This window comes from Triticum urartu, chromosome 5 (assembly GCF_003073215.2).
Source record: "Triticum urartu cultivar G1812 chromosome 5, Tu2.1, whole genome shotgun sequence".
Classification (NCBI taxonomy): Eukaryota; Viridiplantae; Streptophyta; class Magnoliopsida; order Poales; family Poaceae; genus Triticum; species Triticum urartu.
Genome location: NC_053026.1, coordinates 629,016,744 through 629,088,832, shown reverse-complemented (window position 1 = coordinate 629,088,832; position 72,089 = coordinate 629,016,744). Strand labels below are relative to the sequence as shown.

Below are 72,089 nucleotides of genomic sequence, written 5' to 3'. Positions count from 1 at the left end.
AGAACATGCTTAAGAATTACGATGACTACAAAATCAAATATATAAACTGTAAACGGAAGGAAGCGGGCACTTACATTCTGAAACATACCAAGGAGTCCAGGGACACTTGCAGCTTGCAGAGGTCTAGGCTTAGGAATCTGCAAAAAACGAGAGTTCTTCAATTGACAGGTATACACAACATATGAGACTAGTTTATTTTAACAAGGTATGAGTGTCAGCCTAAAAAAACAAGTAGGATGTCAATTTGTTTTGCCATTCTCTAAGCTAGAAGTTTCAGCGCCACAAGTAATGGTGCATGCATACATTTGGAGTCAGGTTTATCAATTGTGGTTTGGATATAATAGATTATCACAAAGATCGACCCTATCTAAGAAACCAATATTTCAATCAACTGGTGGTTAATACATGATTACTGTTTTAATTTCAGTACACGCTCATGGCTAAAACCTTTATGTAGGTAATCGACATTGTGTGGAAATACTGGTGCCTGATCAAATGCTATTACCCAGTTACTGCAAATGCAACTTGAACCATGCAAAAGAATACAAAATCACTGCAAATCATAAACCCTAATTAATGTCCTTGTTCCGTTATGTAAGTCTGATTGAGAACCTATCAGATATCTTTCTGAAGTAGCAAGATCGTACTACGAGAACCTTCGACCCGAGAATCCTGAACATGATGTCCTCCACAAGTAAGAGACTGTCACCCCATACATACTAAGATGTACCATGTAATTACCACATCGTGTCCTGTCCTTGTAGTCAAGGACTGCTAAACACCCAATCCAAAGTAGGCGACTACAAAGTGTGGCACTAGCAGGCATCAGCGAGGCTCATGACCAAACCCTAGTGTCTGAACAAGTTCTTCAGAACAACAAGATAAACACTGGAACCGCATTGAGGGAAGGAGACACAGTGTGCAGGCCTCACCTTGTTGGTCTTCACCGTCACGAGGTCGTCCATGGCGAGTTCCTCCTTGGTGACCGGGCACTTCCCGTGGTCCTGGGGAACCAAAACCAAAACAAAATCAGGGAAAAAGGCCCAGGCGCACGGACGGGCGCCTGACGCGAAACCTAGAGCGGGGGAAACGGTGGTGACCTCGATGTAGCGCCGGATGAGCCTCCGCTCGAAGAGCAGCCCCGACTTGGTCGACAGGACCGGGTCCTCCGGCACCTCGCCGGAGACTTGAGGGGAGAGGGCGCGGCAGCAGGAGGAAGCGGCGGGTTAGTGCCTGGAAATAGGAGAGGGGCCGTGGAACTAGGTTTCGGTGGTAGGGATGGGACGAGAGACGAGAGCTTACTTGCGCAAATCATGGCGGCGGAGAGGACGATGGTATCAGCGGGCGGCTGCACCTCCAGAGGGCGGGTTCTCCGGCGGCGGCAATGGGGGTGGCACCGACGAGGTGGGGGTTTGGGGGAGGGAGGGGGTGGCTTTGCTCGAGGCGCACACTGGAAACTCTTTTTTTTTCAGGACCGGAAACTTTGCGACGGTGGGCTGACCCGCAAATCTTGAACGGTCCAACAGCTCGGCCCATTCGGCCCGTACATGATGAGATTGTTCGGCCTATCCAGTTTTTTCTCAAAAAAAAAAAACACTATCCAGTTGTGTTGGAGTACCCCCTCCAAAAATAAGTTGTGTTGGAGTTGGGTTTGCATTTTCCATATTTGGAGAACTTGTGTAGTTGCATGGTGTACATGAAAAAAGAAATGGAGTTTCTTTGCATACGACATCTTAAGTAGCAATTTGATCCAGTCTCATTTTTCAAGTGGTGATTTGAGATGTTATCTCTACAGTATCAATTGTATGTCTGGCCAAATGGCGCATTGCTACTGTTAAGGTTGAGATCATGGGAAAATTGGATTATTTTTTACTAAACGACCCCTCAAAACTAATTCGTTCACTGACCCTCCAAAAAACAAACGACCCGTCGAGAAACTTACCCTAGTTCTGATCCAGCGGGCAGCCAACAGGCATGGTGTTACGGCATATCTCTCTCAAGGTAGTTTTGGTGATTAATGACAACATGTTTGCGGACTAATCTTGTGCTTTGAATTATCCACAGATTCTCCCCTGGCACGAGACGCCTTCTTCCCCTCGGAGTGTATTTCAAGACGGTGTAGCTCTTTCGTTTCTTTCTCGGTGAACTAGTTGCGTAGAGGGCACCGTACTATCAAGAGGGGGTCCGCTGGGGTTTTGCATGGGTGGAATCATCACGTACACATCAGCTTCTCATCCTCCGAGCATTTCCTTTCCATTGAAGAGATCTCTCCTCTCTCTTCTTTGTCCTGTCTGGGTCAAAGCGGTAGTACCGCACACCCAACGGTAGTACCGCTGAGAAGCCACAAGCGGCAGTACCGCTCCGCAGCGGTAGTACCGCCCGTGGCTCCACAGCAGTAGTACCGCTGGGGGCCTGGCACCTCCGCCTTGTCCTCAGCTTCTTTGAGAGATTTTTTCTCTCTCTCTCTCTCGCCCCAGCGGTAGTACCGCACTGCCTGCGGTACTACGGCCGAAGGGTCACAAGCGGCAGTACCGCTCCGCAGTGGTACTACCGCCCTTGACCCCACTGCCGTAGTACCGCTGGGCAGTCTGGTTCCTACTGCCTCGATTCGAGAGGTCTTTTTCTCATGTCGGGTTTTGCGGCACTAGTCACGGTTGTAGTGGCGGTAGTACCGTTCCAGGAGCGGTAGTACCGCCCTACCACCGCGGTAGTACCGCATTTGGGTCCGTTCCCTACTAGTCTCCTCAGCGCGGCAGTACCGCTGGCTGGCGCGGCAGTACCGTTGTCCTGGCGGTAGTACCGCCCCCTCTCGGCGGTAGTACCGCCCTGTGCAGGGCTGGTTGGTGGTGGGCAACGGGATTGTTGCACCCACTATAAAAGGGAGTCCCCTTCTTCCTTCTCACCCACCTCTTCCTTCCCCAAGCTCCATTTATTGCTCAAGCTCCATTAAATACTCCAAGCTTCATTTTCGCCCGATCTATCTCTCTAGCCAATCAAACTTGTTGATTTGCTCGGGAGTGGTTGAGAAGGCTCCGATATACACTTCCACCAAGGGATTTTCGATTCCCCCTCATCCCTAGCGGATCTTGTTACTCTTGGGTGTTTGAGCACCCTAGACGGTTGAGGTCACCTCGGAGCCATATTCCATTGTGGTGAAGCTTCATGGTCTTGTTGGGAGCCTCCGATTAAGTTGTGGAGATTGCCCCAACCTTGTTTGTAAAGGTTCGGTCGCCGCCTTCAAGGGCACCAATAGTGGAATCACGGCATCTCGCATTGTGTGAGGGCGTGAGGAGAATACTGTGGCCCTAGTGGCTTCTTGGGGAGCATTGTGCCTCCACACCGCTCCAACGGAGACGTACTTCCCCTCAAAAGGAAGGAACTTCGGTAACACATCCTCGTCTTCACCGGATCCACTCTTGGTTATCTCTTACCTTTACTTGTGCAAGCTCTTTAGTGTTTCTACCCTTGCTTGCTTGTATGCTTGTTGTTATTGCATCATATAGGTTGCTCACCTAGTTGCACATCTAGACAACCTACTTTGATGCAAAGTTTAATTTGGTAAAGAAAAGCTAAAAATTGGTAGTTGCCTATTCACCCCCCCCCCTCTAGTCAACCATATCGATCCTTTCAATTGGTATCAGAGCCTCGTCTTTTTATTAAGGACTTTACCGTCCAAAGAGTATGGTTGATACCGTAGACGGTGTGGAGGAACACTCCGGTGTGAATCCGATCTCGTCTACGGGAGATGGGGGAACTTCAGTCTCTCGTGAGGAGTTCAATGTGGCCTTGGAGACATTGAAAACCTCCATGACGACCGAAGTTGAAAGCATGTTTACTAAATTTCTTAAGGGGCTTAAACTATCCACCGCACCGTTGAAAGTGGGTGATTCCGCCAACAAGGTGTCGGATGCTATCCCCGACAAGGGGGAAGCTAGTAGTGAAAAGGCTCCTTCTTCTAGTGGCAAGAATGGCACCGGCATCTTTGCCCATGTGGAACCACCAATTGTTTATGGTGGACCGGTTCCTTCCACTCATTTGAATCATGCCGGTCCTCCCTCTAAGATTGTGAAAAATGAGGATTTTGATTCTTGGGTTTACCGCTTTAAACATCATTTAAATCATGTGAACACTAACCTTTGGAGAATCATTGAAGAAGGTTTCTATCCACATGATCCAAGCAACTTCACTCCTCGAGAAGCCGCGGACAATCAATTCAATGAGAATGCTCTCTTCATCATTCAAGATGCAATTCCACCCGAAGACCTACCTCATCTTCGTCCCTTCGCCTTGGCCAAAGATGCATGGCATTGTGTCGTGTCTCTCTACCGGGGAAGCGCAAGCATTCAACACTCCAACTATGAAGTGGTACAAGATGAGGCCGATGAGTTTGCAATGAAGGAAGATGAAGAACCTCGTGAGCTTTATCGGAGAGTAACCAAACTCGCGGTCTCACTACGAGATCACGGGAGCAAGGACACGGATGACAATTGGATCAAGCACAAATTCCTCAAGGCAATGATGCCCTACCACAAGGCCATGTCCTCTGTCATTCGTCAAAGACCGGACTTCCACACTTTGACCTCAAGCGAAGTGTTGGATGAGTTTGTGGCCATGAACATTTTGGACAAGACTGCCGACAATGCGGTGCTCCGTTCTCAACGGGCAAAGAAGCCTAACCTTGCATTGAAGGTCAAGCTCAACGTGGAAGAAGAAGAAGAGGAAGAAGAGAAGAGCAACCCCGAAGATACGAAGTATGCATATCATGAACACATGGCACTTGCTTCGAGGCAATTTTGGAGCAAGAAAAACTCGAGGCCCAACTTTAGCAAAAACAACTCGAGTGGCACAAGGGGCAAGCAACGTGTAAGGACTTGCTACAATTGCGGCAACGTGAGTCATTTTGTTGCGGAATGCCCGTATGAGAAGAGGGAAGACAATGGTGGCAAACTCATCCGAAAGGACAAGGCCAAGTCGTTCCCCAACAAGAACAACTTCACCAAGAAGACTCCTCCCAAGGCTTTGGTTGTGCAAGAAGAGTACAATGAGGATGATGACGATGATGAAGATGATGAGTCGGTTGCCATGGCCTCCGTTGCCATTGCAACAACGTCACGGGTGTCTCTCTTCGACTCACCCAACGAGAGCATCACCGCCAAGTGCCTCATGGCTAAATCCACCAACAAGGTAACCTCCAACATCAAAACTACCATCATTAATCATCCTTCCCCAACGGATAGCATTAATGAACTTGAGGGAGCTAATGTGGAGGCTAACGAGTTTGAGGCCTTTATGGGCAAACTCAAGAGAAAATCCAAGAAGCACTTTGTTGCTCTCTTGGAACAACTTGGTGAGGCCAATGACATGATCGAGGCTCACGAAGACACCATCTCTAAGATGGAAGGGCATAGTCGTGACTATACCGATGAGATTTCGGATCTTTCCAATGCTCTTGAGGAAGAGCGTGGTCTTCGTTTGGCTCTTGAGGAGTCACACAACGTTGATCATGCTAAGTTAAATAAAGATTATGATCATGCACTCATTGTTTCTCGTGTGCTAAATTCCGAGAAGGCCAAACTCGGGGTTGATCTTGCTAGACTCAAAGAGGAGTTTGATATACTTGACAAGGCCCACAAGGCCTTGAAGGGTATTCACGCTAGTCTCAAGGAGTCTCATGATCAACTCCAAGTGAAGCTAACTAAGGAGAAAGCAACTTTTCCTCATATGGTTTTAATTGATAATGCAAATGCTACTAACCCGTGTTGTGAGCATATACATCTTGTTGAGGAAAATGCTAAGTTGAAGGAGCAACTTGAGAGAGGTCTTGCGACTTGCATACAAGGCAAGAAGAACCTCAACGATCTCTTGATCAACCAAAAGGGAGGTGTGGCCAAGGAAGGGGTTGGGTACGTGCCCGACTCCAAGAACAAGAAGAAGAATGACAAGACCAAACAACCTCCTCCCCTCATGCAAACTTTTGTGAGGGAGGGAGAGAGTTCCCCCGAGGAGAAGAAGAAGAACAATGTCAAGAAGGGCAATATCATCCCTCCCAACAAAGCCGGCGTTTTTAATCCTTCTTATGTGTTATGTCGTGCTAGTGATGGGCATGTTTATGCCAAATTTGTTGGTTCTCTTCATGAGTACATTGAATGGTCTATTTGGGTTCCTAAGACCCTTGTTACTAACATCAAAGGACCCATTACAAAATGGGTACCTAACACCAAGCATTGATCTCTTGTAGGTGTTTGCTTTCGGTGGTGGATCATGGTTGCTCGATAGCGGAGCTACAAATCATATGACCGGAAGCAAGGACTTGGTGGTGGACGTGCACAAAGTTCCATCTATGCCCACCAATGTCGAGTGGGGTGACGCCTCATCCTCTAAGGTATTGGGACTTGGCAAGGTGGTCATCTCTCATGATCTCACGATCGAGAAGGTCATGCTTGTTGAGTCCCTTGCATACAATTTACTTTCCGTTCGTCAACTTGCAATCATGGGCTTTGCCACTTTCTTTGATATCGATACCGTGGCCCTCTTGTGGAGCAAGACTCTTAAAGTAGCTTTTGTTGGGCATGTCGAGAACGGTCTATATGTGATTAACTTTTCGGAGCGACCCACTAAGATCGCGACATGCCTAATGGCTAAAGTTGATGTGGGATGGCTTTGGCATCGCCGTTTAGCCCATGTCAATATGAGATCTTTGCAAAGTCTCCTCAAGGGGGACCATGTCCGTGGGCTAACGAATGTTAGTTTTGTTAAAGATCGTGCTTGCAGTGCCTGTATCGAAGGAAAGCTACATGAGAAGGCTCACCCTCCCACGACTATCATTTATTCAAAGAGGCCCTTGGAGCTCCTTCACATGGATCTTTTTGGGCCTCCATCCTTCGATAGTCTTGGAGGTAGGAAGTATTGCTTGGTGATTGTAGATGAATACTCAAGGTACACGTGGGTGTATTTCTTCAAGAGGAAGAGCGAGACCCAACAAACCGTCATTGACTTTGCAAATGAAGCACAACGTCAACACAATGCAAAGATCCTGACAATAAGAAGTGACAACGGCGCCGAGTTCAAGAACTACACCTTGGATGAATTTCTTAGTGATGAGGGAATCAAGCATCAATATTCCGCACCATACACCCCTCAACAAAACGGTGTTGCGGAGAGGAAGAACCGGACGTTGATGGATGCAGCAAGGACCATGATGGCAGAGTTCAAGTCTCCATACAACTTTTGGGCCGAAGCCATCAACACCGCGTGTCATGCATCCAATCGGCTCTACCTCAGCAAGGGCTTGAACAAGACTCCATATGAGATACTCACCGGTAACAAGCCCAACCTCAAGTACTTCCGAGTATTCGGGTGTAAGTGTTTCATTCTCAAGAAAGGTGTTCGGTTGTCTAAATTTGAGGCTAGAGCTTATGAGGGCATATTCGTTGGTTATGCTACAAACTCTCATGCTTACCGTGTCCTCAATAAATCCACGGGACTTATTGAGGAGACGTGTAACGTGGAGTTTGATGAGAATAACGGCTCCCAAGTGGAGCAAAGTGGCACTTGTGATGTAGGTGATGAGATTCCTCCTCAAGCCATAAGAAGAATGGGTGTTGGTTTCATCCTACCCATTGAGGAACCCCTTGTGGCCGAAGGAGAAGGACAATGCTCCACTCAAGTGGAGCCATCACCAACCCAAGGTCCACACGCTTCCGAAGAACAAAGTGAAGGCCCTCAACCTCATGAACAAGACCAAGGGAAAGATCATACTCAAGACGGTGTTGACACACCAAGTGATGCCCAAGGTCAAGCTCTCTCCCCCGAGCAAGTTCAAGATCAAGAACAAGCTCATGACGGCGCTCAAGATGATCAAGTAACCGCTCCTCAACTCACCACCGAGGAGGAATTAGAGCGTCGTGCTTCCAAGGTTGCTTCCAAGCTCTCCACCAAGGATCATCTCATGACGAATGTGCTTGGAAGCTTAAGAAAGGGGGTAAGCACTCGTAGACAATTAGCAAATTATTGTGAGCATCACGCGTTTGTCTCTTGTGTGGAACCCCACAAGGTCTATGAGGCGCTAGAAGATCCGGATTGGCTCAATGCCATGCACGAAGAACTCAACAACTTCGAGCGCAACAAAGTGTGGAGATTGGTGCCAAGGCCAACGGGGAACCACAATGTCATTGGAACCAAGTGGATATTCAAGAACAAGCAAGATGCCCATGGGATTATCATTCGCAACAAGGCTCGTTTGGTAGCACAAGGCTACTCCCAAGTCGATGGTATCGACTACGGTGAAACCTTTGCTCCCGTTGCTCGTCTTGAATCCATTCGCATGTTGATTGCATATGCTTCTCATCATAACTTTAAGTTACAACAAATGGATGTGAAGAGTGCTTTTCTTAATGGTCCCATTAATGAATTGGTTTACGTCAAGCAACCCCCCGGGTTCGAGGATCCCTACTTTCCCGATCATGTGTATCAACTCGATAAGGCACTCTATGGCCTTAAACAAGCCCCACGTGCATGGTATGACCACCTTACCGAGTTGTTACAAGACCGTGGTTTTGAAGTTGGGCTAATCGACCCCACTCTTTTTACTAAGAAGGTCAAAGGGGAGTTGTTTGTGTGCCAATTATATGTTGATGATATTATCTTTGGTTCTCCTAACAAAGCTTTCAATGAGGAATTTGCCGCTCTCATGACCTCAAAGTTCGAGATGTCCTCCATGGGAGAGTTGAATTTCTTTCTAGGGTTTGAAGTGAAGCAAAGAAGAGAAGGAATCTTCATCAATCAATCCAAATACACTCAAGACATGCTCAAGAGATTCAAGCTAAGTGACGTCAAGCCGGCCTCCACTCCAATGCCCACCAAGTGCCAACTTGACTTAGATCCCAATGGTAAAGTGGTGGATCAAAAGGTATATCGTTCCATGATTGGATCCTTGCTTTACCTTTGTGCATCTAGACCGGACATCATGTTGAGTGTGGGAATTTGTGCACGGTTTCAAGCCGCACCTAAGGAAAGTCACTTTGTGGCGGTCAAACGAATCTTTCGATATTTGGCTCATACCCCAAACTTTGGCTTATGGTACCCAAGAGGATCAAACTTCAAGCTTGTAGGGTACTCGGATTCCGATTGGACGGGAGACAAAGTGGATAGGAAGTCCACTTCCGGAGGGTGCCAATTCCTTGGTTGCTCTTTGGTAAGTTGGTCTTTCAAAAAGCAAAGTTGTGTGTCTCTCTCGTCCACTGAGGCGGAGTATGTTGCCGCCGGTAGTTGTTGTGCACAACTTCTATGGATGAGGAAAACTTTAAAGGATTACGGTGTCACTTGTGACAAAGTGCCTCTTTGGTGTGACAATGAAAGTGCCATCAAGATTTCTCTCAACCCAGTGCAACACTTCAAGACGAAGCATATTGAGATTCGGTATCACTTCATATGGGATCACATTAGGCGAGGAGAGATCGAGCTCAACTATGTCAACACTCATGACAACCTTGCAGATATTTTCACGAAGCCCTTGGATGAAGCAAGATTTCATGAGTTAAGGCATGAGCTAAATATCATTGATTCGAGCAATGTGGCTTGAACCCGTGCACACCCTACCATGCTCAATTTGTTGTCTAGTTTAGGTGTAGGCATGGACATAGGGGGAGTGTTGTTCTCTCAATGAACTCTCCCTCCCCCCATTATGCATAAATTGATCAAGTCTTTCACTTTAGCCATTGTTGATGGCACTTGTGCTTAAAAGACGAGTTTTGGTCATGGGCCCAAGGTTAAAATCTTCGCGGTGCCATACCTTTTGACTCAAACATAGGTGGCCTCGGCCACCGCCCTCTTTTGAAGAGGTGTGTCTTGGTCGTTTGCTGATGTGTTTTTTCTCTTGCCGTTTTTGTCGTTTCGTCGAGCTTAAGCCGTGCCTGTTTAGTTGCCGTGGCGTGCTGGGCGGTACTACCGCTGGTGGTGCGCGGTACTACCGCCCCCCAGCGCGGTACTACCGCTGAGGGACGGGACCAGGGGGTTAAGTCGGGGCAGGGGAGGTTTCTTCTCCCCCATACCCATTCACTTTGCCCCTCTTTCTCTTCCTCTCTCCAGCCTCCTCTCGCCGCGGGAGGGCTCCGGCGGATCTCCGTCTCCGGGGCGTCCCTCTCCATTTCCTTTGGTGGAGTCGATCCCCACCTCGTCCTCTTGCCATGGATGCCGGTATTGCCCCCGTTCTTTCTTTCGTTTTGTCTCTTTTTCAGTTCTTGTTTCTTAGGGGCAATGGTGGTTGCATCTCTAGATTTTTGGCTAAATCTAGGCTTGAGTTGGTTGGAGAAGGCAACTAGACTATCTCGATTAGAGTTTGGTAGGATTATTTTTGAATTTGGTAGGCCGGTAGTGCCGGATCTGACTGCGGTAGTAAGAACCCGCTGTTTCACCGCCTCGTGCTATATGAAACTGCTGTTTCTCCGCCTCAAGCGGTACTACCGCTCCTCTTGGAGCGGTATTACCACTTGACCTAGAGCGGTACTACCGCTCCCTTTAGGGCGGTACTACCGCTTGGGGCGGTACTACCGCGGGTAGGTCACGGTACTACCGCGGGTAGGTCACGGTACTACCGCTGAATGCCAATTTCCATCATTTTCATGCCTTACCTTGATCTTTTTGTTGAGTTTGTTGGCTTATGCTCGTTCTTTCTGGTTGTTTCGCTTGTTCTTGTGTTTGGCTCCAGGTGATGACCGTTCCGAGCAGCAAGGTCGCCGTATCAACCCCGGGCGTGCCACATCAAAACGCTACCGCACCTCAGAGCCAGCCGGTGGTTCCTCGAGCACCCAACCGCCTCCAGCAAGTGCATCTGCAAGTGTTCCTCCACCTCCTCAGCAATCGAATCAAGCCGCCAACAAGCCAAAAGGGAAGACTGTGACTGAGATGACCAACAAGGAGTTTTGGGAGAAGCGTCGCCGCAACCCCTATGCGGTGGACCAAGAACCCACTTTGGTCAACCGCCCGTTCTGGAACCGTTTTCAGTTTGCCATCTACTTTGATGTTATCAAGGCCAAGAAGAATCTTTTTGTTGATGTTCGCTCCATTGACACTGATGCTATGGAGAAGGACCCGGAGTACTTTGGCGAAGCTCTTCAGATGTGCACTCAGCTGAACATTCTCAGGATCATGCAATTCAACAAGGATTTCGATGCGGATTTGGTGGCTCAATTCTATGCCACCGTCCATCTTGGGACGGATGTCGACAGGACTCTGACATGGATGACCAATGGCAAGCTGCTGTCTGTCAAGTGGAAGGCTTTCATGGAGTTACTTGATGTGGTGGATAACGGGCTTGAGACTCCTGTCGGTTTCCGTCCTCACCGCAATGCTACATCCACCCACAAGCAAGCCCTTTGGCCCTACTCACTGTGAAGGTTCACCCAGTAACTGAGAAGAAGACCTATGAGCTATCTCCGTATCTGGACATTCTTCATCGCATATTCCGTGAGACTCTCTTCCCTCGGATCGGGAATCTGGATATGGTCCACTCTTACCTCGTGGACATGCTCCTTTTCTGTCAGCATGAGAAGGAAGCAAGCACTGGAGAGAGCCTGGATATCTCTCATGTCATGTGGTCTAAACTTCTATCTGCCGTGTCTGAGCGCAAGTGTCCTATCTATGGTCCATTCATCATGAGGCTCATTGAGAGGGCCTGGGCACAGACTTATCCCAGAGTGCTGCTAGAGACTGGAGACTTGGTTTCTCATGAGATCAAGCGTCTGAGGAAGAAGGACAACTGGACAGCACCTCACACAGGGGGTCCATCTGCTACTGCTGCTACAGGGGGCCCGTCTGCTGCTGCTGCTGCCATGGGGACCGAGGGTGAGGCTGCTACTGATCCTCATGAGGAGGACTTTGGCCCCTCTAGTGCAGAACCGTCGTGGGCACAGAAGCTTAAGTGCCAGATGAAGAAGCTTTTCTGCATGGAGTCCCATGGTCAGTACATGACTCATGTGGCGGAGAAGCATGCCAGGACGCGCCACAAGGAGCTCATGCGTCAGATGGGAGCAATAGTTGCCAGTGGGTCTGAGGGTCAGATCACTGAAGAGGAGGACTGGATTCATCAGAATTGCCACTGGACCGACTCCGATGCCGAGCAGTTTTCGACCCACGATGAAGATGCAGAGATGTGATGTTCGAGATCTTCCTCCTCCCATCACCTGGAGTCGTAGTGTCACTCTATGCCCTTTTTGGTGTCTTGCTGCCAAAGGGGGAGAGAGTGTAGGGATTTGCTTCTTGTGTCATGCTTTGAGTCGTCTTGTGTTTTCTTGTGTGTTCCTTCTTTGGTTTGGTTTGGTGTGAGACCTAAGTTCTAGTCATATGGTGTAAGACATATGCTCCCTATCGCTACCTTATTACTTATGTCTTTTCAGAGTACTGTAGTTTATTGTGAGATGCATGCTTGTCCTGTTTATTCACTTTTCTGTGCTTAGTATTGTTGTACTATAAAATATAGGGGGAGTGTTGATCCGAATGTGTGTGTCGTGCCATCTCTAGGTGCACACATTCTGGGGGAGCCCGTTTATATTTTGTAGTTCTTAGTTTTCTTCGTTTCATTTCTTTTCCTTGCGCAAATCGCTAGTTGTCATCAATCCACCAAAAAGGGGAAGATTGTTACGACATATCTCTCTCAAGGTAGTTTTGGTGATTAATGACAACATGTTTGCGGACTAATCTTGTGCTTTGAATTATCCACAGATTCTCCCCTGGCACGAGACGCCTTCTTCCCCTCGGAGTGTATTTCAAGACGGTGTAGCTCTTTCGTTTCTTTCTCGGTGGACTAGTTGCGTAGAGGGCACCGTACTATCAAGAGGGGGTCCGCTGGGGTTTTGCATGGGTGGAATCATCACGTACACATCAGCTTCTCACCCTCCGAGCATTTCCTTTCCATTGAAGAGATCTCTCCTCTCTCTTCTTTGTCCTGTCTGGGTCAAAGCGGTAGTACCGTGCACCCAGCGGTAGTACCGCTGAGAAGCCACAAGCGGCAGTACCGCTCCGCAGCGGTAGTACCGCCCGTGGCTCCACAGTAGTAGTACCGCTGGGGGCCTGGCACCTCCGCCTTGTCCTCAGCTTCTTTGAGAGATTTCTTCTCTCTCGCGCGCGCCCCAGCGGTAGTACCGCACTGCCTGCGGTACTACGACCGAAGGGTCACAAGCGGCAGTACCGCTCCGCAGCGGTACTACCGCCCTTGACCCCACTGCCGTAGTACCACTGGGCAGTCTGGTTCCTACCGCCTTGATTCGAGAGGTCTTTTTCTCGTGTTGGGTTTTATGGCACTAGTCATGGTTGTAGTGGCGGTAGTACCGTTCCAGGAGCGGTAGTACCGCCCTACCACCACGGTAGTACCGCATTTGGGTCCGTTCCCTACTAGTCTCCTCAGCGCGGCAGTACCGCTGGCTGGCGCGGCAGTACCGTTGTCCTGGCGGTAGTACCGCCCCCTCTCAGCGGTAGTACCGCCCTGTGCAGGGCTGGTTGGTGGGGGGCAACGGGATTGTTGCACCCACTATAAAAAGGAGTCCCCTTCTTCCTTCTCACCCACCTCTTCCTCCCCCAAGCTCCATTTATTGCTCAAGCTCCATTAAATATTCCAAGCTTCATTTTCACCCGATCTATCTCTCTAGCCAATCAAACTTGTTGATTTGCTCGGGAGTGGTTGAGAAGGCTCCGATCTACACTTCCACCAAGGGATTTTCGATTGCCCACTCATCCCTAGCGGATCTTGTTACTCTTGGGTGTTTGAGCACCCTAGACGGTTGAGGTCACCTCGGATCCATATTCCATTGTGGTGAAGCTTCGTGGTCTTGTTGGGAGCCTCCGATTAAGTTGTGGAGATTGCCCCAACCTTGTTTGTAAAGGTTCGGTCGCCGCCTTCAAGGGCACCAATAGTGGAATCACGGCATCTCGCATTGTGTGAGGGCGTGAGGAGAATACGGTGGCCCTAGTGGCTTCTTGAGGAGCATTGTGCCTCCACACCGCTCCAACGGAGACGTACTTCCCCTCAAAAGGAAGGAACTTCGGTAACACATCCTCGTCTTCACCGGATCCACTCTTGGTTATCTCTTACCTTTACTTGTGCAAGCTCTTTAGTGTTTCTACCCTTGCTTGCTTGTATGCTTGTTGTTATTGCACCATATAGGTTGCTCACCTAGTTGCACATCTAGACAACCTACTTTGATGCAAAGTTTAATTTGGTAAAGAAAATCTAAAAATTGGTAGTTGCCTATTCACCCCCACCCCCCCTCTAGTCAACCATATCGATCCTTTCACATGGTTCAGTTTCAAAGCCACAACCCACAGATTCAGGTATAATTGCTAATAGGATATATTAATCCTTCACTTCTGAAATTGGGACGTCTCCTCTCATGCCAATTCTTTTTTCTTAGTCCAGTTGAATGCATCCATCGCTGCAGGCAGGAGCACAGTTTTCTTCTCGTGATGTTAATTAAGTTGGCTGCACTGCAGTACATACAGACAAAAGTAAGTTAGTTTGAACACTTGTCTGCCTATTTAACTATAGTGCAATTAGAACTTGTTTGCATTCGATTGTGAAATATTTGACATGAGAATTTGCAATTTTCCATTTACATTTGTAATTTGAGAATGTTTATAAATTTTGAATTTACTACATTGAACATTATATATAAAGAATAGTGGTACCCTTGTAATTTGTAAAGTTTCTTATCATTTTCTATTTTTTATCCTCTATATATCTTAGATTTTTGTACGATATGTTGAACAATGTCTACTTCTATATGTTGAACAATGTCAAGTTATGATCAACTTTGATGAATATAATATATTATGCAATATCTTTTATATAGTTTAGAACTAGTACAATATACTATTATAATCTGTTATACGCGCCAGAAGGAGCACTATAGGCTTCCCAAAAGAAATTCAAAATTTGAATACACAGTCTTCAATTCCTGGGCCCGCCCTTGCTCGCCATCACTAGCTTGACGGGCCACGGCCTAGTAGCACTAGCTCTCCTGCTCCTCTCACGTCGCTAGCCAACATGCATCGAAGCACTTTTTCTCATGGCGCTAGCTTAAAAAAGACAGCGACGACTGGCTAAAAAACAGCTCCACGATCCGACCGATCCTAGCACCGATAGTATAGCACCTCCGCGATCTGCACACGTTCAGCTCGATGACGTCCCATGAACTCTAGATCCAGCTGAGTGTCGAAGGAGAGTTTCTTCAGCACGACGGCGTGATAACGGTGATGATGAAGCTACCGGAGCAGGGCTTCGCCTAAGCACCGCTACAATATGACCGAGGTGGATTATGGTGGAAGGGGCACCGCACACGATTAAGACAATGATCAACTTGTGTGTCTATGGGGTGCCCTCCTCCCTCGTATATAAAGGAGTGGAGGAGGGGGGAGGGCCGACCCTCTATGGCGCGCCCTAGGGGAGTCCTACTCCCACCGGGAGTAGGATTCCCCCCTTCCAAGTAGTAGGAGTAGGAGAGAAGGAAGGGGGAGAGGGGAAAGGAAAGGGGGGCGGGCGGCCCCCACCCAATTCGGATTGGGCTAGGGGGTGTGCCTCCCACCTTTTCCCTTCCTCTCCTCTATTCCACTAAGGCCCAATAAGGCCCATATACTTCCCGGGGGGTTCCGATAACCTCCCGGTACTCCGGAAAATGCCTGAACTCATCCGGAACCATTCCGATGTCCACACATAGGCTTCCAATTTATCGATCTTTATGTCTCGACCATTTCGAGACTCCTCGTCATGTCCGTGATCATATCCGGGACTCTGAACTACCTTCGGTACATCAAAACACATAAACTCATAATACCGATCGTCACCGAACGTTAAGCGTGCGGACCCTACGGGTTCGATAACTATGTAGACATGACCGAGACTCATCTCCGGTCAATAACCAATAGCGGAACCTGGATGCTCATATTGGTTCCTACATATTCTACGAAGATCTTTATCGGTCAAACCGCACAACAACATACATTGTTCCCTTTGTCATCGGTATGTTACTTGCCCGAGATTCGATCGTCGGTATCATCATATCTACTTCAATCTCGTTTCCGGCAAGTCTCTTTACTTGTTCTGTAATGCTACATCCCGTAACTAACTCATTAGTTACATTGCTTGCAAGGTTTATAGTGATGTACATTACCGAGAGGGCCCAGAGATACCTCTCCGATACTCAGAGTGACAAATCGTAATCTCGATCTATGCCAACTCAACAAACACCATCGGAGACACCTGTAGAACATCTTTATAGTCACCCAGTTACGTTGTGACGTTTGATAGCACACTAAGTGTTCCTCCGGTATTCGGGAGTTGCATGATCTCATAGTCATAGGAACATGTATAAGTTATGAAGAAAGCAATATCAGTAAACTAAACGATCATCGTGCTAAGCTAACGGATGGGTCAAGTCAATCACATCATTCTCTAATGATGTGATCTCGTTTATCAAATGACAACCCTTTGTCCATGGCTAGGAAACTTAACCATCTTTGATCAACGAACTAGTCAAGTAGAGGCATACTAGTGACACTCTGTTTGTCTATGTATTCACACATGTACTAAGTTTGCGGTTAATACAATTCTAGTATGAATAATAAACATTTATCATGATATAAGGAAATATAAATAACAACTTTATTATTGCCTCTAGGGCATATTTCCTTCGGTAGGGATGGGACGAGAGACGAGAGCTTACTTGCACAAATGATGGCGGCGGAGAGAGCGGTGCTATCAGCGGGCGGCTGCACCTCGAGAGGGCGGGTTCTCGGACGTCGGCAATGGTGGTGGCAACGATGAGGTGTGGGTTTGGGGGAGGGGGTGGATTTGCTCCAGGGACGCTGGAAACATTTTTTTTAGGACCGGAAACTATGCGAGTCCTTTGCTAAAGCGGGCTGACCCGCAAATCTTGAACGGTCCAACAGCTCGGCCCATCCGGCCCGTACATGAGATTGTTCGGTCTATCCAGTTTTTTCTCAAAAAAAAAAAACTTCCAATTGTGTTGGAGTACCCCCTCGAGTACCCCCTCAAAAAAAAATGTGTCGAGTTGGGTTTGCATTTTCCATATTTGGAAAACTTGTGTGGTTGCATGGTGTACATGAAAAAGAAAGGGAATTTCTTTGCATACGACATCTTAAGTAGCAATTTGATCCAGTCTCATTTTTCAAGTGGCGATTTGAGATGTCATCTCTGCAGTATATTCGTTCAATTGTATGTCTGGCCAAATGGCGCATTGCTATTGTATAGGTTGAGATCACAGGAAAATGGCATTATTTTTTACTAAACGACCCCTCAAGAAACTTAATTCATTCACTGACCCTCCAAAAAACAAACGACTCCTCATGAAACTGAATTCGCTCATTGACCCTCAAAAAAACAAACCACCCCTCAAGAAACTGAATTCGCTCACTGACCCTCCAAAAAACAAGCTACCCCTTGAGAAACTTAGTTCGCTCAATAACCAGACAACAAACTAACTTCATGTTCATGGCGCAATGATGATTAGCACCAGATGCACTTACATGGCTGCAACGACACAATTTTCAGTACAGTAGCGTGTTCACCGTTGACAATGCAAGTCAGTTTGTGCTGCAATATATTTTGACACAAAGTAACTTGCCCATGAAATATAGAAGATAACATACAGTAAACATGTCGCAGAAGGAAATATGGTATGGGGGCGTGCCATGCCTTCATGGCTAAAAATCATTATCAGTAGTTTCTCTATTGTGCTTACCAAAATCTCACAGGCAAAGCGGAATAGTGTCAAATTGAGCCCATGGTTACTTCTCGTCACAACAAACACGGTTACATATATCTGGCAAAATCATGGTTATTTCCCCGGCTATCACAGTAGAACTGAAACGAAAATGAATAAAACCAGGGACACGGTCTAGGGCAAGTAACAAGCACCCCAATATCAGAGTAGCGTGCTTCTTTCCTGATGGCTCTACAACAATATTTCTTTCTTGTAGCCAGACATTCACCTGGTACCCCTCCCTTTGGGGTTGCCTTTTCCTTTTCCTTTACCTTTACCAAACCCTTTGGCGTTCCCTTTTCCGCCCCCTTTCCCTTTCCCGTCTGGTCTTCGGCTCTTCTGGGCTCTACTGTCTTGGAATTTATCATCTCTTCCAGATCCATTAGGCCTCCTGTTTTTCTGGAACTTCCCGGGAGATTTACCGTCTTTTGCAGATCTCTCATTCCTGCGCAGATTTTGCATCGCCTTTTCCTGCCTGCCCTTCCGCATCTGTTGGGGATTTCTTATCTCCGATGGCACATCAGCATTTGGTATAGACGAACGTCCGCGACCGGCTGCAGGGTATCTTCTGTTTCCTCTTTGATAGCCAGCTGGAAAAGGTCATAGCATAAGGCCGTGTTACATATGACAGTAATGATATCCAAGTTACGGAATTAACAGTTTAAACAAGCCAAACTATCAACACAACTGTAGCGAGAATATGACAAGAAAGAGATTTCAAGTGGATGCAAACATACAAGACAATAAGCAACCAGTGAGCATATGGTGTCAAGGCTTATCCCGTTGCAGTGAAATCTGGTCAGCATTTTGTCACCAGAGTTGCTTTAACTATACTCAGGTTTTCACTACACCTCAAATAACGCACGTCCAAACATTTCATGACATGTATGGCGCATGGTGGCAATAGGGGGTATATGACTGCCTCACCCATAGCTACTTGATTGATTCATTCTATTCATGATTCCCAATTCGCTACCTCACCCGAATCAGGTCCGCTAAGGGGGTATACCTCTCTGATTCGTGAATCTAGATCGGTGTTCAGAGTGTGGTTTAGTGAATCTGGTAACTACGGTCTGACCTGGAGAGAGAGGGGATGAACATGGAAGAAGATGGGGAAAGGTGGAGAGATGAAAGGGAGAAGAAAAGGAACCAAACTAACATGCTGGGCTATCTTTATTTTGTCTACCGCCAAGCTACTTCATTATCCAATAGTTGCAACGCAAATGAACACAATTCAGGCGACCCAAAATGTAATTTTGCAAGTTTGGCAAGCTAAGTGGAAAAGCACACAACTTACAAAGCTCCAGTGTAATTTGCTTCGAGTACAAATACAAAGAGAAACCAGATCAAGGATGAGAATCATCAATCTGTTAAATAAGATAAGCCTCCCTTGGGTGATATTTAACTGACTGAATATGTGAATGCAAGCACAGCTTCAATGAATTCTTTTTGACAAAATAAAAAGGTGTTAGAATGACAAACCGTAAAGCTGGGACATGCTTACCATACATGTATTTTTCAGAAAACAATTGTGGATGAATATGAAAGCTAAAACAAAATTCGACTGATTGGATGCTTATATAAAGCTTTATTGAAGATGATAGACCCAACAAGAACAAAAGTTAGCTAAAAACAGCTTTGCAGGAAATAAAATGACCAGATTGATGAACTATAATGGACTTCGTATAAAATTTACAGCAAAAAAAAAGACAATCACATGTGACACAAGAGGACAAATAAAAGGTGGTTACCTGGTGTAGATGAGCCTCCTTCTGCACCATCTTTTCCACCAGAACTGATTGCTCTATGTGACTTCTGCTGCCATTTCTTATAGATATCTTTACTCGCCTTTAACTTTGCACTGCTTTCTGTTTTAATCTGAATCACAATAACAGTAATCAGAAGTTTTAAAATTACGTCAACTGCTCGTCTAGACGATTAGGTAAGACATGTCTACAGAAATAATCTAGGTAGGTAAACAATAGAGCACCATATTATAAAGTCTTCGTACACACCTCAAAAACACGGATACATGTTTGTTATTGGCTGTTGCTGGCCAGCGGGTAATCTGCTGATCCTAGCAGCTACACACACTATTGATTTTTTTTTAATAGTACATGTATTGGCGCTTTCCTAAAATTATGTACTCCCTCCGTCTCATAATGTAAGACGTTTTTTGACACTAGTGTAGTGTCAAAATACGTCTTACATTATGGGACGGAGGGAGTATTTACGTCCGTATCGGTGCAACTTAGGTACACGGTATATGCTAAGAAGATATGCAGTATTGCACATCTGAAATAGACCTTCTATGTCCAACACATGACTAATATATCAAAATTCCTCAATATATTGTTTTGGCGTAAATGTTACACTTTGGGAAATGATATTCCTGTTATTATCAACTATAAGCTGAAAGAAATATGTATTATGTCCAATGAAAACTTTAAGTACTCATACTCAACAAGTTATACCATTTAGATAGGAGCCATGTATAACAATCATATAGTTCTATTTTTCACAGTACAAGGATGTATTAAAATTTCAAATCATATTCTTCAGCATTGAAATAATACCCTCTTGTTGGAGATTTACATGTTTTACCATAATAATTCAATTCCAGATTGTTCACATTAGACCATTACAAAACCAATCCTGGCATCAGAACATATATTTTTGGAAGTGCAAATACCACTTCCTCCAATAGTTTGTTACAGAAAAATTGAACACAGACAAACAGCACCGAACTTCCAAGATATTAACAACTGGACAGGCACATATTTTAAGCTGTCAAACTAGAACGGAAAAGGATTAGCTGCTCACATCTAAATTATGAAATTAAATTAGCGATCACAGTTTATACACATCTAGCACAGTAGCACTGTAAACATGGTATATGATGAAACTGTATCCAGAAGATGTACCTTTCCTGTAGAAGTGACACGATCCCCATTATTCAACTTGACAAACTTGTTCTGCAATAATAAAGTAAGGATTAGCATGACCAAACGTGAATTTGCATATTGCAGATCGATATGTTGCTAGGAAAAGTTATACCTTCATCCAGTGATATCGAGTTTTCTGGGCTTGCATTCCAGAAGTTTCATCATCGACTAAATCAAGGACAGCAGCATCCAATCTGCACACATCATTAAGCTTTATTGAAACTTTCAAAGTAGCATGGTGTTGAAACTGCAGACCTATTTCATGAATAATGAGAGCAAATTTGGATACGCTAAATTAATTTGCAATGGAAGCTTTATTCAAAGTGGCATGGTGTTGAAACTGCAGACCTATTTCTTGAATAATGAGAGCAAATTTGGATACGCCAAATTATTTTTCAATGGAAGCATGGGCCAAAATTTCTTAGAACTGAACGGCAGCCCTACTCAGTGTCAGATTTTTAAATAACAGTTAGTTTTGTTGTACTTTCGGCTGAATCATGACCACACTATTAATGCTGGAGAGCGGGCAAGAATAACACGAAAAACACAAGTGTTAATGGACATTCAACAAAAAGTAAGCACATTCAACATGATGATGCAACTTTGTAGTTAAAACCAGGGACGATATGACCTGTGGTAAGCCGCCGGTTATCTGTCCTGCTGGCTAAACTGGTAAGTTCCATATGCACAGGATGATGTGATGTGATCTCAAGCTAATTTTATGAAATCTTGATGTTTATGATTATAAAAGACAAAAAGGTAAAGAAGAATAGCAAACAGAAATTGACCGGGAACTGAAAACCAGGTTTTCTCACCATACTTCTCCCTACACTAGTACATCTCCCAGTATCAGATATACTGATCATTTCCTATGGCTATTGATAGTGGCTCACTTCCACATCAAACAAAGAGTCAATTGTATATCAGGAAACGTGCACAGCATACCTATCTTGAACAAATCCTTCATTTCCCTTTACTGACAACCCAGCTTCTGAATGCTGAAGGGGGAAAGGAATAGTGAAATCAAAATTATGCAGAAATGCTAGTGCAGTAAAAATTAAGGATATTTCTATTTAAGCTGCATACTTGGTTTTGAGGCACTGAACTTATGTAGTGATCCTCATCTCTAAAGCTTTGTGACTTCCGCTTCTTACCACAAACTTCTGAAATTGATAGATAACAAAAATATTATAATCACCATAATAAGAGGGGATGAACTTTTTCTAGGAATAGTGTTACAGAGCTCAAGATGCACTTTGACATTGAAACAGCAATGACAGGTATTAATCTCACTACACTACAGCTCACAGGAAGGAAAAGAAATGTAGACCTTTTTTCTCCCAATTAGAAATGTTTTCTGTATCTTCTTCCTGCATAAAATATAGCCATAAATCACTGTACAAAGCATAAGAACAAAGTACCATATTCAGTGTGGCACTCGCAGAAGAACGAATAAAGGTAGGCTTATTAACATTAGAGTGTTATGCTGTCCATTAATCTATAACTTTCGAAGGGATAAGTGGAAACTGTTCATAAAACACGCAGAATAGGCCATATACACAGAACTGGTGTGTAGTGGATACCAGAACAAGTACTGGCCATAAACGAAACTATCAACCTACAAAAAAAAAAATTACGGAGCAAACAAACGAATTCGCTTCAAATGGATCTGGCATGATTGATGCATCCACTGTGTGTTTCATCTAAATTAGCAAGGCCAAATTATTCAGAGCATTCAATAGAAGTAAATATTGGAGACCAAACAACTAAAGAAAATCACAACCAAGACCACCATCTGCAAATTTCAGAACACGGAACATGAATGTGCTGCAGTTTTAAACAAATCAAAGACACGTAACAAGTGCTTATGAGGCCATTTTTGAGTCACAAAGACAACAGTCATGAAAAGTATTGACCTTCGAGGCCAGTGCAATATATTATTGCTAATCAGCTATGCAAGAAATGAATTCTCCACTTTAGTTTGTTCCAGGCATCTTTGCTGGAATAACCAATCTTTTTAGGGTTAATTTTCCATACAGATGATAAGGCACACCAAAGTAGTATAATGGTTAGGCTAATACTACACCTTAACCCAGTAAACATTGTCATATGTAGTATTTCAAGGTACATTGTATCAAGTGATTATTATGTCAGCACTTACATATCTATGTGGTGGTTTGCAACTTGCTATGCTTAAATGAGAAGTTGAGAACAAACAAAGGTATTACTTCAGAGTAATAATTACCTTTGTTGCCAGATCACCAGACTGTTCATGCACCAAATTTATGATTCCCTCATGGACTTCTCTTTTCTTCTTCATCACATCTAGCCATTGATTGCTACCCTAGAAGGAAGAAAAGATGGTCGTGTTAGTTTTAAAAAAGATACGGTGATATGTAAATATATGTACGGTTTGCCTGAACCACATCTGGAATGCCTAAAAATCATATGAAAAGTTGGTTCCAGAATTAGTCAAGTAATCAGATCAGAGTTATCAGTATACTAAGTTACTAACTGCATGTTGTTTGGTAATACACCAATTTGTATTTGGCCACTATTATTAGTGAGTAAAAGGATTCATGTCACTTCAGAGTCCCAAATAATTCAGTTAGGAATCGACATATAGAGATTTAATCTCATTCCTTACATTTGTTCTCCTCTTCTATGCCCCCACCCAAATAAAAAAAATGTTCTGATTGCTGAGGCAGTCCCTGCCGCAGCTGACTTAGGAACACTATGTGTTGTTTTTGAAACACTCAACTCCTAGCAGTGGCGCTGGATGTCGAACGGTTCACTCTTCTGCAAATGCTGTTGTTGAAGAGGGCATCAAATTTCAGATGAAGATGTGGTTCTCTAAATGCGAGGTGTGGGCTTGTTGGCGTGCGGCGAATACTGTAGCGAATGAACAATGAAGATGTGGTTCTCTAAATGTGAGGTGTGGGCTTGTCGGCGTGCGGCGAATACTGTAGCACATGAACTGGCTAAAATCAGAAGCCCGTTGCCCAACTGTTAAGTAATTAAAGCTATTGCTTTCCCTCAAAAATACCCTACATGTTTCTGCAATGTAGAACCAGTAAGAAACTCTGCCACAAAGGGCATGTGCAATTAGAAGCTCCATTTTCCATGCGCTTACAAGTTAGCTTAAGCAGTAATCAAGTATTCAGATCAGAGCTACTAGTATACTAGCTGCATGTTGCAGACGTAGGAGAATAACTTAATATGATACTGAAATTTCTCAGAACTAAGAAAATAAGATGCAGCAACGCATTACTTTAGAACTTCTTGATCTAGCAGCTTCACCTTCAGCCTCTAGAATAGTCTGCTTTGGCCTGACAAGCATTAAGAATGAAAAAGGACCATTAGATTGCACAAAGCGGGCAAATACAAGCAAAACAAAGGATTGCTAGACGAAGAACCTACCGAAATGATTTCAGCCGCTCCGAGAACGCAATAGCTGAAATTTCATCTGGTCTAAGAACATCTCTGAAAATTGGATGAAGACCTTCACGAGGCAAATCTTTTGCCCTTCTGACAGATTCTTTTGAAGGCATAGCACGGGTCTTCAGATACAAGCGGAAAGCATTAGCGCATGGCTTTTCCAATGCAATCAGATCTGTGCATCCACTGATGACTTCTTTTACTCCATCAGAGCAAAGATCAAGTATTGTCTGAGGAAAACGGCCATATATCGTTTCCCCATCAGCAAGAGATTGGTTGATTTTTAAATTCATTCCATCCATGTCTTTCAGCAGTTCCTCCTCCGTTGGAGCAGGTCTAAGAGGTTTTGAAAGAAAGAGATGTAGGTCCAGTAAAAATGGCATGTCCTCTGAAGTGACAAATGTAAATGCTGTACCAGTTCTACCTTGCCGAGCTACTCGGCCAACTCTATGAATAAATAACTTTGGTTTAGCAGGAAAGTCCCAGTTCACTACATTATCAAGCAATGGAATATCCAGACCCCTTGCAGCAACATCTGTCACTATAAGTAGCATGGTCTTCCTTGCCCTGAATCTTGAAATGTGAATAGTGCGGGCTTCTTGATCCATGGCACCATAGGAAAGGGAAGCTTCTAAGCCCTCTTCTCGGAAAAGAATATTCAAGAACTCTACATGATACTTCGTTGAAACAAATATCATTGTCTGCTCCTCAGAGCTGATACGCTCCCGGACCAAATACAGCAAAGCAGCTAGTTTCTCTTCCTGACGCAGTGTGAAAAAGGCAAGCTTCAGATCAGGGCTGATCTTTTTGTCCAAATCAAGTCTTATGACTTGAGGATCACGCAAGCCAGCTTTTGCGAATTCTGCGAGGGCTTTCGGCATAGTAGCACTGAAGAGCAATGTTTGCCTTGTATCACTCAACTTGTGTAGAATTTTGTGTAACTGCTCGGCGAACCCCAAGCTAAAGAGGGAATCCGCTTCATCAAATACAACATATTCTACCGATCGCAGTGACAAGTCATCAACCATTGACAAGATGTGCTCAAACCTACCAGGTGTTGCAATTATTATATCGGGATTATCAGCCAATACTTCAAACTGACTCTCCATACTACCTCCACCAACAATTAGGCCGGTTTTTAGATCTGCAGAAAAGACAAAATTACATAGTTCATCAGCACTTGTAGCTTGTTTTGTAGCAGCATAGGAGTACAATGGTGCTTTCCAAACTTTCTACACCCCTAGTAAATTTGTGTACAAAAAGTAGTAGTAATTCTGAAATAATTGTTCACTATCCAAGTACATTTCCCAAAAAATATTCTATGATGTATATTACTTACTATATTTTGTGAACTTGTAATAGGGGGTGTATAATAACCTATTCCAAACAATTATGAGGATTCAATCACCACTAACAATTTACTCAAACACCATGTTTCATATCTCAATTGGCTATAGTGACATAATGCATGACAAGTACAAGATCAGTTGTAATATAAATTTTACACACATGGAACTCTTGGGCAGAATAATAACCAGTGATACTGAAATACTTATGCTATCCATAACACTAGGCATATTTATCACATCCATACATGAAGCAAAGTGACATAGACTGTTCTAAGCACGGATGGCGATGATATCATACAACATCAAAGTCTCAAATTGCCACTAGCTAGAATAGAAAGGAGAGACCAGGATCCTGAGATGGCCTGTCACACACAAACCACAGTTCAAACCGTGGAAAGCGTGGCATGGTTATGAGAGCGGTACGCACCGGAGAACTTGCCGAGCTGGTGGGTGAACTTGAGCGTCTGGGTGGCGAGGTCGCGGGTGGGGGAGAGGATGAGGGCGCGGATGCCGGCGCCGGGGTCGCGGTGGCGGAGGCGCTGGAGCATGGGCACCAGGAAGGCGGCGGTCTTTCCGGACCCCGTGCGGGCCATGGCGGCGACGTCGAGCCCCGCGAGGATGAGCGGCATCGCCTTGCGCTGGATGGGCGTGGGCACGCGGTAGCCCTTGTGGCGCACCCCGCGGTAGACCTCCTCGCACAGCCCCATCGACTCGAACCCGCCCGACTTTGGCTTCTTGTTGTGCGCCGCCTGAGCCGCCTTCTTCTTCCCCGCAGCCTTCGACTTCATCTGCGGCCGCCGCCACGGCTTGCGGTCCGCCGTGGAGGAGGCCGCGGCGTCGGCGGAGGGGCTGGACTTACCGCTGGGCGCCATGGGTGGGAGGCGGGGCGGGGGGCGGCGGAGGGGAGACGAGAGATGGTTTGGGTTCAGGGCTTTAGGTCTCAGCCGCGGCGGCGAGATGGCGTGCGGGCTGCGGAGGAGGAGGTGCTGGTGACTTTGTGGACCGGGCTGGACTTATCTGGCTCGAAAGGACCAGCTCGAATTGAAATTTTGATCATGGACCGGCCCATATTGTCCCAAATGGCTTTCATTCTCCATCGTTCTCGGTTAGTAGTAGCGGAAGGATCCGTATGAGACACATGCTTTCGTCATGAGATTTATCTCTCAACTTGATCAGCTAAAGGATCCTTCGGTAACAGAAGCTAGAACGCTATCCTGGGCCAGCCAAGGCGAAAGTGGATTGCACCACAGGAAGGTCATGTCAAGATCAATGCGGATGCTGGGGTGTCAGTTCACCATAATATGGGATCAGCTGCTGCGGTCTGTAAAACGAGGGAAGGAACCTATCTTGGAAGCTCACTGCTGGCAGTTCATGGTCTACTTAATCCGGAGATGATGGAAGCAATTGCTTGCCGGGAAGCGATCGCCCTAGCCCAAAATCTGGGGGTGCAGAATATTCAAATTGCTTCAGATTGTCAGCAAATCGTCAACCACATCCATCTTGGAGCTGGAGGAGAGGATGGAGGCATCATCAAAGAGATTTTAGAGAGTTTTGGACTGTTTCAGTCTTGTAATTTTTCTTTCGAATACAGAACTTCCAATATGGAAGCTCATAGGCTTGCTAGGTTTGGAGTCTCTCTTACTCAAGGGAGATACATATGGCTAGGTCTTCCTCATGATCCTGTTGCCATTCCTATAAACATTTCAGTTAATCAATAAATCCTAGCAGGTTTCGCTCAAAAAAAAGTAGTAGCGGAAGGAGTGGTGGCATTGTAATCTTTTTTTTAGATCCGCATTGTAATCTTTTGGAATGATGAAATAAAATTGGAGGTTTCTAGTTATTCGAAATATCATATTGATGCAAGGGTTTTGGAGCTGTGCCTTGTGGTCCCTTGGAGGCTCTCATGTGTTTATGGTGAAGCGCAGGTCCCGGAAAGGCATAAAACATGGACCCCCTTGTGTAATTTAGTAGCGACAATGGGTGATCCGTGGGTGGTTATAGGTGATTTCAACGAAGTTCTCAAGCATTTTGAGTATGAAGGGGTCGGTCAGCGAAGTCAGGACCAACTTGACAAATTCAGAGATGCACTTGATGTTTGCGGTTTGGCAGATTTGGGTTGTGTGGGAAACAATGGACGTTCGAGAAAAAGGTGGCGGGCGGGACGTACACCCGAGTGCGTTTGGATAGAGCTGTTGCAGATCCAAGTTGGTGCTCCCTGTTCCCAATGGCGAGTGTGACGCATGTGACAGCAGCGTGCTCGGACCACACGCCAATATGGCTGCAGTTTTCTGAGGATCTGAAGGCAAAGAAGGGGGCAAAACCTTTCAAATATGATCTGATGTGGGGAACCCACCCGGAGCTAAAAGCTTTTGTCGAAACTGGATGGAAGGATCAACCAGTAAGCACGACGGTTAATGAGCTTTAGGAGAAACTAAAACAGCTTGCCGGGAACCTATCATCCTGGGATCGGGACACATTCGGCAATGTCAGAAGGGAGATCAAGCGCATGAAGCAAGAGTTGGAAATTCTACGTAGTGTTCCTGGACGTTCGGGGCCAAGTGCACAAGAACTGAAAATTACAGAGCAGCTGGTAGAGTTATACCATCGTGAAGAAATACTCTGGAAACAAAGGTCGAGGGTGGAATGGTTGGTAGGAGGAGACAAGAATACTAGATTCTTTCATCTGAGGGCCACGATGAGAAGAAGAAAAAACCTCATAAAATCCTTGTTAGGAGCCAATGGAGATGTGGTTACAGAGATCAATGAGCTTGAAGAGATGGCAACTCAGTTTTATACTCAATTATATATGTCAGAAGGAGTGCATAATATGCATGAGGTGCTAGACTCGATCCCAACAAAAGTGACGCCACAGATGAATGAAACCCTATATGCAGCTTATACGGGGGAGGAAGTCAAAAGAGCTCTATTTCAAATGTTTCCATCCAAAGCACCTGGTCCGGATGGGTACCCAGCCCATTTTTTTCAAAAGCACTGGGATGTTTGTGGAGAGGAAGTAACTAAAACTGTTATCCGAATTGTGGAAGGGGTTGAGAGTGCCGAGTGCATCAACAACACGTGTCTGGTTCTCATACCAAAGGTGAAGAGCCCGACATCTTTATCTCAATTTCGTCCGTAAGTCTATGTAATGTTCTCTATAAGATTGCATCTAAAGTCGTTGTTAACCGCCTCAAGGAGATGTTGCTAGAAATAATATCACCGGAGCAATCTGCCTTTGTTCCTGGTAGGCTCATTACGGACAATATCATCATGGCATATGAATGTTTGCATTTTATGAAAATAAACAAGGCTCTGAAACATCGTCATTGTGCTCTGAAATTAGACATGATGAAGGCATATGATAGAGTTGAATGGGAGTATTTGGAAGCGGTAATGCTCAAACTGGGCTTTTCACCAGTGTGGGTTAACAGAATAATGGGGATGGTAAGATCGGTGTCTTTTTTAGTCCTTTTCAATTGGAGAAAGTTGGAGGAATTTAAACCTACAAGAGGTATTCGACAGGGAGACCCAATATCACCCTACCTTTTCTTGTTAGCAGCAGAGGGCCTATCAGGCCTCCTCAAATCTAGAGATCAGTCATCGCATGTTGGTGGAATTCAAGTGGCCCCCTCAGCGCCTCCAGTTAGCCATCTTTTTTTGCTGATGATAGTCTGCTGTTTTTCAAGGCGAACGGTGCGAGGGCGACAAAGGTGTCAAACTTACTGAATTCATATTGTCAAGCTTCAGGGCAAAGGATCAATAATAGTAAGTCATCTGTTTTTTTTCAGTAAAGGGTGTCCGGAGGTGGTTAGGGAAGAGGTAAGAGGTATCCTTGGTGTACATACAGAAACATTAAATGAGAAATACGTGGGGTTGCCGTCTGACATGGGGACATCGAAAACAGGGGCTTTCAAATATCTAAAAGATAGACTTTGGAGCAAAGTGAAAGGTTGGATTGAGAAAACTATTTCTGCTGCAGGCAAGGAGATTTTGATCAAGTCAGTGGCTCAAGCGGTACCGGTTTTTTCTATGTCATGTTTCAAACTGCCACGGGGTTTATGTGAACATCTAAACAAACTCATTAGGCAATTTTTCCGGGGTAGCAAGGAAGGGCAGCGGAAACCCCATTGGGTATCGTGGAAGGCCATGACACAACCGAAGAGATGTGGGGGTCTTGGTTTCAAAGACCTTGAGTTATTCAACTTAGCATTATTGGCACATCAAGCTTGGAGGCTCTTAACAGTTCCTGACTCACTGTGCGCTCAACTTCTCAAAGCTATCTACTTCCCAGAAGGTGACATTTTAAATGCCATCTTGGGGCCTCATCCATCACAAGTATGGCGATCACTGATGGAGGGAAGGGATGCTTTGTCGATGGGCTTGATTAAGAAGATTGGTGATGGCACTTCCACACAGATCTGGTCGCAGAACTAGATACCGGGAGATCATGCGATGAGGCCAATAGCTTGCATAGGCCAAAACCCACCGACAGTGGCGGCAGAGCTAATTAACCCAATTTCAGTGTCCTGGAGAGCTGACGTTTTATCTCAATTCTTCCTCCCAGTCGATGTGACAGCAATTCAAAATATTCCTTTGTGCACACGATCTATGGCAGATTTTTGGTCCTGGCAGTACGAGACGTGGGGAGTTTTTTCGGTAAGATCAGCATATCGGATGCTTTGGGAAACAAAGAAAAGAGGAGAAGATCTGTTGAGCGGAAGAGCATCATCATCGGATCATACTCCGGATGAGAAGGGGTGGTCCTCACTCTGGCAGACTAAAGTCCCATCGAAAATCAGATCGTTCTTGTGGAGGCTTGCAAGGCAATCTCTGCCAACAGAGGATGTTCGGCAACACAAAAACATGAGTATGGTGGACAATTGCCAATTATGTGGTAACATTGACTCGTGGAGACACTCTTTGATTGAATGCTCTATGGCACGGTGCGTATGGGCCCTAGCAGATGAAACCATGGTTGAAACTATGATGGAAATAGTGGAACCGATTGCTAAACACTGGCTATTTTAGATGCAAAGGTCATTATCACATGCCCAGTTCATGGAAGCATGACTCTTTGGGCGATTTGGATGGCGAGAAGGAAGGCCATTCACGAGGAAGTTTTTCAGAGCCCGCTAGCAACTGCTTTCGTTCAGCGTTTTATCCAGGAGCTCAAAAGTATAGAAGTCTTGACAAAAACAGCATCGGCATCCAGTACGAGGCGAACCGCTATCCCGATTGGTGCATGGCATCCTCCGCCTGAGGGTCACATGAAGATCATGGTGAAGGGGGGTATCGACCAGGAGCAAGGGAAAGGGGCGGCAGTTGCAGTATGCCGAGATCATCTGGGACATTATATGGGCTCCTCCTCGCTGGTCATCTCCGGGAATGTTGATCTAAATATTCTGGAAGCAGTAGCGTGCCGGGAAGCGTTGGCCTTGGCTCAAGACTTGCTGGTGCAGAAGGTGGTGGTGACTTCGGACTGCAAATGATTGATATCAGATATCCATGGAGGGACGGGTGGAGTTTACCTGTCGGTGATCAAAGAAATTTCTCTCACAAGCTCTATTTTTGATAGTTGTAGCTTTATTTCTGAACGTAGATCAGCAACCAGTGAGGCGCTTTGCCTTGCCAGCTCTCTTTCACTTGATCAGGGGCGCCACCTGTGGCTGTTATCCCCTCATGATTCATCTTGTATACCTCTGAACTCTTTCATAGATCAATAAAGTGTCTGGTTTCCCCTAGAAAAAAGCCAGGGGACTAAGATTTTTTCCTAAAGAAGAAAGTATACTTTTCCCCCTCAAATCTCTTTAGTTGGATCAAATTCCCCCCAAAGTCTAAAACCGGTTAAACCACCCCCTCAACTCTTCAATACCAGATCAATTAGCCCTTTGAGTGGTTTTTGGAAGGATTACAGGTGGTTTTGACTAAACATTGTTGACTGGGGATAATGATGCTGACGTGGCAATGAACGTGAGCAATACGCCGCCGTGCTGCCCATACTTACCCGCCGTGAACAGAGAGTAACCACCATCGCGGTCGTCCACTAGCGGGCTGCCATGGCTGGACTCGGCCAACACCCTCCTGTACCACGCACACGCAACCCTGTCTCATGCTTGACCCGTTCGCCTGGCTCACCTACGCCATCCATGGCCGAGGCCATAGCCCCGAGCTTGGCCGGCCACACCCTGACCACCTTGCAGCCGCGCCCCACACCGCGAGCATGCCCCTAGACGCAGCCGCGCTGCCGCACTACAGCGCACACACGCCCCTGCGTGTGTCTGCAGATGCCCAGCTGTTGGGGATATTACTACTGGGCGTAAACCAGCCTATCTGGGTCGGGTTAACTTCGTCAGTAGTTAAGTATGTTAAAGCCCAAGAAGACAGAGGAGGGTTCAAGGCCCATGGTCACTTCAAGGCCTATAGCCGTAAACCGGCGTTAGTAGTTAACCTGTATTGTAAGTTAGGAATAAGTAGAGACCAAACCGGACACATCTATGAGCCGGTATTGGGACTCCGTAAGCCGACGGGAGTCACCCGTGTATATAAGGGGACGACCTGGCGGCGGTTCAAGGATAACAGACAACAACTCGAGGCATAGGTGAAGCTTGTTTGCTCCCTAGTCATCGAAACCCCATCAATTCCATAACAACTAGACATAGGCTTTTACCTTCATCGAAGGGGCCGAACTAGTATAAACTCTCTTGCGTCCTTGTGTCCGCCTTAACCCCTTCAAGCTAACCCGTCGCGATGGCTCCACGACTAAGTCCTTTCTCTAGGACATCTGCCGTGACAAAACCACGACAGTTGGCGCCCACCGTGGGGCTGGCGCACAAGGGTTTCCGGTTCTTGGAGGGCCGCTTTGAAGGAATCGAGGGCTACGCTGTAGGCCGGATGACTAAGAGTCATCGCGGTAAGCTCTACATCGACGACGCAGGCTGGGGCCCCGAGGCCGGCTCAGTTGAGTACGGGTACCGGGTCCCCTTTGGTAGCATTCATGTTTTCATTGGCAAGATCGGTGAGCCGGTCCCTGAGCCAGACATCTGCACCGACCTCGTCAAGACGGCTCAGCGTGCGCGATCCGCCCGGGTTAAACCGGCCATGAAGCGTGCCTTCGTGGGAGTCATCCATGGAGGAAGTTATGAGGACGGATCGGAATTTCACAGTGCGACCGTCGTTTGTTCCGGTGACGAATCTTCAACCGGAGAAACCGAATCTCTTTATCAGCTACAAGATGGCCGGATTGGGAGTTGTTCCGATGGCGATAGTATGTCGGACCCCTCTGATCTGCCCAACCGGGTTGGAATATTCATGGCCGGAACACAAGCAGCGCTTCATTCTTCGACAGCTGCGGCAACGGTCTCCGGTTCAGCAGCGGTGACGGCTGCCGGGGCAGGAGGCCCTGTGCGCCCGCCGGCTCAGGTTCTATCAGAACTATTTGATGTGTTGGCTGTGCTTATGGCGGAAGTTAATCCGCCGGATCAGGACGTTCACAACGCGGAGATTGCAAAGGTAAAGGAATAGATCACCCAGGCCAAGGCGGATCTGGCGGCTAAGGACACCAGGATGGCCGCAGAGCGGGCCGCTTTAGATGCACAGGCCTACAAGCTTATGTTGGACCAGAGCGCGTCGCGTGAAGTCATGAGGAGGAAGCACCGATCCCGCTTACCTCCGGTTTTCGAGGCCAGAGACCTTTTCAACACTCCAGGACCAAGAGCCGGCAATCCGCTGGAGGGAAACCGGGCAGAAGCCCCTGGGATCGGTGCACCGGTTCAGCCTCGTCAGATGGACCCGCCTCGTCAAAACACCGTTGTACCTCAGGCTGCTTTAACACCTCCGGGTCACTACTCCAACCCAATGGACAATCTTGTTGCCGCTGCTGCACGGCTGGAGGCCATTTCAATTGAAGGTGACTCGCCGCAGGTAGTAGAGACGCGACGGGTCAAGGAACTTCTGAGGACAGCTTTGGCCCAACAGGAAGCGTACTCATACAGCCGTGACCGGATCCACTCGACCCCCCGTCCAAGCCGGAGCTATAGCAGACACATGGATGAACCGGCAGTGTCGAGTAATGAACGACGTGGGGCACCCCATGACAACAACCCGGCGGGTGGTGCTGATGACGCTCAGGGAGTGGTGGACCGGGCCCGCGTGCGCAGGGAGGCCGAGTTAGCCACACAGCATCAGGCTCGGCAGCTCACGCCGGTTCGTCCAATCACCTTGGCTGAACCTGGTGTTACTTCTAGTTCTTTAGAGGTGCCTTGCCTTATCCCCGCTTTACGCAACATGCGCCTGCCCAAGGATTTCAAAGGCCCACGCAAGGTACCAAATTACACGCCCGGTTTATCAGCAATTTGGTTAAAAAGCTTGCTTGATGTGGCCATGGACATGGGTGGAGAGCTATGAGATGGCCATGGAGATGCTTGATGTGGATGATGCGGCGTGTGCGAAATACTTCACCATGATGCTCGAAGGAACGGCCCGCACTTGGTTAAAAAGCTTGCTTGCTAATTCTATCAGTTCATGGGCCCAATTACGAGCCCGGTTTATCAGCAATTTCAAAGATACCTGTAAACAGCCTATGTCGATAGTGGACTTAGCTGCATGCGTCCAGGAGGAAGGAGAATCAACGACTCATTGGGTGCGCCGGGTTTCACAAGTGTTGCACTCCTCAGACCGCATCAACGCTGACACCACAGTATTAACCCTAGATGGCAACTGCCGGTTTGGACCCTGAAGTTGAAGTTGGGACGGATGAAGCGTCATTGCACCGACATGGGGACTCTCATGGCCGCTTTGGTGAAATATGCTGATTCTGATAGTACCAAGGATCCCGAATCTGATGATGACAAGACAGGGAAAGGGAAGAAGAACAGCAGCTCCAAAGGTCAGCAGCATCACTGGGCAGGCAATGGTGGAGGAGGCAAGCGTAAGGCGAATGGTAACATGGACTTTGTGGCTAATACCAACGCACATGACAATGGCCAGCGACGCAAGGGTAGGCCGAAAAATCGTAATGGAGCGCCCAACCCTAACCCAAACCGCCTAAACTATCTGCTAAGCCAGCCCTGTCCAAGACATGGGACGAAGGAGGCGCCGGCAAACCACCTTTGGAAAGATTGCTTTATTATGCAGGAGTTCAAGAATTCTAATAATTTCTGGTATGATCACGAATCTGGCGGTGGCTCGGGATCCGGGCCGGGTTACGGAGGAGGAAGTTCCGGTTTAGGATTCAATGGTAATCCGGGCGGACATAATGGTCAAAATAGTCAAAACAACCAGGGTGGTTACAACCAACAACAGCAACAGTCAGGTTACCAGAGCAACCCAAAGCAGTTGAGTAATGGGCAGTACCATGTCTTCACCGCTAGCTTGGACAAGCGAGACCGGAAATTTCAGAGGCAGGCGGTCAACTCTGTTGAACCGGCCATACCCCGTTATCTACGTTGGTCTGAACAGCCAATCATATGGATCAGAGAAGATCACCCTCCCCAGGTCGATAATCCGGGTCAGTTGGCTTTGGTGGTGGCGCCTCAGGTGGGAGGTTACAAGTTCACCAAGGTGCTCATGGATGGAGGGAGCAACATTAACATCCTGTACTATGAGACCTTCCGTCGTATAGGACTAACAGATAAGAATCTCAAACCGTCTAATACAGTATTCCACGGTGTAGTGCCTGGCAGATCAGCATATCCCGTTGGTAAGATAGCTCTGGAAGTGGCCTTTGGGGATGATCATGATTCCAGGTCGGAGATATTGACATTTGAAGTGGTGAAAATCCAAAGTCCATATCATGCCCTGTTTGGGCGACCGGCCTACGCCAAGTTTATGGCTCGGCCCTGTTATGTGTATTTGCAGCTCAAGATGCCGGGTCACAAGGGGACAATAACGGTTCACGGAAGCCGCAAAATCGCTTTGGAATGCGAGGAAGGAGATGCGGCTTATGCAGAGTCGGTTTGTGCCACCGAGGAGTTGAAGTACTATAAAGACAATGTTGATCCGGCGGACATGACTCCGTTGAAAAAGCCAACTACGGAGCATGATCCGGCCCTGAAGTTCAAATTGGCAGCAGAAACTAAGCTTGTTGACTTCGCACCTGGTGATTCGTCCAAGCAGTTCAGCATCAGTGCTAACTTGGATCCGAAATAGGAAAGCGCGCTCATCGAGTTCATCCGTGAGAATCGGGACATTTTTGCATGGAAGCCCTCTGACATGCCAGGTGTACCGAGGCAACTCGCTGAGCACACACTTAATGTGGATCCTAAATATAAACCGGTGAAACAGTTCCTCCGCCGGTTTAACGAAGAAAGACGCAAGGCAATTGGAGAAGAGGTAGCCAGGCTCTTAGCAGCTGGCTTTATTGTTGAAGTTTTTCACCCTGAGTGGCTTGCCAATCCGGTGCTGGTCCTCAAGAAAAACGGCACCTGGCGCATGTGTGTGGATTACACAGATCTTAATAAGGCTTGTCCAGCAGATCCTTTTGCTCTCCCCCGTATTGATCAAATTATTGATGCTACGGCGGGCTGTGAGCGTTTAAGTTTTTTGGATGCGTATTCTGGCTATCATCAGATCAAAATGGCAGTTAAGGACCAGGAGAAGACGGCATTTATAACTCCCTTTGGAGCCTTCTGCTATGTGTCTATGCCCTTCGGGCTCAAGAGTGCCCAAGCGACTTACCAACGGTGTGTACAAAATTGTCTTCACAAGCAGATTGGCCGTAATGTACATGCTTACATGGATGATATCGTGGTTAAGTCTAGGGAGAAGGAGACTCTGATTGATGATTTGAAGGAAACCTTTGATAACCTGAGGACATACAAGATGATGCTTAATCCGGACAAGTGTGTCTTTGGTGTACCGGCGGGCAAGTTATTAGGCTTCTTGGTGTCCAATAGGGGAATTGAGGCTAATCCGGAGAAGATCATAGCCATCACCTCCCTCGCTAAACCGAAGTGTATCAATGATGTTCAGCGCTTGGCAGGCCGGATTGCTGCGTTAAGCCGGTTTATCAGTCGCCTCGGTGAGAAGGCAATCCCTTTGTATCAGATGTTGAAAAAGACGGATCAGTTTGTCTGGAGTTCTGCTGCTGATGAAGCATTTGAGGACTTAAAACGGCAATTGGCCAATCTGCCTGTGCTCGCTGCTCCCATTGACAAGGAGCCGTTGCTGCTATATGTTGCTGCTAATGCTCGGGCGGTCAGCGTGGCTATTGTGGTAGAGCGAAAGGAGGCAGGTAAGGAGCATCCGGTTCAACGTCCGGTCTATTATATCAGCGAGGTGCTCATTGAGTCCAAGCAAAGGTATCCGCATTGGCAGAAGCTGGTGTATGGAGTTTTTATGGCAAGCCGGAAGCTTAAACAATACTTTCAAGGGCATCCAATTACAGTGGTCAGTTCTGCTCCTTTGAGAGATATCATCCAGAACCGGGAAGCAACTGGCCGGATTGCCAAGTGGGCTATAGAGCTGGGGCCGTACAGTTTGAAGTATGTGCCTCGGACAGCGGTTAAGTCTCAAGCACTTGTTGATTTCATCAATGATTGGATGGAAATGCAAGCACCTGAAGAAAAGTTGAATCATACGTATTGGACCATCCATTTTGACGGATCCAGGCAATTGGAATGCTCGGGGGTTGGAGTCGTATTAACCTCCCCACGAGGTGATAAGTTTTGTTATGTTCTCCGCTTAATGTTCCCTTGTACTAACAATGCAGCTGAGTATGAAGCCTTGCTCCATGGTCTCCGGATTGCTAAGGAGATGAATCTAAGTCGAGTTAAGTGCTTCGGTGACTCAGACCTTGTGGCTCAGCAGGTGTCTGGCACTTGGGACTCCAAGGACCCACTCATGGCAGCATATCGTCGTGAGGTGGATATTGTTGCAGGTTATTTCATAGGCTATCAGGTGGACCACGTGGACCGGCGGAAAAATGAAGCGGCGGACGCTTTAAGCCGGCTGGGCTCTCAGCGCAAACCGGTCCCGCCCAATGTTTTTCTGGATGTGCTGCACAACCCGTCAGTGAAGAGGATTTGGCTATTCCTGATCTGGAGGCTCAATTGGTGGCAGCTCTTCATGTTATTCTGGATTGGACGCTTGCTTACCTGGCGTACAAGAACCGGGGCGAGTTGCCAGAGGATGAGATTCTGGCCCGACAGATAATCCGGCGATCCAAGTCCATGGCTATCATCAACGGGGAGTTGCATCATTGCAGTGTATCAGGAGCTTTTCAATGTTGCGTGTCCCCTGAAGAAGGCCGTGAAATTTTGTGTGAGATCCACGAAGGAGATTGTGGTCACCACGCCGGTTCAAAGTCTCTGGTGGCTAAAGCGTTTCGCCATGGCTTCTATTGGTTAACTGCTCATGCTGATGCGGAGGATCTGGTCAGATGATGTGATGGTTGCCAAAGGTTTTCAAGACGTGCTCATGTACCGGCTCAAGAATTGAGAATGATTCCAATTACTTGGCCGTTTGCGACTTGGGGGCTGGATATGGTTGGGCCTTTCAAAAGGTCCAAAGATAAGAAGACCCACCTCTTGGTGGCGGTTGACAAGTTTACAAAGTGGGTGGAGGCAGAACCTGTTAGCAAGTGTGATGCGGCCATGGCGGTTCAGTTCATCAAAAAGGTGATTTTCCGGTTTGGCTTTCCGCACAGTATTATCACAGATAATGGTACCAATTTGTCCAAAGGTGCTATGAAGGAGTTCTGCGAACGGGAGCACATCTGGCTCGACGTTTCATCAGTGGCACATCCACAGTCCAATGGTCAAGCAGAAAGAGCTAATCAAGAGATCCTGAGAGGCATCAAGCCCCGGCTCATGGTTCCTTTGCAGAGAACGCCGGGTTGTTGGGTAGAAGAATTACCATCTGTGCTATGGAGCATCAATACAACACCCAACAGATCAACAGGATACACACCGTTCTTCATGGTTTATGGAGCGGAGGCGGTTCTCCCCAGTGATATCCATCATGATTCACCTCGTGTAACGGCTTATATTGAAGCGGACAACAAGACAGCACGGCAAGATGCTTTGGACCGGTTGGATGAAGAGCGTGACATCGCAGCCGCCCGATCGGCGATTTACCAGCAGGATCTTCGTTGTTATCACAGTCGCCGGGTCAGAACCAGAACCTTTCAGGAGGGAGATTTGGTGCTTCGGCTCATCCAAGATCAGACTGGTATGCATAAGTTGTCCCCACCTTGGAAGGGGCCTTTCATGGTCAGCAAGAATCTGCACAATGGGTCATACTATCTGATCGATATTCGAGAACATAAGGACTCACGTACATCAGAGGAGGAGACCAACAGGCCGTCGAACATAGCTCATCTTCGGCCTTATTATACCTGAGCCATTGGTTCTACTTATGTACATATTACAGCGATGTATATATTAACTATAATAAACCGGAACCTCAGCTAAAGCGGGGTATCTGTTCTTTTACATCATGTGTGGTTACACTGAGTTGTTTTAAAGCGGCTTCCGGTTTACCCCTTGAGTTCGCTTTGCTAAAAGCATCATGTTATATCACTTGGAGGATTGGTCGTGTCCGAACCAATACCATGCCTCTTGATAGGCGAGAGCCACCAGATCACTTGGGGACTTGGTCATGTCTGAACCAGTCATGCCTCTTGATCGGCCTAAGGCCACAGAATCACTTGGGGGCTTGGTCGAACCCGAACCATGACCATGCCATTTGGTCGGCATAAATGCCACGGTTTCATTTGGGGACCTGGCTGACTAGAACCATAGTTACACCTAACGGGAGCTTGGTCGTGTTTGGCCATGGTAACGCCATTTGATCAGCTTAAATAAACCTTTTTTGGCAAACGGTTTTGTCATTGCTTTTGCTTCACACTTTTCTTTGAAGGGGTTTTTTTTGCTTTTTATTGCATTTTTTAAACTGACAATTTTTTTAACCAATCAATTGACGGAACACAGTTCACGTCAATCCGGAGACTATTTGCCCGGTTTGATCCTTGTTGTTAACATCCTCTTATGGAGTAACACGGTGATTATTATAACCCGGCACGGTTTACATGGTAAACCAGCGTCATATATATATACAGGAGCTGTTATCTCCTCCAACAGTGTGGGTTTGCAAAACTCCGCTTCAAGATTGGCCAAGCCAACTTCACACTCAACGATGGCAGGTATTATGTATCTCAAAAATTTGATCATATACTTAAAATTTTGTTTTGGATGTTTTGATTTCATATATACAGACATCATATTCCGCCTGACGGTACAACCGTGGTGGCACTTGACGAATTTCTCATTTCAGAAAGTGTTTTAGAAAGTTCATTACCACAGGAAGAACAAATTATGCACGAAGGCATATCAACATCAAAGGTATCAGCTAGCCTATTACAAGGCAACATGGTGCCCATAATAATATAATTGTTTTTCACAAAGGAGAGGCAGTTTTAAAACCGGCTTCTGGTTCAAACTTGGTCACCAGCCTGGCCTGATGGTTGTGGGTCATCCTGCGCCGCTTCAGCCTCCGTTTCTCTACCCAGCGGCTGGAAATCCACAGTTGTCCAGTCGATTCCCATTAATACTTGAAAAACAGCTTCATCATGGATCAGCAATGACGGGTCAATATCGAGAGTGTAAGTATGCTTATGGATCGGAGGGATCAGATTTTCCGATTCATGGATTGGTGCAGCTATTCGCTTGTTCTGACTGTCATATTGCGCTTGATAATGAGACAAGTCTGCTTCCTCAGCCAACTGACAAGCTAGCGGACGTACCTCCCGGTTTATTGCTCGCAGATCCGCTTCACCAAATTCTGACCCATCTTCCTTCAAGCTGGGATAGCCCCGAGCCGCTTCAATAGGATCAAAATCCGGCACCCAGGCTTTTGCCCGGATTAAGGCGTTGATTGCACTGGTTCGAGCAGCAGATTTCTTCATCTTTTCAACCTGGGTAGGAAGCACTGACAGTTTCATCAGAGTATCTTGAATCAAAGTGGGCGCCGGTTTGTTATGAGACGCGGTACAGATGATCCGCTGGGCACCAGTATACAATTGTTCAACCAATGTATAGGTGGCTTTCAATTTCTTCCACACATCTGACCCCAAGTGACCAATGCGTGTCCCTGAAATACCATAAAGGGTTAATAAACCGGCGACTCTGTAAGAAGGCAGAGCCAATTCAGAAGGCAAGCTGGCTTACCAAAGATAGTAGTGGTCATGGCATGCACGTGCCGTTTTATGCTGGCCAGTTCATCCGTCACTGGTTTTAGTGCAGCCTCGGCATCCTCTGCTCGTTTGATCAAAGCGGACTTTTCAGTGGCCCAATCCGCCCATTTCTTCTTGAAGTTCTCCTTAAGTTGTTCCATGGCACTTAAAGCGCTGGCCAATTCCTCTTTTGCTTTGGAGGTTTCAGCCTGTTGGGTTTTCAGGTTTTCTTGAAGATCGATGACTTGGTTTTCTTCCGTCTTCAGCTCCGCATGCATGCATACAGATATATGCTTCAACAAATCGGTATAAGGATTCAAGTACCAACCACATAACAAGTTATGCGCTTAGCACTTGGGGGCTAATGCATATTCGATCTTCATCTTTCAATTGTTTACAAAGTCCCAAGATCAATACAAGTATTCAGCTTGGCACTTGGGGGCTAATGGCTATTTGATCATATATATTCTGATGCGGCAGTTTCAATTACTTAAAGTACCGGTTTAACTACGCTAAGTTGAACCGGCCCTTGGGGGCTACATCAGCGAATTTCAAAGCATCAAGATTTATATTATTAAGTCCCGGTTTGAAAGAATATTTCAGTTCATATTTATCTTTCATCATATTAACCAGACCGGCTTCATAGTCACGACTGGTATACAACCGGTTCAGATAGCCGGAATGGATATCTTGGGCGTTCAGAGCAGCGTAAGTCGTCAGATCAGCGTTCCACTTGCCTTTGCCAAAGGCATCAAATTCTTCCTTGGCAGAATGTTTGGATAAAGCGACAGGATTTCTTGGCTCGGTATGGCCAGTGCCAATAATGACAACCTCATCATCCGTGCTACCGCCGGTTTGCACTGGAGCTGTTGGCTTGTCAGTAGGTTTTGCTGGACCGGTGGAGCTTTCAATCCGGATGGAACCTGTGGGCTGATGGATAGGACCTGAGGTATCAGTAGGTCTCTCTTCAGCAATAAGATCATCATCTTGCTGCGGTGGATCGTTGGGAATATCCTCAGGAATAGCCGCTTCAGCATTAGGTGTCTTGCCTGCTTCAAGAACGACATCTTCTTCGGCCGTTTTGTCCAGGTGGGCCTTCTTGCTTGGCCTAGGTTTGGCCCTGAGAAGAATAATAAATCAAATACAACATATGTTCTAAGGCGATGTACTGCAAATATCACAATAAGTATAGCTTACCAAAGCACTGTTTTAAGCGGTGGGAGCTGAGTAGCCGATGACTCGCCAGAAGATGAGTGGGAAGTAACCTGGTAATCGGAGTCAGACGGATTAAGAGGTTGACGAAAGCAGCCCGCTTTAGGACAAGCACTGACAAGCCAATTAGAGACCTCTGAATGGCGTTTCTGAACCAGACTATTCGGTAAACCGGCGGAGGTAACTACCTGGCCGCTGTGCCGGGTTGTGCGACGAGCTTCGTATTGTTGGGTCTTCATAAGAAATTTAGGATCCAAATAAGCAAGAGGATGAGTGAAAGTGTGTTATATCGACTAGAGGGGGGGTGAATAGGCGATTTTTATGAAAGTCTTCAAAACGTGGGAGTTATGAAGACAAACAGTGAAGATTATGCCTATTACTATGCAGCGGAAGTTAGATTACACTAGGCTAGCCATGGTCATGTATTCAATAGAGTGAAAGAACAATAACAAACAGCTTCAGTGTAATAAGGATTAGGTAGGAAGAAGTTATGAAGCCAATCAGATCATACATTCACGTTGTGAAGACAAAAGATAGAGCAAGCATGCAATGGCTTCACAATGAGTAACAGTAAGAAAAGGAAGTGAAGATGAAACCAGTGACTCGTTGAAGACAATTATATGTTGGACCAGTTCCAGTTGCTGTGGCAACTGTACGTCTGGTTGGAGCGGCTAGGTATTTAAACCTTAGGACACACAGTCCCGGACACCCAGTCCTGAACACACAGTTCAGGACACCAAGTCCTCACCGTATTCTCCTTGAGCTAAGGTCACTTAGTCCTCGCCCAATCACTCTGGTAAGTCTTCAAGGTAGACTCCCAAACCTTCACAAACTTCGTTCACTGGCAATCCACAATGTCTCTTGGATGCTCTGAACGTGACGCCTAACCGTCTGGAGGATTCACAGTCCTCAAGTGTAATAAGTCTTCAGATCACACAGACACGAAGACTTAAGTGATGCCCAATTTACTCTGGCTCTGGATGGTTAGGGTTTCTCCTCACAAGGAATTTTCTCTCAAAGGCTTCGAGGTGGGTTGCTCTCAAACGACAAAAGCCGTGCACTAAAATCTGAGCAGCCAACCGTTTATGGTTGTGGGGGTGGGCTATTTATAGCCACTTGGCAACCCGACCTGATTTGTCCGAAATGACCCTGGGTCACTAAGGAACTGACACGTGTCTCAACGGTCAGATATCGAACTCTCATGGCAACTTTACTTGGGCTACAAGTAAAGCTGACTTGTCCGGCTCTGGACAAGATTTGCTCTCATTGTCTTCACTCGAAGACATAGGTTTTTGATTTAGGCATCACTTCAGTCATGTTCTCCTGGACCCCACTTAACAGTACGGTGGTTCCTATGACTCAACACAAAAGAAAAAGAACTACGAAAGATCTAAGTCTTCGAGCTCCATAGCTTCATAACGTGTCTTCTTTTGTCATAGTCTTCAATGTGAATATCTTCATATACCACCTTTTCTTCAATGTCTTCTCATACAATTTTAGGGGTCATCTCTGGTAGTAAAACCGAATCAATGAGGGACTTCTACCTGTGTTTTCCTGCAATTCTCACAAACACATTAGTCCCTCAACTAGGTTTGTCGTCAATACTCCAAAACCAACTAGGGGTGGCACTAGATGCACTTATAATCTCCCCCTTTTTGGTGATTGATGACAAACTAGTTGAAGTTTTCAACGGGGAATATAAAGTGTGAAGTTTGTAAAGGATAGGGAATTGTCTTCATAAGTTGCAAGGGCTCCCCCTGAAGATGTGCATATAAGTTAATTTGCTTTTGGAATGCAAATGCACATGGCAGGTTGTACTTGTGGAGATCCACTTCAGCTTATGATGACAATCCACTATGCATGTGAAAGTATATGAAGATAATGACATGCATAATGGAAAATGGACGTCTGCAGAATGAGATAAGTGCGGAATTTATTGTCGCACATGCGGAATTTATCTTCGCAAACAGAGTGGCAAAACAAGTAGCAGACGACCATCGAGTTTTAGTGTTTACAACTCAAAGAACCAAATGAAGCAAAAACAAGAGTTGTAAACACGAAGCAAAATATAACAAAACATAAGGCACCCGCCCATATTGACCCGCTTGAAGACTATAAACATCATATGCTTCTCCCCCTTTTGTCAGTAATGACCAAAAAGGTTTGAAGACATAGAGTTTTCTACGCGTTCCCAGGCGCATCAGGGTCGGTGGAGTTGTTTGGCGGTGCAGAGCTTGGATGTGCCGAAGCAGGTGGTGGTGATGTAGCATCGTCGTCTTCATCAATGATCCTTGCAGTAACTGTGGCAGCAGATGAAGAAAACTCAGAGTCTTCAAGTGATGGTGTGTTGCGCATCACAGCCCTTCTAGGAGGTGTGGTGTCAAACTTGAAGCGCTATGTGAAGCCATCCTCTTCAAGTTCAGCTTTAGTGCATATCATTGAGAGCCCTTTCCATGTACGACGGCAAGTCTCATGTGTAACGAAGGCATTCTTGGTGGCAAGGTTTCGAAGACGATTGACATCCACCAAGAGGCTCTTCATCTGACGCTTTAGCCAGTCGTGATGCCTATCTTACTTTTGGTGAAGGGCCACAAGAAGCTCTCGGTCAGTGAGAACACGAGCACGCTTCTTGGGTCTTGGAGCATTTGTGCTGTCTGTGGCTTCAGTAGATGCTGGTGCACGTGTAGTGCCAGCCAACGGATATACCCTGGATATGGCTTCAACACCTTCAACATTCTGCGTGAAGCTCTGGTGTTCTGCATTCTGAAGACTTATTGGTTGCTTGGCAGGTTCGAGATATATGGCTTCATCAGAGGTATCCACATCTGGCAAGAAGATCCGATGGTTTTAGGCTGAGGGTTGATACGAGATTGCAGAGTGCAGTTTGATTAGCCTCATCACCCAAGGAGCATAGAACTTCAAACCAAACAATTCTGAGCCTGACGCTGCAAGTTGGCGTATGAAGAGATCCTGTGCGTTGAAGCATTTGCCATGCAGGATATAGAATATGAGAGTCTTCATTGCACCCTCGATCTTGGCATGTGGTGAGTGTCCCTTAATGGGCCAGAGAGTCCGCCGGATGATGTGATATATTATCCTGGGCAGGTACTCTAGGTCTTCAACGAAGAACTCAGTTGGATAGGGTGCATCCTGAGGCAATGGCTTCATCATTGAGAGCATCTGACTCATATTTGGTTCAGGCCTTTGGAATATGCTTTCAATGGCTTCAGAATGTAGCTGACAGCCTTCCTCGAAGAATTCGCCAGGAGTGGGCAGACCGGTGAGTTCAATGATATTCAATGCATTGGCTTCATGATGGACATTGCTAGTCATCCACTCCAGGACCCATGTCTTCGGATCTCTGTTGTATCCTTTTATATGGAGAGTGGCATAGAACTGAAGCAGAAGCTCTTCATTCCAGTGTTCTTCATCAGTCACAAACGGCAGCAGACCCACTTGCTTGAAGCAATCCAAGGCTTCCTCAAGACATGGCAGACCGGCAATGGCTTCAACCTCAAGGCGCTTGTGCGGGAAGATGCGACCTTGGTTGTATAAGATGCATGAATAATAGCTGCGCTGAGAATAGCTCCAGAACCTGTCTGATACAATCCTTTCCCTTGAATAGGGGTTCTTGGAGCTGTTGAAAAATGTATTGTCTGCCTTGAAGCTGTTAATATCAAAGGAGCCAGGTGCTGATGCAGGACCTGGGAACCTTGAAAGCCTTGGGACTGGCTTCTGGACATGAGGCCTGTGCTCAATATGATAATCAAACTATGGACCTGCAGCAGACTCAGGAACAGAAGTGTCTAGCTCAGTAGCTTCGCTGTCCACTGAAGCATTTGGTGGGGCGGGCTCCACATTGGCTTCAGTGTTTGTGGTGGCAGCCGCAACATTTTCTTCCTCCACTTGTGTAGTTGGAGGAACAACCTCAGGCACGTTCTCTCGGAGAACTGCATCTTGATGGAGCGGGGGAGTGGGTTCTGGTGGTGCTTCTTTATTGTCTTCGGCTGATGCAGCCGGAATCTCTGCAGTATGGACTTGAGGCCTTGGACCTTTGTGAAGCCTACGGAATGCAGACGACGCATGTGGGGTTGGAGTGGGCTGGGCCTCAAAGTTTTCATCCTCCTGAGGGCGATCCGCCCATGACTCATCTTGTGCCATTGGCGTCAGAGGACGACAAATACTGATGAGTTCGCTTGTTTCAAGCGGAGGAAGGGCTATATCATCTTGTACATTGTCTTGGTGACCAATGTCTTCAGCAGCTATGGGGTCGGCTACTGGAATATCTTCAGCTTCAGGGGCCTCTGTGGGAGCAGGCTCATGAACTGTCAGTCGTCTCTCTGCATTGGGGTGAATGACAGAGAGGGGTTCAACCATCAAGGGCTCTGTGGGAGCAGCCCGAGATTTCTTGATCTTGCGCTTCTTTTTGCTGGAGGCAGTAGGAGAGGCTTCAGAGCTCTTCCTTTTTCTGGCTTCAGCCTCTGCAGTTCTTGTCTTCTTTAGCTCTAAAGCTGTTGACCGGCTCTTTGGCTTCGAGCCAGTCGTTGCAATGGGGAAGACAATTTGAGACGCTTCTTGCCTAGGTGCCTCTGGTTCATTCACAACAGGTTGCTTCTTCTTCTTCGCGGCCATCTTGGGGTCGATGCCAGGACGCCCAAGTGCCTTGCGCTTCTCGGCCTCATTGTAGGCCTGCACACATCGTTCTGCCAGAGACTTCATCCGCTCACGCGAACCTTGAGCTTCTGCATGCTTCTTCAGAAAATTTTCCTTTAGCTCATGCAGCATTTTTTTGAAGCTCTTCACTTCCTGTACGCTGAGCCTGGCCATGTGCTTCTTGAACTGAGCCTTTTCATGATCAATTTTCTGCTTCAGCTCAACAATGCGCTGAGCAATGGCCAGTTCTGAAGCAATTGCGCCTTGGAAGGCGACGCTGAGGCCAACAGGCAGCTGCAGATTTTCGAAGCTGATGTATGGTGAGGCAAACCATTCATCGATGAAGTTGTGGATGATGGCGACATCAAAAAGAGGTAAATTGTTGAAGATTTCAGCTTCTTCTTTGCTTTTGATAAGCTGCTCTAGAGCGTCATCTCCCAGATCTTCATCACTTGATAGATCAATGGCTTCGCTGCGCAGAATGGCAGCAGCAGTGAGCTCTTTGCCTGTTTGTTTCTGGGGCTCCTTTTCCTTCTGGGGCTTGGAGACGCGGGATATATCTTCAGAATGCACACTGACTTCAGGAGGTGCAGTTTTCAATGGCTTCGCCCTTGAGATTTTTGAGGCAGGGGCCGGCTTTGAAGCTTTTGGTTTCTTCGTCTGCTTTGGCTTCGGCACAGCAGGAGCTTCATCAGACTCAGAGTCAGCTAGAGGATCATTTACGGCAGTCCCTTGGACTAAGATGTGAGTGATCAGGCCCTCAAGATTGGCAAACGGACCGATGACATTGGGTTCCGCGTCACGTGTGCCATCTGCCCTTGGTGCGGAGGGACCAGGGTTGAAGTCTAACCCAAATTTCTTCTTGTTTAGCTTCGCTGACTGTTGAGCAAACTGAAAGTTGCGCTTGAAGAGATTGTCATCACGACACCAGAGGAGTGACGACGGATGCGCATCATCAGGCTGTGGTCCTCGGACCATGCATGGGTAGAAGCCTTGAGCAATGGCTTCATCTCTGGTTCTGGGTAAGAGATTCTTGAAACGGATGTCCCCCCATGGTCTCCTGATGGCACTTTTCTCAGCATACTCCTCAGTGACGAAGCGGTATTTGAACCACTGTTCTGGCCAATAGCGTCGAATCCATTGGATTCGGGTCTTGCGCTGCCCATAGCTCTCTTCTGGATCTGTTTTGTACATTTCTGCCAAGTCTTCAGGCAGATCCTTGGAAGTTCCCTCACGTCTCTGTCTGCCCCCCTTCCTTGCTGCTGCTTCTGAAGCCATAAACTAACTTGAAAGGCTTCAAAACTTTCAAAGGCTTCAAAGGCTTTCTTTTTCTGGACCAACAGGAACTGGCTTCAGGAGAGTTTATGTGATGCTGTAGGAATTCTGAAAATGAATGCAGACTATGAGAACCGAAGGATTCTCCCACGGACATGTACCTGTGACAGCATTAAGGTGCGAGGGAAGGGGAAGAGGTCATATGCATTCTCAGAAGGTTTTGAAGATTAATCAGTTTAGAAGACATTGACCTCATCGTGCAAAGACATTCACTCATAGATAAGAAGTTGGTTCCAGATTTGTACGAACCCACAGATCAGTACAAGTGAGGAATCTAACTACTTTATGAAGCACAAGTGAATATACTAGGCATGTTATGAGATGCAGTGAGAGATCTAACTAGTGTGAAGAGAAACTTCTTATGGTAGAAAGTGACAGAACCATGAGATCAAAAGAGGCTGTAAAAAGAAGTTTTATTTACCACACTGGAACTGCTAGACGGAAGGGAGTTGATGCCGAGCAGTTCAGTCCTCTGTGCCCTAACTTGGCGACAGAAAACACCTACGGCGACGGCGGAGAGGACGATGTCCGCGGTCGGCGTGAGGACGGCGTTGGAGAGGTTGCGGCAGCGAAGCGCTTCGTCTCCGGCGTCGTCGAGTGCTAGCGGTGGCGCTAGGGTTCGTGCGAGTGTGGAAGAAGGAGATAATGACCGCGGTAAGTGTGAATTTATAGGCTTAGGGGCGGCACTGTGCTATTACACAGGTGCCCCTGGCGGTTCGCATTTGAGGAATGCGTGGCCAGTTAGCGGAAGTTTGGGGTTTGTTCCACGTCCCACGTGCGCCTAAATTGTCGGGCGGTTGTTCCTGCTTCTCCGGATTTTATGTGGAGGAATGAGCATTAAAAACGGACTTTATGGTTGTCACTATATCTTCAGCTGACAAGGACACAGTGAAGACATTCGACAGTTTCAATGGAATGCATATGACTTGGAGAGATAGAATTTGAGATAGAAAGCATAGAGAGATTAGGGTCCGATCACATTCACTTAGTTCAAAAGATTCAACCAAGAATACATAGCTATAAGTGAATGTTGTAGAGGATAGAACACTAGTATGTATATATCTACATAATCAATGTAGTGAAGATAATCATGAAGACATGTTGAGTTTGAAGCCAAACCAAATGTGAAGATATTGCAAGGTAACGCCATGAGTGAAACACTTCAAAATGGAACGTTTGGTGGTGGCGTTACCCACCGTATAGGAAGTATTAGACCCAGACACGGCGCACAATTATCGTGGCGCTCCGAAGTCAAATTCACATTAATGTATTCACACTTAGAAGGTATGTCTTCATTGATTGAAGATATACTTTACTTTGTGTGTTGCACATCTAAGTCATCAATATGCATAAGTGTTTGGATGTGTGCCTGATCATAGGACATTTGAGGATTCCAGGATATTTAGCTCACACCGTAACTTGCGAAACCTCTTCTCATCCAAGGGCTTGGTGAAGATATCTGCCAATTGCTCTTCAGTGTTGACGTGTATGATATCAATGTCTTCTTTCACAACATGATCTCTGAGAAAGTGATGATGAATTTCAATATGCTTTGTCTTCGAGTGCTAAACTGGGTTGTTGGCAATCTTGATGGTGCTTTCGTTGTCGCAGTAAAGTGGCACTTGCTTCAGATGAATGCCATAGTCCTTGAGTGTTTGCTTCATCCACAGAAGCTGAGCGCAGCAAGATCCAGCAGCAATGTATTCAGATTCAGCAGTGGAGAGAGATACACAGTTCTGCTTCTTTGAAGACCAACATACAAGTGATCGTCCCAGAAAGTGACATGTGCCTGATATAGACTTTCGATCAACCTTGTCACCAGCATAATCAGCATCCGAAAATCCAACCAAATCAAACTCTGAGCCCTTTGGGTACCATAATCCTAGAGTTGGGGTGTGAGCCAAATATCGAAGAATTCGCTTCACAGCTAAGTGATGCGACTCCTTTGGTGCCGCTTGAAATCGAGCACACATGCAAACACTAAGCATAATATCTGGCCTAGATGCACATAAATAAAGCAAAGACCCAATCATGGAGCGGTATACCTTTTGATCGAACTCTTTACCATTGTCGTCAGGACCTAGATGATGTTTGGCTGGCATTGGTGTTGTGAAGCCTTTGCAGTCTTGCATATCGAACTTCTTTAGGCAATCTTTGAGATACTTCTCTTGAGATATGAAGATGCCATTGCGTTGTTGTTGTATTTGAAGACCAAGGAAGAACTTCAACTCCCCCATCATGGACATCTGATATTGCTCTTGCATCATATATCCAAACTCTTCACTATACTTCTGATTGGTGCAGCCGAAGATAATGTCATCCACATATATTTGGCACACAAACAGTTCACCATCATATGTCTTCGTGAAAAGAGTGGGATCCAGGGAACCAGGTATGAAGCCTTTGCTCTTCAGGAAGTACTTGAGTGTGTCATACCAGGCCCTAGGGGCTTGTTTGAGGCCATATAGTGCCTTGTTGAGCTTGTATACCATGTCAGGATGTTTTGGATTTTCAAAGCCAGGCGGTTGTGCAACATACACTTCTTCTTCAATCTTGCCATTGAGAAAGGCACTTTTCACATCCATTTGATATAGAAGTATGTTATGATGATTTGCATAGGCCAGCAGTATGCGTATGGCTTCAAGCCTAGCCACAGGAGCAAATGTTTCATCGAAGTCAATGCCCTCCACTTGAGTATATCCTTGAGCAACGAGACGAGCTTTGTTTCTGACAACTTGACCATGCTCATCTTGTTTGTTGCGGTATATCCATTTAGTGCCTATAATGTTGTGCTTCCGTGGATCAGGACGCTTAACCAGTTCCCATACATTATTCAGCTCAAACTGTTGAAGCTCTTCTTGCATAGCTTGAATCCATTCAGGTTCCATAAAGGCTTCTTCAACTTTCTTGGGTTCTGATATTGATACGAATGCGAAGTGCCCACAGAAATTTGCTAGCTGAGTTGCCCTTGAACGAGTGAGTGGACCAGGTGCATTGATGCTATCAATTATTTTGTCAATCTGCACTTCATTGGCAACACGAGGATGTACAGGGCGAAGACTTTGCTCTTGCTGATCTGTGTTGTTGTTGGGAGGAATGTCTTCAGGCCTTTCAATGTCTTCATGTTGATCAGGTGCTGAGATGATAAGTTCTTCTTCAGGATGAGCTTCAGAAGGTATAATCTCTCCAGTTCCCATAAGCTTGATTGATTCACTAGCTGGAACTTCATCTAGAACATTTGGCAGTTGCTCTCTTTGTGAACCATTTGTCTCATCAAACCGCACATCCACTGTTTCAACCACTTTGTAATGGAAGAGATTGAAGACTCTGTAGGAGTGTGAATCCTTTCCATATCCAAGCATAAAGCCCTCATGTGCTTTTGGTGCAAACTTTGAGGTGTGGTGTGGGTCTTTGATCCAGCACCTTGCTCCAAATACTCTGAAGTAATTGACATTTGGCTTCTTGCCAGTTAGGAGTTCATACGATGTCTTGTTAAGAAGCTTGTGAAGATAAACACGATTGATTGTATGGCATGCATTGTCAATGGCTTCTGTCCAGAATTTTCTTGGAGTCTTGTATTCATCTAGCATTGTTCTGGCCATCTCAATGAGTGTTCTGTTCTTGCGTTCGACGACGCCGTTTTGCTGTGGCGTGTACGGAGCTGAGAATTCATGTGTGATGCCCAAGGTATCAAGATATGTATCAAGGCCAGTGTTTTTGAATTCAGTGCCATTGTCACTTCTGATGTGCTTTATCTTGGTGCCAAAATTGTTCATAGCTCGATTTGCGAAGCGTCTGAAGACATCCTGCACTTCAGTCTTGTAAAGGATTATGTGCACCCAATTATATCTAGAGTAATCATCAACAATGACAAAGCCATAGAGGCAAGCAGAAGTAGTAAAAGTTGAGTAGTGAGTGGGACCGAAAAGATCCATGTGGAGCAGTTCGAAGGGTTGTGTAGTAGTCATGATTGTCTTCGAAGGATGTTTTGCCCTTGTCATCTTCCCTGCTTCACAGGCACCGCATAAGTGATCTTTGTTGAACTTGACGCCCTCGATGCCTATGACATGCTTCTTCTTCGCAAGGGTGTGGAGGTTCCTCATGCTAGCATGCCCAAGCCTCCGATGCCAAAGCCAGCATTCTGAAGCTTTTGCAAGAAGACATACTGCAAGTTGTGGCCCTGCTGAAAAATCTACCACGTACAAATCACCCTTTCGGTACCCTTCAAACACTAGAGACTTGTCAGATTCCATTAGTACTAGGCAGCGATATTTTCCAAACATTACAATCATGTTCAAATCGCAAAGCATTGAGACAGACATTAAGTTGAAGCCAAGGGATTCAACAAGCATGACTTTATCCATGTGTTGATCCTTTGAGATTGCAACTCTACCTAGACCCAATACCTTACTTTTACCAGTGTCAGCAAATGTGATGTGGCTCTTGTCGGATGGACGTAAGGTTGAGTCCATAAGAAGGCTTCTTTTGCCAGTCATGTGATTTGTACACCCACTGTCAATAATCCATTCTGAAGACTTTGAAGTCGCTGGTGTCGTACCCTACAGTGCAGTTAGGGGGATAGGCTTCACGAAGAGAATTGTGAAGCAAAAACATTCGACGAACCAGTGGGTTATGAAAACTTAGATCCAGATTAGGACTAATAGGGAGAGTAGCATGCGATTCAGGAACGAAGTACATAATGATGCCATTCGGGCATTTTATCTTGCGCCCTACAAGATTTTTAAGGTCCCCAGCAATAGCGTCAAAAGATTTTGTTTTTTTGCTGGAGACCTTTCCCTGCAAAAGAGAGTTAAGCTTTCTTAACCACCCACATCTTCAAGGGTGGCTTAGAAGCAATAAGTCTAAGTGCAGCATCTGAGAATTTTGGCTTTGAAGCCTTAGCAAACAGTCTAGCAGGTGGACAATAATACTCATAGGAATAAGCAGAATAATTTTTGGTCATATGAACATGACGATTTGAAGAACCGCTCTCATATTCATATGCCTGAGTATGGTTTCCCTGCAAAACATTTGCGTTAGTGTGACTTAGGTGAGTCCTCTGTTTGTATGAAGCCTTTGGACCATATGAAGCCTTTGGTCTGATGTTTGTCTTCTTTAAGTGAGGTGTCATGAAGATATTCACAGGAAGATTTTCCAGACACCTTTTCAGAACCCAGATCTTCTTCATAGGCGGTCCATTCCTGTAGTTAGTACCAATGTACCTGGCAACCACTTCACCATTTTGATTCTCAAACAGTTTATAGTTTGCATCAAAGGATTCATCAATGATAATGGGGTTAGCACAAGTGAAGCCAGATAAATTGGATGGATCTGCTGAAAGTTCCTTTGCAGCAACCCATGTGGTTTTGGGGTACTGCTCAGGTTTCCAGTAAGAGCCATCTGCATTTATTTTCCTCACGAACCCAACACCCTCTTTCCTAGGGTTTCGGTTCAGAATCTGCTTCTTGAGGACATCACATAATGTCTGATGTCCTTTAAGACTTTTGTACATCCCTGTTTCAAGCAATGTCTTCAACCTAGCATTCTCATCAGCAATAGCAGTGGTATCCTCAGCAGAGGGGTTAGTTACCACATCAACAGTTGAAGATATTGCAACAGCAGTAGCAGTGGAACATTCAGCAACAGAAGTAGCATTATCACGCTCAATGCATTTAAGACATGGTGGTTCAAATCCTTCCTGAGCTGGACTGATCTGTTCGGTGCGAAGTGACTCATTCTCCTTTTGAAGATCTTCATGAGCCGCTCTCAATTTCTCAAGTTCTTGCTTCCTTTGAAGATAATCATAGGAAAGCTTTTCATGAGTTGTTGAGAGAGTATCAAGTCGATCTTCAAGTTCCTGATACTTAACGTGAAGGTTTTTTATGTCTTCAATTAAGGATTCAGATCGAGTCATTTCGGCACCCAACAGATCATCGCTTCTGTCTAACAGTTTTTGAATATGTTCCATAGCTTTCTGTTGTTCAGTTGCAATTTTAGCAAGTGTTTTGTAGCTGGGTTTTGAATCACAGTCAGAGTCATCGTCACTAGATGTTTGATAGCGAGTAGTGCGTGTGTTTACCTTGGCACCGCGTGCCATGAAGCAGTAGGTAGGAGTGGAGTCGTTCTTGTCATTTGCGTCGGTGTCGGTGATGCAGTCATTGTCTTCAGTATTAAAGATGGACTTGGCGACGTATGCTGTAGCCAGACTCGCAATGCCAGAATCAGACTCCTCCTCAGACTCCACCTCTGCCTCCTCAGATGCGGACTCCTCCTCTGAATCCATCTCCTTGCCAACAAACGCACGTGCCTTGCCAGATGAGCTCTTCTTGTGTGATGAAGACTTTGAAGAAGACTTGGAAGAAGACTTTGAGTATTTCTTCTTCTTCTTGTCGTCAGAATCATATTCCTTGCTCTTCTTCTTCCTTCTGTTCTCATTGTCCCACTGTGGACACTCAGAGATGAAGTGTCCAGTTTTCTTGCACTTGTGACATGTTTTCTTCTTGTAGTCATGAGCAGAAGCTTCATCATTCCTTGAGCTTGATCGTGAAGATTTTATGAAGCCTTTCTTCTTGGTGAATTTTTGGAACTTCTTCACTAGCATTGCAAGTTCTCTTCCAATGTCTTCAGGATCATCAGAACTGCAGTCAGATTCTTCTTCAGATGAGGAAACAGCTTTTGCCTTCAAGGCACGAGTTCGCCCATGGTTTGGACCGTAGATATCTCTTATCTCAGAAAGCTGAAACTCATGTGTGTTGAGCCTCTCAAGTATGTCAGACGGATCGAGTGTCTTGAAATCAGGACGTTCTTGAATCATCAGGGCCAGGATGTCAAACGAACTATCAAGTGATCTCAGTAGCGTCTTGACGATTTCATGTTTGGTGATCTCAGTGGAGCCGAGGGCTTGAAGCTCATTTGTGATGTCAGTGAGCCGATCAAATGTGTGCTGGACATTCTCATTGTCATTTCGCTTGAAGCGGTTGAAGAGGTTGCGAAGAACACTGATTCTTTGATCCCTCTGGGTTGAGACGCCTTCATTGACCTTGGAGAGCTAGTCCCAGACCAGCTTGGATGTCTTCAAAGCACTCACACGGTCATACTGTCCTTTTGTCAGATGACCACAGATGATATTTTTGGCAGTAGAGTCCAGTTGAGTGAACTTCTTGACATCAGCAGCAGTGACACCTTCTTCAGCCTTGGGAACGCCGTTCTCGACGACATACCATAGGTCGACGTCAATGGCTTCAAGATGCATGCGCATCTTATTCTTCCAGTAGGGATATTCAGTTCCATCGAAGACGGGGCACGCAGCGGAGACTTTGATTATCCCTGCAGTCGACATAGCTAAAACTCCAGGTGGTTAAACCGAATCACACAGAACAAGGGAGTACCTTGCTCTGATACCAATTGAAGTGCGTTATATCGACTAGAGGGGGGGTGAATAGGCGATTTTTATGAAAGTCTTCAAAACGTGGGAGTTATGAAGACAAACAGTGAAGATTATGCCTATTACTATGCAGCGGAAGTTAGATTACACTAGGCTAGCCATGGTCATGTATTCAATAGAGTGAAAGAACAATAACAAACAGCTTCAGTGTAATAAGGATTAGGTAGGAAGAAGTTATGAAGCCAATCAGATCATACATTCACGTTGTGAAGACAAAAGATAGAGCAAGCATGCAATGGCTTCACAATGAGTAATAGTAAGAAAAGGAAGTGAAGATGAAACCAGTGAATCGTTGAAGACAATTATATGTTGGACCAGTTCCAGTTGCTGTGGCAACTGTACGTCTGGTTGGAGCGGCTAGGTATTTAAACCTTAGGACACACAGTCCCGAACACCCAGTCCTGAACACACAGTTCAGGACACCAAGTCCTCACCGTATTCTCCTTGAGCTAAGGTCACTTAGTCCTCGCCCAATCACTCTGGTAAGTCTTCAAGGTAGACTCCCAAACCTTCACAAACTTCGTTCACTGGCAATCCACAATGTCTCTTGGATGCTCTGAACGCGACGCCTAACCGTCTAGAGGATTCACAGTCCTCAAGTGTAATAAGTCTTCAGATCACACAGACACGAAGACTTAAGTGATGCTCAATTTACTCTGGCTCTGGATGGTTAGGGCTTTTCTCCTCACAAGGAATTTTCTCTCAAAGGCTTCGAGGTGGGTTGCTCTCAAACGACAAAAGCCGTGCACTGAAATCTGAGCAGCCAACCGTTTATGGTTGTGGGGGTGGGCTATTTATAGCCACTTGGCAACCCGACCTGATTTGTCCGAAATGACCCTGGGTCACTAAGGAACAGACACGTGTCTCAACGGTCAGATATCGAACTCTCATGGCAACTTTACTTGGGCTACAAGTAAAGCTGACTTGTCTGGCTCTGGACAAGATTTGCTCTCATTGTCTTCACTCGAAGACATAGGTTTTTGATTTAGGCATCACTTCAGTCATTCTGACTGGTTCTCCTGGACCCCACTTAACAGTACGGTGGTTCCTATGACTCAACACAAAAGAAAAAGAACTACGAAAGATCTAATTCTTCGAGCTCCATAAGCTTCATAACGTGTCTTCTTTTGTCATAGTCTTCAATGTGAATATCTTCATATACCACCTTTGTCTTAATGTCTTCATACAATTTTAGGGGTCATCTCTGGTAGTAAAACCGAATCAATGAGGGACTTCTACCTGTGTTTTCCTGCAATTCTCACAAACACATTAGTCCCTCAACTAGGTTTGTCGTCAATACTCCAAAACCAACTAGGGGTGGCACTAGATGCACTTACAATGAGAAAATTTAACTTTCCGGTTTGCCTGGCGGATTTTTTGTGAAGGCAAAGTTTCTGAATCGGAAGAGAGAATAATTACCTCTGCAACATCCGCGTGGCTGGCTTCGGCATCATCCTGACAAATATCATCATCAAAAAGACGCATGAAAAATAAACCAAGTGAGTCAAGCTCTACCTCAAAGTCCGGATTATCCACATCATCATCAGGGGGCGGATTAGAAGATGCAGTGGTTCTTTTCCTGTGGGCAGTCTTCTTCACAGCTTTAGTCTTTTGCCGGGTTGCTCTTTCCGGTTTGTCTGGTTTTTCTGGTTTCTCCCGCGGCAGTTTTTTGCTCCAAAACGGATCATTGCCCTGATTATGCAGACACTGATATTAAACAATGACCAGACATATCAATAACAGATTCAGCAAAGAGAAAAATCAAAGTCTTACAGCTAGCGGTTTGTTGGTGGCACAGAAGGGAAGCAGGCCGGTTCTAGCGCAGACGTGTTCCGGTTCATTCAGCATCTTATTCACAGCCTCTGTGATTTCTTCATCGGAGAGCTGGATTTTTGAATGTCGCAGTGGGTCATCAACACTGTCAGTATACTCGCACATCAAATCGGAGCGCTGACTAAGGGGCAGTATGCTCCATGATATCCAACAGCGAGCGAGATCAACCCCTGTTAAACCGTTGGCCATAAAGGCTCTGAGCTTTGACAGTTGGGGAGCATATTTGCTTCTCTCCTGGGCAGTCAATCTTTGAGGAAAAGGGTGTGTATTGCTGAGCCGCTCCGGACGAAAGCCAGGCAAGGGATTCTCACCAGCAGGGGAGGTGTCTTTGCAGTAGAACCATGTCTGATTCCACTCCTTGGGGTGACTGTGCAGCTTGGCGTGAGGGTATGTGACCTCTTTTCTTTTCTGAATCGCCACGCCACCCAACTCTGTATTAGAGCCATCAGTAAACTCAGTACGGCGGTTTAGATGGAAAATGTCTCTGAACAATTCCACTGTGGGCTCCTCTTGAAAGAACACCTCACAGAGTACTTGGAAGTGACACATATTTGTAACAGAGTTGGGGCCAGTGTCTTGCGGATGAAGTTGGAAATCGGCTAAAACATCCCGGTAAAATTTAGAACCGGGCGGCTTAAAGCCCCGGGCTAAGTGATCTACGAAAACAACAACCTCTCCTTCTCGAGGTGTGGGAGGGCATTCTTTGCCAGGAGCCCTCCAATGGATGGTATCTTTGCTGCCTTAAGCGCCAATCAGGACTAAATCGTCCAATTGATCCTCTGTGACGCGAGAAGGAACCCAATTGCACTCATATACTTGCTTGTCCATGATGGAATCTGCAAGGTAGAAGATCCCGGTTCAAAAATGCATTTGATCAAGGTACGTTGGTATGTGCACTGTTAAACCAGAGACAGAACTATCTGAACCGGAGTTTCATGAAGCAACCAACATCTGGCGGTTCAATAAGGGGACTAATGGCATATACCGGTTTGGAAAATTTTCTATAAGGTTAAACCGCCTGATCTAAGCATTGAAAAGCTGAGATTGCGGATGGACAAGTACGCAGAAACATATTTCACAAGATTTCTTTACAGCATTGGATCTGAAGCAAGTTCAGAAAAAAAAATGCTTAGAGGTTCAAAGGAGCAGTACCGAACCAATGAGCAAAACGTTCATATAGATCTATGGTTTGAGATGCATAAGTGAAGGCGAAGGTCAAACAAACTATCATTGCACAGAGTAAAGATTTGCGGATTCATCTAAAGATCTATCGTATGAGCAAGATGCAGACGATGAACACTGAAGAACTGCGAAACCCTAGGCCAGATCTACGGGGGAAAGGATAGAAGGTTTACCAGAGCTGAGGAAGATGCGGAAGGTTGCCGCGATGTTCTGGTGCGCTCAGGTTGATGCAACGGCCAAGGATGAGGCAGAGGTCGACGGCGGCGGCGGAGCTCCGAGGCTGGCGACGCGAGGAAGACGAAGAAGGCACAGAAGGAGAAAAGAAATGACCCTTCGGTCCTATTTATAAGGCGAAAGAACACGAGTCACGCGCGACAATCAAGGGGCCACAAAACGGAGCCGTCGCCTCGATTTCCGCCGATCTATTAAACAAAGAAGCATAATGGATAGCTTCGTTATGACAGGTGACGTCACTCCGGTTTACAGCAGTCAGAGAAGATGACATCATGGCGGTTTAACAATTTATAAAAAGATGTTGAAGATGAAGCTTTTATTAAAGGATTGACATGAACCCGTTCAAATCAATCTGGGGCCTAATGTTGGGGATATTACTACTGGGCGTAAACCGGCCTATCTGGGCTGGGTTAACTTCGTCAGTAGTTAAGTATGTTAAAGCCCAAGAAGACAGAGGAGGGTTCAAGGCCCATGGTCGGTTCAAGGCCTGTAGCCGTAAATCGGCGTTAGTAGTTAACCTGTATTGTAAGTTAGGAATAAGTAGAGACCAAACCGGACACATCTATGAGCCGGTATTGGGACTCCGTAAGCCGACGGGAGTCACCCGTGTATATAAGGGGACGACCCGGCGGCGGTTCAAGGACAACAGACAACAACTCGAGACATAGGCGAAGCTTGTTTGCTCCCTAGTCATCGAAACCCCATCAATTCCATAACAACTAGACGTAGGCTTTTACCTTCATCGAAGGGGCCGAACTAGTATAAACTCTCTTGCGTCCTTGTGTCCGCCTTAACCCCTTCAAGCTAACCCGTCGCGATGGCTCCACGACTAAGTCCTTTCTCTAGGACATCTGCCGTGACAAAACCACGACACCAGCCGCCCGTGCTTGTGCCTGGAGAGCTCCCTTGGCCCGCCATTGCCAAAAGGACCAAGCTCCGTTGCCATGTTTGCACTTTTGGACTGAACCCCTAACCTCACATGAACATCCAGCCACCCAGTCTGCCATGTTTGCCAAGCACAGCACAAGCACGAAGGCCAAGCATGCACGCGTAGCACACTCAAGGTCTGAGCATACTCGACGAACGGTTCACCGGCCTCGGTGCGGCAGGCTCAACGACCCGCGTCGACGTCGCCAGCGCCAGTGATCTCGACTTCTTTTTTGCGTCAGTCCCGCGCCCGCCGGCCTCGTTTCCCCCATCGCCTCCCTCCCGCCGGCGCGCGTGGCGAACGCGGCGAGGCAGCTCGAGGCGCCCATCGGAGCTGGGCAGGAGCGATGCCATATTCACCATGAGGACGCACCTTGGGCACCTCTCCTGAGCCCCGGCGACCGCACACTTGGCTATGATCTCCGCGGCGCTAGCGCCAACAACCTCAACCTGGATGAATGGTCAGAGCCACTACTTGCCCGACGCGATATGCTTGCTCATCAAGAACATTGCATCGCGGGGCACAAGTCAACAACCTATAGTCAAAACCAGCTGCAATCCTTCCCAAAAACACCCGAGGGGCTTATTGATCCGGTATTGCAGGTTTTTTTTTTTTTGGGGGGGGGTGTGATTTAACCGGTTTTAGACTTTGGGGGGAATTTGATCCAGCTAGATGGGATTTGAGGGGGGGAGGGGGGGGGGGGGGGGGTGGTTATACTTTCTTCTTTCCTAAATGATAAGTGGCACTCGTCAGGATTCTTGGACTTGGGCCCAAACGCTTTGTCCGCTGACCATCTCACTACACTAATATTGATGCATAGGGCTTGACACGTCATCTTCATGAATCGTTCGATACAAAGGTCGACCGAACCGAACACATCGTCCCACCAGTCCAACACTCCTCTTTCTCCTCTATCTACTCCTCAATCCCCATTGTTTGATCCCATCTACTAATACACTGGCGAGCCGCGGTGGCCGGTGTGACCACGGCGGCGAGCAGTTTGGTGGCGGGTTCAATCCGGACGAGGATGGGGAGGCTACCGCCATGGGGCTCTGCGGTCGGACAACGCCTCTGCTACGCGAGGGGCCCCGTGTTGCCGGGAGAGCCACGCCTGCGCGTGCGATGTCCCGTGTGCGATGGTGGCTCCGGGCGAGGGCTGGACAAGGCAGGCGCGGGTGGACGTGGAGGCCGCCTTCATCCCGGCGAGATGCAGTTTCGCCGCCGCCGTACGTCGTAGAGCTGCAGGCGCTCATCGACGAGTGCCTCCGTGCTTTTCTTTTTTGCTTCTCCTCCTTGCTCATATCCAGGCGCCGGCGGCCAGAGATGGCTCGCGCCGACGCCACGATGGCTCTGCTCGGGGGCGCCCCTATGACTGTGTTCCTAATCTGCAACCCTACAGCAGTATCAGCAAGAGGAGCAAGCCGAAGGCGTGGAGCAATTCTTCGATCATGTACATCATATTTCATCTCAATGCTTAAATCCGGAAAATCCATCAGCGAAGAGCTTTTTAGAGTGAGCAGTGCTTTGACTCCTATGTCATTCCCCGTCAATGCTTATCAGTCATCCCGTGCATAACTGCCTGTTAAGAACATTCACGTAATGGCAATTCCACATTAATTTGTTCAATCCCATGGCAAATTTCTAATAAAATGTATCCTTAATCACGTCAATTTCTGTACACGGTAAATGATGGACATGACAATTACACATTATTTTTTTGTTCAAAGTTCATGGAACTCGTTTATACTTTGGCAAATTCGTATCTCGTCGCACGGAAAATTCTACAACAAAAATGGTGGCCATGTCTCTTGGTATATACTAGCAAATTTTACAACAAAACCTTTTTCTATGCTTTTAACATGGCAAAAATTGTTAGTGAATTTGCCACGAGCAAATTCTCTTGATGTCCCACGGCAAATCTCCTTCAAGTTTATGCCGGGCGGAAAAGGTGAGCGTCCAGGGCACTTACGGTTTTGTGTGTCTGACATAGTGGCCCTGACTGAAAATGCTCCGCTGGACTCGGTGGGCAGGCATTCCTAGCAATCGTCTACATATAGTTGGCCCCACAAACTATAGTCTTCTGCCGTTTCCCTGCCGCTTTTCGGGTCAACTTTGCCGTCCTCCACGAGAGCACGCACCTGGTCGTTGCCGTCTCCTGCCAGTGTCTTGACAGCGCCGTGCGTGCTGCCGTCGCGCTCGAGCGCGTGGGCGCTGCCGCCCGCTGGCAAGCGGCTCCGTCGTCCACACCTCAGGCAGTTTGTGCTGCAGCGTCCATGGCCACCACACAGAGAGCACGGGAAGACGGGCATCTAACCGTAGAGGTTGGTCATAAGATCTTCGTCACCAAAAAATGCTGCACGCACCACCGAGGGTGTGTAGGTCTGCATGCATGTTGCCGTGTCGTTAGCGACGACATCCTCCGCGAACGCATGGCCGTCCGGAGCGACGGGAGGACGACCTCGACTTCCTTCGCTTGGCGCCGTCCGCCGAGCTGCGCTCATCCGCGAGCGCACCATCGCTCTCTACGGGCACGCCGTCGTGCAGGTTGACGACGTCGTCCGCAAGCGCCCTGCAGGACGCCGGCCTCCACGGGCACGCTGTCGTGCAGGTTGACTGTTGGGACGAACCCCGGACCAGCCTCTCTCTCACTCGCTCAGACAAAGATGAAAGAAGAACCACACTATTTTTTTTCCCGGTGCACAAATGCCTCGCCGTACGAACGACGCTTTTTTCTCTGAGCTCGAACTCTGGCTCGGCATATATCGGCACCAAATACACACGGGAGACCTACTGGAGACTACAACTCTCCTAACTTCTCTCCGGACACACACGCACTAACCATTGGAGACTAGTACTGGAGACTACATCTCTTCTTATGGCTACCGCGCCTCTCTACACAGCACCACAATGGTTTGAATCGAAGTACAGAGTACCCACCACCGTGCTCGGCCACTAACCAACTAACTGAGGCAGCACTTGCGCAATCAACAACCATGCATGCACTAACAACCACGCACCGCACGACCCAGCCAAGGGTGCACAACTCGCAGCTTCAGTTTGTTGCCAGCTCCGCGCGGACGACTCGAAGACTCCACTCACCACGGCCACGGGCGCGGACACACCGGCGTCCGGACTCGATCAACACGTGCACATGCTGACCACCGCCGTGGCGTAGCTTAGGCCAACTCCATCGCGCGACCCTATCCTGTCCGCCCCCGTTCGTTTGAGGTAAAACGAACAAACGAGACGGCCTAGCGCGCGGGCGCAAACGGATTTTTGTCCGCTTTCGACCCATCCCCGGCCCAAGTTTGCGCCGGTTTTGGGGTGAAACGGACAGCGCGCAGATGGGCGGGACGCGCGCGCTTGTCCTTCTCTGGCCCGCCTGTCGGTGGGAGAAACCAAAACCCACCCACGCCCATTTGCCGCCATTTCCCCCAAACCCTTCCACGTCCCTCCCGCCGCCCCTCTCACCCCCGGCCATGGCCGACGCCCCGTCGAGTTCCGGCGGCCTGGCCGTCGACCAGCCCACAAAGGTGAAGAAGAAGGCGCCAAGGAAGCCGTGGTCGGAGTGCACGCCGGAGGAGATCGCCAAGTTGGACGCGGAATCGGCGAAGAGGAGGGAACGGAGAGCGGCCGTCAAGGTCAATGCCGCCGCGGCCAAGTTCGCCGCCCAACGTGAGGAGCTGGAGGCCGCGCGGCGCAAGGCCGCTGCCGACGAGAAGGAGGTCCTCGTCAACAAAGCACACGCCATCCTCATGCTTGGCGGCATGGGCTGTCCGGCCGGGTTCCCTGCAGCGGTCGTCGGCCCGGCGAGCACAGGCTCATCGGTCGCCCGGCCTACGCACTGCCAATTGCCGACGTCGTGCGCCGCGCCCATGTCGCCCGGCTTTCCTCCGCCAAGGCACGACGGCCAGACCCGTTTCTCGGCGTCGCCGGACGTGGGCTTGTTCGCGCCGTCCACACCGCGCCCCGCGACCGTCATCGACCTCAACGTCACGCCTGGGTCCAGCAGCGGCGGGCGGCCGTCCGTCGAGATGCAAAAAAAGCAGGCACGGGCACCATGCCGACCCCCCGCGTCTTGTTTGACGGAATGCCAACCCCAACGCCAACGGTCGACGACCCCTTCTACAGCCAGTACATGGAGGACGTGATCTTCGAGAGTGGGCATGGCCGTGCCTACGACCCCGAGGAGACCCAAAGTCAGGATGGCCGCGCCGAGTACGTGCCCGATGAAGAGGCCGACGACCGTGCTGACTACGACCATGATGACTCGTGGCATGAAGATGATGACATCTATGTCGAAGGTGATGAAGAAGAAGGCAATGACGTTGATATTAGTGGCGAGCCATTGTTCATCGACGAGCTCACCCAAAGAGCGGAAGCACAAAAGAAGAGGAAGAGCATTCGCACGGGTTCATACACACAAGTGAAGGAAATATGCCCTAGAGGCAATTATAAAGTTATTATTTATTTCCTTATATCATGATAAATGTGTTATTATTCATGCTAGAATTGTATTAACCCGAAACATAATACATGTGTGAATACATAGACAAACAGAGTGTCACTAGTATGCCTCTACTTGACTAGCTCGTTGATCAAAGATGGTTATGTTTCCTAACCATAGACATGAGTTGTCATTTGATTAACGGGATCACATCATTAGGAGAATGATGTGATTGACTTGACCCATTCCGTTAGCATAGCACTTGATCGTTTAGTTTATTGCTATTGCTTTCTTCATTATTTATACATGTTCCTGTGACTATGAGATTATGCAACTCCCGTTTACCGGAGGAACACTTTGTGTGCTACCAAACGTCATAACGTAACTGGGTGATTATAAAGGTGCTCTGTAGGTGTCTCCGAAGGTACTTGTTGGGTTGGCGTATTTCGAGATTAGGATTTGTCACTCCGATTATCGGAGAGGTATCTCTGGGCCCTCTCGGTAATGCACATCACTTAAGCCTTGCAAGCATTGCAACTAATAAGTTAGTTGCGGGATGATGTATTACGGAACGAGTAAAGAGACTTGCCGGTAACGAGATTGAACTAGGTATTGAGATACCGACGATCGAATCTCGGGCAAGTAACATACCGATGACAAAGGGAACAACATATGTTGTTATGCGGTCTGACCGATAAAGATCTTCGTAGAATATGTAGGAGCCAATATGAGCATCCAGGTTCCGCTATTGGTTATTGACCGGAGACATGTCTCGGTCATGTCTACATAGTTCTCGAACCCGTAGGGTCCGCACGCTTAAAGTTTCGGTGATGATTATATTATGAGTTTATGTGATTTGATGTACCGAAGGTAGTTCGGAGTCCCGGATAAGATCGGGGACATGACGAGGAGTCTTGAGATGGTTGAGACGTAAAGATCGATATATTGGACGACTATATTCGGACATTGGAAAGGTTCCGTGTGATTCGGGTATTTTCGGGGATACCGGAGAGTTACGGGAATATGAGGAAGAAGTAATGGGCCTCATGGGCCAAGTAGTGGAAGAGAGGAGGCAGGGCGCGCGGTCCCCCTAGCCCAAACCGAATTGGACTAGGGGGCCGGCCCCCTTTCCTCCTTTTCCTCCTTCTCCTTCCTTCTCCTTCTCCTCCTTCCTTTCCTCCTCCTAGTAGGAGTAGGAAAGGGGAGTCCTACTCCTACTAGGAGGAGGACTCCTCCTCCTGGCGCGCCCATAGAGGGCCGGCTGGCCTCCCCCTTGCTCCTTTATATACAGGGGCAGGGGGGGACCTCTACACACACAAGTTGATCAGTTGATCTCTCCCAACCGTGTGCGGTGCCCCCCCACCATATTCCACCTCGGTCATATCGTAGCGGTGCTTAGGCGAAGCCCTGCGTCGGTAGCAACATCATCACCGTCACCACGCCGTTGTGCTGACGGAACTCTTCCGTGAAGCTCTGCTGGATCGGAGTTCGCGGGACGTCATCGAGCTGAACGTGTGCTGAACTCAAAGGTGCCGTGCGTTCGGTACTTGGATCGGTCGGATCGTGAAGACGTATGACTACATCAACCGCGTTGTGCTAACACTTCCGCTTTCGGTCTACGTGGGTACGTGGACAACACTCTCTCCTCTCGTTGCTATGCATCACCATGATCTTGCGTGTGCGTAGGAATTTTTTTGAAATTACTACGTTCCCCAACAGTGGCATCCGAGCCAGGTTTTATGCGTTAATGTTGTGCACGAGTAGAACACAAGTGAGTTGTGGGCGATATAAGTCATACTGCTTACCAGCATGTCATACTTTGGTTCAGCGGTATTGTTGGATGAAGCGGCCCGGACCGACATTACGCGTACGCTTACGCGAGACTGGTTCTACCGACGTGCTTTGCACACAGGTGGCACACCGGGTGTCAGTTTCTCCAATTTTAGTTGAACCAAGTGTGGCTACGCCCGGTCCTTACGAAGGTTAAAACAACACCAACTTGACAAACTATCGTTGTGGTTTTGATGCGTAGGTAAGAACAGTTCTTGCTTAAGCCTGTAGCAGCCACGTAAAACTTGCAACAACAAAGTAAGGACGTCTAACTTGTTTTTGCAGGGCATGTTGTGATGTGATATGGTCAAGACATGATGCTAAATTTTATTGTATGAGATGATCATGTTTTTGTAACCGAGTTATCGGCAACTGGCAGGAGCCATATGGTTGTCGCTTTATTGTATGCAATGCAATTGCGCTGTAATGCTTTACTTTATCACTAAGCGGTAGCGATAGTCGTGGAAGCATAAGATTGGCGAGACGACAACGATGCTACGATGGTGATCAAGGTGTCACGCCGGTGACGATGGTAATCATGACGGTGGTTCAGAGATGGAGATCACAAGCACAAAATGATGATGGCCATACCATATCACTTATATTGATTGCATGTGATGTTTATCTTTTATGCATCTTATCTTGCTTTGATTGACGGTAGCATTATAAGATGATCTCTCACTAAATTTCAAGATAAAAGTGTTCTCCCTGAGTATGCACCGTTGCCAAAGTTCGTCCTGCCCAGACACCACGTGATGATCAGGTGTGATAAGCTCTACGTCCATCTACAACGGGTGCAAGCCAGTTTTGCACACGCAGAATACTCAGGTTAAACTTGACGAGCCTAGCATATGCAGATATGGCCTCGGAACACTGAGACTGAAAGGTCGAGCGTGAATCATATAGTAGATATGATCAACATAGTGATGTTCACCATTGAAAACTACTCCATTTCACGTGATGATCGGTTATGGTTTAGTTGAGTTGGATCACGTGATCACTTAGATGATTAGAGGGATGTCTATCTAAGTGGGAGTTTTTTAAGTAATATGATTAACTGAACTTCAATTTATCATGAACTTAGTCCTGGTAGTATTAGCATATCTATGTTGTAGATCAATAGCTCGCGATGTTGCTCCCCGTTTAATTTTTATATGTTTCTAGAGAAAACTAAGTTGAAAAATGTTAGTAGCAATGATGCGGATTGGATCCATGATCTGAGGATTATCCTCATTGCTGCACAGAAGAATTATGTCCTTGATGCACCGCTAGGTGACAAACCTATTGCAGGAGCAGATGCAGACGTTATGAACGTTTGGCTAGCTCAATATAATGACTACTTGATAGTTTAGTGCACCATGCTTAACAACTTAGAATCAGGATTTCAAAGACGTTTTGAACGTCATGGACCATATGAGATGTTCCAGGAGTTGAAATTAATATTTCAAGCAAATACCCAAGTTGAGAGATATGAAGTATCCAACAAGTTCTATAGCTAAAAGATGGAGGAGAATAGCTCAAGCAGTGAGCATGTGCTCAGATTGTCTGGGTACTACAATCGCTTGAATCAAGTGGGAGTTAATCTTCCAGATAAAATAGTGATTGACAGAATTCTCTAGTCACCATCACCAAGTTAGTAGAACTTCGTGATGAACTATAATATGCAAGGGATAACATAAACGATTCCCAAGCTCTTCGTGATGCTGAAATCGACGAAGGTAGAAATCAAGAAAAGCATCAAGTGTTGATGGTAAAAAAACCACTAGTTTCAAGTAAAGGGACAAAGGGCGGAAAGGGGAACTTCAAGAAGAACAGCAAGCAAGTTGCTGCTCAAGTGAAAAACCCAACTCTGGACCTAAGCCCGAAACTGAGTGCTTCTACTGCAAAGGGATTGGTCACTGGAAGCGGAACTACCCCAAGTAATTGGCGGATAAGAAGGATGGCAAAGTGAACATATGTATATTTGATATATATGTTATTGATGTGTACTTTACTAGTGTCTATAGCAACCCCTCAGTATTTGATACTAGTTCAGTTGCTAAGAGTAGTAACTCGAAACGGGAGTTGCAGAATGAACAGAGACTAGTTAAGGGTGAAGTGACGATGTGTGTTGGAAGTGGTTTCAAGATTGATATGATCATCATCGCACACTCCCTATACTTTCGGGATTAGTGTTGAACCTAAATAAGTGTTATTTGGTGTTTGCATTGAGCATGAATATGATTTGATCATGTTTATTGCAATACGGTTATTCATTTAAGTAAGAGAATAAATTGTTGTTCTGTTTACATATATGGTTACACACCCAATGAAAATGGTTCGTTGGATCTCGATCGTAGTGATACACATATTCATAATATTGAAACCAAAAGATGCAAAGTTAATAATGATAGTGCAACTTATTTGTGGCACTGCCGTTTAGGTCATATTGGTGTAAAGCGCATGAAGAAACTCCATGCTGATGGACTTTTGGAATCACTTGATTATGAATCAGTTGATGCTTGCGAACCATGCCTCATGGGTAAGATGACTAAGACTCCATTCTCCGGAACAATGCAGCAAGCAACAGATTTGTTGGAAATCATGCATACTGATGTATATGATCCGATGAATATTGAAGCTCGCGGCAGGTATCATTATTTTCTGATCTTCACAGATGATTTGAGCAGATATGAGTATATCTACTTGATGAAACACAAGTCTGAAATATTTGAAAAGTTCAAAGAATTTCAGAGTGAAGTGGAGAATCATCTTAACAAAAATAAAAATTTCTACATATGATCGCAGAAGTAAAAAAATTTGAGTTACGAGTTTGGCCTTCAGTTAAAACAATGTGAAATAGTTTCACTACTCACGCCACCTAGAACACCACACTGTAATGGTGTGTTCGAACGTCGTAATCGTACTTTACTTGATATGGTGCGATCTATGATGTCTCTTACAGATTTACCGCTATCGTTTTGGGGTTATGCATTAGAGATAGCTACATTCATGTTAAAAAGGGCACCATCTAAATCCATTGAGGTGACACCGTATGAACTGTGGTTTGGCAAGAAACCAAAGTTGTCGTTTTTTAAAGTTTGAGGTTGCAATGCTTATGTGAAAAAGTTTCAACTTGATAAGCTAAAACCCAAATCGAAGAAGTGCGTCTTCATAGGATACCCAAAAGAAAATGTTGGGCACACCTTCTATCACAGATCCAAAGGCAAGTTATTCATTGCTGAGAATGGATCCTTTCTAGAGAAGGAGTTTCTCTCGAAAGAAGTGAGTGGGAGGAAAGTAGAACTTGATGAGGTAACTATACCTACTCCCTTATTGGAAAGTAGTTCATCACAGAAATCTGTTTCTGTGACTACTAGAACGATTAGTGAGGAAGCTAATGATGATAATCATGTAACTTCAGATCAAGTTACTACCGAACCAAAGTGAGATCCGCACCAGAGTGGTACGGTAATCATGTTCTGGAGGTCATGTTACTTGACCATGACGAACCTACAAACTATGAGGAAGCGATGACGAGCCCAGATTCCGCGAAATGGCTCGAGGCCATGAAATCTGAGATGAGATCCATGTATAAGAACAAAGTATGGACTTTGATTGACTTTCCCAAAGATCGGCGAGCCATTGAGATTAAATGGATCTTCAAGAGGAAGACGGACGTTGATAGTAGTGTTACTATCTACAAAGCTAGAATTGTCGCAAAAGGTTTTCGACAAAGTTCAAGGTGTTGACTACGATGAGAGTTTCTCACTCGTATCTATGCTTAAGTCTGTCCGAATCATGTTAGCAATTGCCGCATTTTATGAAATCTGGCAAATGGATAAACAAAACTGCATTCCTTAATGGATTTATTAAAGAAGAGTTGTATATGATGTAACCAGAAGGTTTTGTCAATCCTAAAGGTACTAACAAAATATGCAAGCTCCAGCGATCCATCTATGGACTGGTGCAAGCATCTCGGAGTTGGAATATGCGCTTTGATAAGTTGATCAAAGCATATAGTTTTATACAGACTTGCGGTGAAGCCTGTATTTATAAGAAAGTGAGTGGGAGCACTACAACATTTCTAATAAGTATATGTGAATGACATATTGTTGATCGGAGATAATGTAGAATTATTCTTCAAAGCATAAAGGAATGTTTGAAAGGAGTTTTTCAAAGAAAGACCTCGGTGAAGCTGCTTACATATTGAGCATCAAGATCTATAGAGATAGATCAAGACGCTTGATAAGTTTTTCAATGAGTACATACCTTGACAAGTTTTTGAAGTAGTTCAAAATGGAACAGTCAAAGAAAGAGTTCTTGCCTGTGTTACAAGGTGTGAAACTGAGTAAGACTCAAAACCCGACCACGACAGAAGATAGAGAGAGAATGAAAGTCATTCCCTATGCCTTAGCCATAGGTTCTATAAAGTATGCCATGCTATGTACCAGACCTATTGTATACCCTGCCCTGTGTTTGGCAAGGGAGTACAATAGTGATCTAGGAGTAGATCACTGGACATTGGTCAAAATTATCCTTAGTGGAATAAGGATATGTTTCTCGATTATGGAGGTGACAAAAGGTTCGTCGTAAAGGGTTACGTCGATGCAAGTTTTGACACTGATCCAGATGACTCAAAGTCTCAATCTGAACACATATTGAAAGTGGGAGCAATTAGCTAAAGTAGCTCCGTGCAGAACATTGTTGACATAGAAATTTGCAAAATACTTACGGATCTGAATGTGGCAGACCCGTTGACTAAACTTCTCTCACAAGCAAAACATGATCACACCTTAGTACTCTTTGGGTGTTAATCACATAACAATGTGAACTAGATTATTGACTCTAGTAAACCCTTTGGGTGTTGGTCGCATGTCGATGTGAACTATGGGTGTTAATCACATGGTGATGTGAACTATTGGTATTAAATCACATGGCGATGTGAACTAGATTATTGACTCTAGTGCAAGTGGGGACTGAAGGAAATATGCCCTAGAGGCAATTATAAAGTTATTATTTATTTCCTTATATCATGATAAATGTTTATTATTCATGCTAGAATTGTATTAACCGGAAACATAATACATGTGTGAATACATAGACAAACAGAGTGTCACTAGTATGCCTCTACTTGACTAGCTCGTTGATCAAAGATGGTTATGTTTCCTAACCATAGACATGAGTTGTCATTTGATTAACGGGATCACATCATTAGGAGAATGATGTGATTTACATGTGTGAATACATAGACAAACAGAGTGTCACTAGTATGCCTCTACTTGACTAGCTCGTTGATCAAAGATGGTTATGTTTCCTAACCATAGACATGAGTTGTCATTTGATTAACGGGATCACATCATTAGGAGAATGATGTGATTGACTTGACCCATTCCGTTAGCATATCACTTGATCGTTTAGTTTATTGCTATTGCTTTCTTTATGACTTATACATGTTCCTATGACTATGAGATTATGCAACTCCCGTTTACCGGAGGAACACTTTGTGTGCTACCAAACGTCACAACGTAACTGGGTGATTATAAAGGTGCTCTACAGATGTCTCCGAAGGTACTTGTTGGGTTGGCGTATTTCGAGATTAGGATTTGTCACTCCGATTGTCGGAGAGGTATCTCTGGGCCCTCTCGGTAATGCACATCACTTAAGCCTTGCAAGCATTGTAACTAATAAGTTAGTTGCGGGATGATGTATTACGGAACGATTAAAGAGACTTGCCGGTAACGAGATTGAACTAGGTATTGAGATACCGACGATCGAATCTCGGGCAAGTAACATACCGATGACAAAGGGAACAACGTATGTTGTTATGCGGTCTGACCGATAAAGATCTTCGTAGAATATGTAGGAGCCAATATGAGCATCCAGGTTCCGCTATTAGTTATTGACCGGAGACATGTCTCGGTCATGTCTACATAGTTCTCGAACCCGTAGGGTCCGCACGCTTAAAGTTTCGGTGACGATTATATTATGAGTCTATGTGATTTGATGTATCAAAGGTAGTTCAGAGTCCCGGATGAGATCGGGGACATGAAGAGGAGTCTCGAAATGGTCGAGACGTAAAGATCGATATATTGGACGACTATATTCGGACATCGGAAAGGTTACGTATGATTCGGGTATTTTCAGGGGTACCGGGAAGTTATGGGAATACGAGGAAGAAGTAATGGGCCTCATGGGCCAAGTAGTGGAAGAGATGAGGCAGGGCGCGCGCCCCCCTAGCCCAAACTGAATTGGACTAGGGGGCCGGCCCCCCTTTCCTCCTTTTCCTCCTTCTCCTTCCTTCTCCTTCCTTCTCCTTCTCCTCCTTCCTTTCCTCCTCCTGGCG

The 72,089-nt window shown here is 46.5% G+C and overlaps 2 protein-coding genes across 2 annotated transcripts in view; both read right to left on the bottom strand.

Moving 5' to 3' along the window:
* Positions 1-1,425, bottom strand: part of LOC125511396 (pre-mRNA-processing factor 19-like) — a 6,269-nt gene extending 4,844 nt beyond the window's left edge. The window contains exons 1-4 of the mRNA XM_048676759.1: positions 1,303-1,425; positions 1,101-1,186; positions 933-1,004; positions 75-137 (exon numbers count right to left, since the gene is read on the bottom strand). Of these exons, the coding sequence (XP_048532716.1) occupies positions 75-137; positions 933-1,004; positions 1,101-1,186; positions 1,303-1,315 (234 nt within the window). The 5' untranslated portion in view covers positions 1,316-1,425. The remainder of the gene's footprint in view (positions 1-74; positions 138-932; positions 1,005-1,100; positions 1,187-1,302) is intronic.
* A 16,260-nt stretch (positions 1,426-17,685) lies between these two features.
* LOC125507571 (DEAD-box ATP-dependent RNA helicase 29) lies at positions 17,686-61,796 on the bottom strand. Its single transcript, XM_048672113.1, has 12 exons — positions 61,626-61,796; positions 25,928-26,507; positions 24,134-25,295; positions 23,985-24,042; positions 22,959-23,057; positions 22,044-22,083; positions 21,800-21,876; positions 21,659-21,711; positions 20,826-20,907; positions 20,693-20,743; positions 19,520-19,646; positions 17,686-18,358 (listed from the first exon to the last, which is right to left on the bottom strand). The coding sequence occupies exons 1-12, from the start codon at positions 61,794-61,796 to the stop codon at positions 17,994-17,996; spliced, it is 2,865 nt and encodes a 954-aa protein (XP_048528070.1). The 3' UTR covers positions 17,686-17,993.
* Positions 61,797-72,089: the final 10,293 nt, after the last annotated feature.

Bases quoted from the DNA above. Each gene is read 5' to 3' on its own strand.
- LOC125507571 (XM_048672113.1), bottom strand. From the start codon at position 61,796: ATGCCCGTCTTCCCGTGCTCTCTGTGTGGTGGCCATGGACGCTGCAGC. The intron at 23,058-23,984 runs GTAATGCGTTGC...TCTTCCTTCTAG, and splicing joins CTAGATCAAGAAGTTCTAAA to GGTAGCAATCAATGGCTAGA. The intron at 19,647-20,692 runs GTACATCTTCTG...ATTGTGATTCAG, and splicing joins GTGTCACTTCTACAGGAAAG to ATTAAAACAGAAAGCAGTGC.